This window comes from Gorilla gorilla, chromosome 2, assembly GCF_029281585.2.
Source record: "Gorilla gorilla gorilla isolate KB3781 chromosome 2, NHGRI_mGorGor1-v2.1_pri, whole genome shotgun sequence".
NCBI lineage: Eukaryota > Metazoa > Chordata > Mammalia > Primates > Hominidae > Gorilla > Gorilla gorilla.
The window spans coordinates 172,452,204-172,524,292 of NC_086017.1; the positions used below are offsets into that span (position 1 = coordinate 172,452,204).

The window sequence follows — 72,089 nt, forward strand, 5'->3', positions numbered from 1 at the left end:
TTTGAGCATCTTATTACAGGAATTAATTAACTCAAAGTCATTCTGGTGCACCTTTGCAGAAATGAGAAGCAGTCATGTCCTCCCTGACATTTGTTTTCTGAGCTTCTCAGTGTTTTCAGGTCTTATAAGTAAATGTGTCTTACAAGGCTAGTATCTCTGCATGACTATAATGTAAAGTCACCATAATGGTTAACTTAAACAATTATTCATCATTACAACAAATTTGAAAAATGTAAAATTAAATAAAAGGCAAGATTATAAAAAAATACTATTCCAATATGGTCCCTTTTTATTCTATCTGGTCACTGTACTTTCCTGTTGGTCTAACCACCCATAAACTAGGTCACAGAGTGTGTAAGTAGAGCCAGTTTTAATTTGTCTGGACTCACCAAGATGTGGCATCTATTTCTTCACACGCTCATGAAGTTAGTGGATCATTACCTTTGATTTATTGGAAAGTCTGAAGCTCTCGTCTGTAAGAAGGAACTATTTCTCTTACTCTTTTGCCCTGAATTATTTTCTCCTTCCCTAATCAAGAATTTTATCAAATTTTTCTTTACTTTTCTAACTACTCAAGAACATCACCTAGAAGTGATAATATTAAGACTTTCATATGAAAAGCAAGTTAGTCTAATTATAATAGCACTGAACTGCATTTTTATGTATAATGTGAGGTTTTCTTTGAGTTTTGGGGAGGGATGGTTAACTCTGTTTACTGAAAGATATATTTAGAGGTCCAAGTAATATAACCAATTGGCAAGGGAGAATATTTATATTAGAGAATAAACTGATTTTAATTGCTAATTTTAATGTGGCTAATTGCTGTTCATCCTCTAAGATGTAACTCAGGCATCACCTCATGTAGGAAGACTTCTCTGAATTTCTTCATCCCCACCCAAAAGCACTAGGTAGGAAAACCAGGATCTACGGTCATCCTATATAATGCTCTGTCTAAATCTCAAAGTGCTTACCACATTGATTGATGTCCTATAATCACACAGAATCAGTGAATGATAGAATGCAGAAAAAGGTGTGGTATAGTGATGGTTTATGTGGACATGTAGAAGGTGTCATTCCTTCCAATGGTTAAACACTTCACCTCTGCAGCCTCAGTTCAAATCTCAGCTCCCTTACTAACTGTGTAACCTTGAGCAAGTCACTTAAACAATCTGTGCCTCAGCTTTCCCCATCTGTAGAATGAGGATAATGATATCTATTTAACAGGATTGTTGAGAGAGTTAAATGAATTACATATGCAAAATGCTTAGAAGAGCACCTGATGCATAGTATACATGCCATATAAATATTAGCTATTTATTGTTATGGCATGTAGTTGGCCTAATAGAAGAGGTAGAATTTGAACTGAAGTTGAAGAATAAGTGTATCTGAGTATATAGAGACAAGCTGCCAGTATGTGTGTACACATTTCTATGTGGCTGTAAAGATTAGCAGTTACAGTGCTGTAAGTAGGTGTTTTCATTTTATGTCTACAGGTTTCCAGCCACTGCACTGGGTTAGGAAAGTAATTCTACAGTTTTTGACCCAGCAGAACTTAGAGTCCACTTCCCTTCTACTGATCCCATGATAGACACTGATATGTTCATAATAGCATTCTTTCCAATGAGCAGGTATAGCTTCAAAGATCTTCACAACATGACCTTCTAGGGTGGCCCTGCCGGTGATCACAAGAGCCAATAAGAGAAAAACACACACGCTATTCCCAGAGGAGTCATTCTTTTCACAGCAGAGAAACTGGATCCCAGAGAAGTGAAGTCACTTGTCCAAGGCCACACACAGGCAGCCAGAGCAAGAAGAACTGGGGTCACTCTACCCTCTGAGGGGTGATTATCTTTCCATCGTCCATATCACTTGTTTATCTCAGTTTCTAACTAAAATTTTCTGCCACAAATATTTGCAAACTATTCATCTGACAAAAGTCTTATATGTAGAATCTCTAAGGAACTTAAACAACTCAACAAGAAAAAAAAACCCATTAACAAGTGGGCAAATGACATGAACAGACATTTCTCAAAAGAAGACCTACAAGTGACCAATAAAAATATGAAAAAATGCTCATCATCACTAATCATCAGAGAAATGCAGATTAAAACCACAGTGAGATATCATCTCACACCAATTGGAATGGCTATTATTAAAAAGTCAAAAAATGACAGATGTTGGTCAGGATAAGGAGAAAAGAGAATGTTTACACATTGTTGGTGGGAATGTAAATGAGTTCAGTCTCTGTGGAATAGATTGGAGTATTCTCAAAGACCTAAAAATAGAACTGCGATTTGATCCAGCAATCCCATTACTGGGTATGTACCCAAAGGAAAATGAATCATTCTACCAAAAAGACACATGCACTCATGTATTTATTGCAGCACCATTCACAATGGCAAAGTTATAGAATCAACCTAGATACCCATCAATGGTGGACTGGATAAAGAAGATGTGGTACCTATGCACCATGGAAAACTACGAAGCCATAAAAAGTAATGAAATTATGTCCTTTGCAGTAACATGAATGCAGCTAGAGGCCATTATCCTAAATGAATTAATGCAGGAACAGAAAATCAAATACTACATGTTCTCACTTATCTGTGGGAGCTAAACAAGAGGTATACACAGACATAAAGAGAGAAAAAATAGACACAGGAGACTTCAAAAGAAGGGAAGGAGGGAGCGGGGCAAGAGTTGTAAAACTACCTTTTGGGTACTACATTCACTGTTTGGGTGATGGGTTCAATACAAGCACAAAAAGCACATTATGCAATATATTCATCATATCCGTATGTCTGTGTAACCAACCTGCATATGTACCCCCTAAATCTTAAACAAACAAACAAACAGCAACAAAAAAACCCCACACCAGACCTGGCTGGAGCCAGGTCTGGGTCCAAATAAGTGTGTTAAAAAAAAGTTCTGCCACCAATTATATTGGTACAGGCTTAGATGGTGGAAGCATATATACATATACGTAAATATATATGTGTATGTATATATGTATGTATATATTAAATTATATATGTGTGTATAGATATATCACATTAAATACATATAACTGCAAGTAATTAAAAACAAAAGGAAGCAAGGTACATTCATTGATCCATGAGGTGCCCTATTGTGATATTGTGAAATGCATAAAGCTTTGCATGCTCTGCAGTAGTGCTGATGGTACTATCTATCTGACTTAACCAAATTATTGTGACATGATCTTGTACTCAGGTTGCAAATGAAAGCGCTCCACCAAGCTCATCAGTAGCAGACTGAGTGTCCTTTAGAGCTTCATGCCTGTAAGTATTAATTTGTGATATTTTACTGCTGTTAAATGATGCATGATGAAATGATTGAAGACATCATTATGTGGAACAAAATGCATTGGGGAGTGTGATGCTAACTATTAAGCACTTCAAGCTTCTATGGGAGTGTTGAGTACTTTTACTGAAAAACAGTAAGGAAGCGCTGTTTGTTATGATCAAGACTGTATCTAGAGAAAGAGCAGTGCCTTAATCATATATAGACATGTTCGGCAAGCCTGGCAAGTGGGAGCGAGTAAGAGGAGTATGCAGCTTGATGCTGGATTTTAGTGATTTAATCAGCATTCACTAAAAGCCTGTTAAAGTGGTTCCCAATCTTGGCCAAATATTAGAATTATCTGGGGAATTTTAAAAACTACTATTTGGGCACTCCCTTCTGGGGGTTTCAATTTAGTTTGAAAATTTAGTCAGGGCCAGGCATTGGTAGTTTTTAAAGCTCCCAGACGATTCTAATATACAGCCAGAGCTGAGAACAAATGGTCTAGTACTTGAGGAGAAAACAGTTGTAGATCTTTACAGATGCATCAACGAACTTTTAAAAAAATGTCCTCCCTTTTTAAAAAATGCTCACATGGGGATTGTTGTGAGAATATAGGAGCAGGAGAGAAGGAATAATGGGTAAAGAGAATACAGGAGAGGGACAAATGTCTCTCAAAACCTTCACCAGATGTTTAAAAACTCACCTTAGGTGAGTGACTTCATAAAAATGCTAGTGACAAATCATGTCTGGAATATGACTCAATGTCTCTACTCTGGAGTTGAAAAAGGGCTTAATTTGTTAATCAATCCATTCGTTTAGTGAGCTTTTATAAGAGTACATGGTGCAAAAAACAATGTGCTGTGTTCTTTGTGCTCTTCAGAAGGAACACCTGCATAATTCTGAGGCAACCAACACCAGAAAGGTACAGAATATGCACATGTGGGTGGTGGACTTCTCTTTTTCCCTCTTTGGAGCCAGGTACTTTCTCTGGCTCAGGTAAATATAACTCAGGACTGGGAGGAAGGTATTGCATTTGCATGGTAAGGTGCGAGAGATAAGCAGGGTTTCAGGGGGTTACATTTTGATAGTGTAAGAGCCAAGGGAAAATGTCCACTTTGCCCTCTGAAGGTTCACTGAAAAATCAACTGACAAAAGGGAGATTAATAGGAGAAATGGCACACAAATTTATTAATGTGCATGGAGAAGAATCATAGAATGATTACCCCAACACCCCAATGGGGGTACAGATGCTTATATGCCATCTTGAGGTTACAGAAAGAATGGAGGACTTGGATCATGGCCCAAAACAGGTTATGGTGGTAAATCATGCCTCTGTCCCATCCACTCTTACACCATAGCCAGTGCCATCATCTTACAGTATAAATGACATCACATTCCTTGCACATCACCCCCCTGCTTAGTGTCCCTCAATTAGAGATGTTTGAATCCTGCTCTACTGCAGCTGGAAGAGCTATGTTCCCTTTGCCCCAAGGACTTCATCATCCCCAACCAGCTGTCGCTGTCTCTCTAGCACACTAGTGTTTTTTTTAAAACTTTATCACAATTCATAAATATTTTGCTTGCTTGTATTTTTGTTGTTGTTGTTGTTATCTTGCCTACCAGATAGTATCATTAATAAATCCAGAGATGTTTCTGCTTCTGTCTCATTCATTTTCATTTTCTAGTACCAAGCCCAAAGACTAGCACATGGTAGGCTTTTATTCCCTATGTATTTTTTTAAAAGTTTCGAACATAATGTTAACAGAATTTGACAATTAATGCCTGTATACCTAGCATCTAGTTTCTATTGTTATATTTTCCTCATCATATATTTTTTCATTTTTCCATCCTTGTATCTATCCATCAATACATGGTTGACTTTTAATAAATTTACTGAATGAATGAATAAGTGTTACTCTTTTGGTCCATAGGAGCTGTCCATCTTTTGGTTGGCCCAATACAGACACCGAGCTTCTTTGTTTTTGTGTGGTCACAAGGTAGAAGGAGCTATATAATGTCCTCGTGGGTGGGAATTTGCTAAGCCCTGTATCAGGGGATTCAGAAATAAGGACAAATCTGCCTTCTAGGATCACCCCAGTAAGAGGATCTAAATATATTTGTGATGGAAGAAGAAAAAAATAGAAAATGTGGATGAGTGTTTTTTTTCCACAAACAACTTAATGAAGATTGGTTAGTCCTATCTTGATATTTAAACTGCCTGATATCTTGACATTTTGTGTTTTTTGTTGCACAAGCAGATAAAAGTAACTGTTGACTTGGCCAATACCAGGGAAAGAACATTTTACAATTTCTCGTTCGGTGAGTGACAAATGCAAGCTCACCGGAGCCATGGAACCTTTGGCCTTTCTTGTTTTTAAAGTTCTGTACACATCATTGAAATATCCAAGTAATGGAAGCAAAGGAAAAACACACAAAAAGTGTTTCTAATCTAGGCAAACTGGGGTCAAGGTAAAGAATGTCTCTGCCATGTCTAGAAAATAAACTTAGCAGGCAGGGAAAGTAATGCTTACTCTTCTTTCCCACTACATGCTGATAGGTTTTTTTCCCCAAACTATTTTTGATTATGTTTTTTGGACCCTGTATTTATTATTTTGACTGCTCAGAAGAAACACCTTCGAAGTGACATCCTGGGGTGGTGCTTTGCAATAATCTTTTATTAAGCTTTGCTGTGTCTATTCATGTTTATTTTAGCTCTCTTATTTTTAGATGGAGGATTTTTTGAGAAGGTCAATGCGGTATCTTTGTGATTGAATTCCAAGAGTACTTAGCAGGGGTCCATGTATATAAGGGTGTTGAATCATTATGAACTGGGAATGCATCCAAGTTCATGCTTAACTGAGAATTCTCTTTAAATATTTAGAAGTGAAAGCAATCTTTCAAAATAATCACGTGGGCCTTGTAAGCATAGAAATGGGTGAACACAGCATCCTAGGTACAGCAGCAAAGGTGACAGCTGGGACCTCAGCTTATCATTCCTCCAACCTTGGCTGTCTCCTAACGCTCTTCCTTTTATTTGATGGAGTTCTACTTTCAAACGTTGGTGACACTCATCCCATCAACTTTCATCTGTTCATTTTGTCCTCCCCTGGGCTTTCGTGTGCAAAATATTTGCAGGGCCCGGTGTGGTCCTGACCTGGATTTGCATCCTTGCTATGCTACTAGTAGCTACTAGTAGCTAATCGACCTTGAACAAGAAATGTAACCTTTTCAAGTTCCAGGCTCTTTACCTGTAAGTAGGAGACCTTTATACCTACTCCAACATGGAAAATGTGTCCAGCATGGAGAAGTCCCTTGATAAATGTTAGGTTTTTGTTACCATTTTAAGACCAGTTACCACATTGGATTACTAAAAAATGATAAGCTGTGGAGAAATATGCAATGTAACATCTAAATATTTAGTGCAATATGAATAAAAAGTAAATCTGGAAGTAGATATTTACTTACAAAATTAATTTTATTTTGCAAAACTCAACAAATACATGTTCAGATCTGGTTTCTCTTCAAAACATGTGTTTGTTTTTTTAACAAACATGCAAGTTAATTTGGCATGCCAAACATCTTTCTCTCTAGCTCGCCTTGGAAAATTTTTTTCATAACACAAACAAGGGTGCAAATATTGTCCAAACCTATTTACATTTTTACCCTCTAGAATTACATACATTAATATTTATTGGGAGGACAGCAAAACTGCAAAACGTAGTCTTTGGCATTCACGTTTGCTTCAGCAGTATAATTAAAACCTTATATTTGTTTTAAAGATAAAGTTTGAAGGAAATTTAATAAATCTTGTTTTGGCTCTGCAAAGGAGCCACTATATCAAAGCACTTAACTGGAGCAGTTGAGTTCCTGCTGGCAGAATATTACTTCCAGCCTATTTATTAGCTTGTCTTCCGGTGGCCCAATACATGCTTTTTTCCCTCTACACTGAATTAAAGTACAAAAAGAAAACCATGTCTTTTCTCTCTTTCCCCCAGCATCATGCAAGGCAAGGCAACACCACAAATACAATATCTGAATTTACTTTGATTATACTTTAGTTTCTTACACTTAAAATTATTTTGTATTATAATACTTACTTGGTTATCTAAAATCAACATTGTTGATTTTAAACGGTTATAAAGCCAGACTTTAAGAAGCATTTAAAACAATTCATGAACTCTGTATGAAAGGAAATAATTGCCTCCAGCTTATTCTTTTGCATTTGAAGTAAAAGAATTTCCAGTATCATCAGTTTACTAGAAAATAAGACTTAGGGGGTCCATATAACTTATTCACATCTTTTTATACATCGTAAACAAGGATAGGATACTTCTGACAGTAGCCTATAAAGATTTTTTAAAATTTATCCTTCAGTATAGAATAAGTGTCAAGGGAGCACTTTAAGCATGATTCTGGTAGGTCTGTTAGGAGTCTATTTTCCAGAAAAAGTTTGTAGGAAATTGTTCTGATTTTAAATAAACTAAATTCATAGATTTGTGTTGACAGAATATGATTTGTGAGGTAAAGTCACTGTATTATCTATGGTCTAAAGCACAATGTAGCATGTGCGAAAGAAACTAAAGAGACATGTATTTCAAACTCCAGGCAGAAAGGCAGAATATAAGAGTGCATAGAGAAGAGAGTGCTTTTCAGGTCAGATAGTGAAGGAAGACACAATAGTTACCTAAATCAATAAGTTGTAAGCAACATATAAATATGCAATGCCATTTCACTGAATGTGAACAAGATCAATTAGAAATTGTACTGTGATATCCACATATTTTTGAGAAAAATTCCCAAGCCAGGCGAATGTGGATTGGAATAAAGACATAGGCAGTGTATACCACCATAGCAATAATGGTTAGTAAGATGGTGTTAAACATAGATCGCTCCCAGGGCTCTAAAACAGCACAGCAGCTAATGATTTGGTATTGATAGTAGAGCCAGGAGAAATATTCCTTCACACGCCTCAAATCCATGGTTGGCTCCTTCAAGCTGCAGTAAGTTTGTCCTGTTAAAGAATGTAACAGATTAGAGGATGGGGAACCAAACATAGAATCTTTTTAAAATTTCACGATCTCAGCATGTTAAAATCTTTCAAAGATTTGTTAAAGATCATTGAATATATTATTAATATATGAATATTCTGTGAAATAATACATACTATATTAACTATAAAAATTAATAATATTGTCACCACTACTAATTACTACTAAAATTGGCAGCAATAATACTATTAGTAACAGTAACATCTATCTAAACATGACAATTGTTAGAAATAACTTTAGTGATAATGGTACCTAAAAATTGAGGTTAGCCTCATTTTCCTGAGCCATGTATACAAAGAGAAATAAAAGTGAACCTAAGCACAGCTCTGAGGAAGAGACTTTTGAGATAAGGTCCAAGGGATCATTATGAGTCAAATGGATAGAATAGACAGTGAAGTGGGGAGAACAGCCAAGACAGAGGGAGCAATATGTACAAAGGTTGGAGATGGGAAGAAGTAGGTTGGTTTTGAGGGGCCATGGAGGGAGAAGGGAGCAGGGAGTGTGATGACACTGAAGAGGTGGGAATGGCCACAGTGAGGCCAGGAGCTGTAGGGCCTAGTTGGATAAGTTAACTGTTTTATCTTCAACCTCTGAGTTAGGGCAATGCTGTGGTGGGTTTGAGAGGAGGAGGCTTTAAGTTCATGTGGTAATGCTGCATTCTGGAGTCGAGTTGAAATGACTTTGGAGCCCAAGTATTTCAGAAAATCTGTACCTCTACTCTTCCCTAGGGCATTACTGTTTCAGAATCAACAGTGTACTGAGAACCTGTTTAAAATATTCTTAAATACTCTTCATTTTTACAAATGAGATAATATTGCTTATTTAGAAATATTATTAACTTTTCTCTATATGTTGTGGCTATTTATTTATTTATTTGTTTTTGAGAGAGTCTCACTCTGCTGCTTAGGCTAGAATATAGTGGCACAATCTTCGCTCACTACAACTTCCACCTCCCAGGTTCAAGAGATTCTCCTGCCTCAGTCTCCTGAGTAGTTGGGATTACAGGCATGCACCACCATGCCCGGCTAATTTTTTTTTGCATTTTTAGTAGAGATGGGGTTTCACCATGTTGGCCAGGCTGGTCTTGAACTCCTGACCACAGGTGATCTGCCCGCCTCAGCCTCTCAAAGTGCTGGGATTACAGGCATAAACCACTGTACCTGGACTTGTTGTGGCTTTTACAAATGCACTAATTGTCGGGCTCGGTGGCTCACGCCTGTAATCCCAAAACTTTGGGAGGCCAAGGCAGGCGGATCACCTGGGGTCTGGAGTTTGAGACCCACCTGGCCAACATGGTGAAACCCTGTCTGTACTAAAAATATAAAAAATTAGCTGGGCATGGTGGTGGGCACCTGTAATCCCAGCCGCTGGGGAGGCTGAGGCAGGAGAATCACTTGAACCTGGGAGACCTGGGAGGCAGAGGCTGCAGTGAGTCGAGATCTTGCCATTGCACTCCAGCCTGGGCAAAAATTCTGTCTCAAAAAACAAACAAACTGCACTAATTAAGTGATGAGTAATGTGGTTAGGAGAATTCATTCATTCATCAAATGAATACATTTTAAGTATTACTATGTGGCTCCTTCTGAATATTAATGGCTTCGGAAAGACTTTATTCTCAAAGGCATTACAGTCAGGAGATGCTCTTCCAGGAAGCAGCAAACTGGACCATGTAACAAACATGCAGTGATCGAGGGCCCAGGAATGAGCACTAAGTGGGAGGAAAGGACGTGGAAAAATGCTAAGGCATGGTGGGGCAGGACAATAGTCTCAGGTACTAGAGAGGCTGAGGCCAGGGGCAAGGATCCCTTTGGTCTAGGACTTCAAGTCCAGCCTGAGCAACATAGTGAGATCCTGGCAAAACCAAACCAAACCAAACAAAACAAAACACTCTAAATTAAAAAAAAAATGCATTGATTAATTTCCTGGCTATTGCTTTCTCTATTAAAATTAGAATTCCTTGCTTGGGCAGCCCTAGCCGATACCTTAATGATGGCCTTGAGAAAGACCCTGAGCCAGAGGCATCCAGCTAATCTGTATCCAGATTCCTGAGCCATAGAAACTTCAAGATAATTAATGTCTATTGTTTTAAACTGCTAAAAGTCAAACAATCAATCATTGAATAAAAGAAACAGCAGATAAAAAGCACACCAACATGTATAGTACCAACAGTGGATACATGGTAAGATCTTGATCACAAATACCCCAAATCTGCAATGACTTTAAATCTGGCTGTTTTAAATATACTTCTGCACTGCTAACCATTTAAGCAGTTAAGATTTAAAAAAAATTTTTTTTGCCAGTTACCACAATCTCAGCCCTCTAAGTAGCCAGAACTGACATGTGAAAAGTGTCTCTTGAAAACACTGATTGTCTCTTTTTCTCTGATTCATTTTCCCCTTATTGATGATAAGCAATTTTAAAGACAGTTTGTGTGTCATTTCTTATCATGAGAAGGTGAGAAGAGGGAGAGTTGGTTATCATTGGTGAACCATCTGCTACAATCTATTGTTAGAATGCACACTATTTTTAGGTTCTAGATTTGCTTAGGTAATATATTTCTACCTTCTGTGAGTCAACTTTCTTATCTCCTGTGGGACTATATACAAGATTAAAAGGAAAAAACCACTTTAGACAATTTGATGAGTAATGTGGTTAGGAGAATTCATTCATTCATTGAATGAATACATTTTGAGTACTACTATGTGGCTCCTTCTGAATATTAATGGCTTCGGAAAGACTTTATTCTCAAAGGCATTACAGGCAGGAGATGCTCTTCCAGGAAGCAGCAAACTGGACAATATAACAGACATGCAGTGATCGAGGGCCCAGGAATGAGCACTAAGTGGGAGGAAAGGACATGGAAAAATGCTAAGAAGAAAGCTAGGAAAAGAGCCTGCATTTGAGGAAATAAGATGGCAGAAATATGAAATTAATTATCCACTGATAACCTAGAACTAGATGATAGCAAACATTTTAAAGTCCTAAATTTTCACAGTGAAATGTGATATTAATCTATCCACTTCCTTAGAGACCTAGTGCTATATCTCAGCAAAGCTAAACCAAGAACTTGAAATGCTTACTTTATTCAGGCACACCATGCATCTCCTGTTTTTAGTTATGTGCTTTTGAAAAGATGACTTTCGATATATGGAAAAGAAGGAGAGAGTAGTTTATTCTTTTTTAAAAAGAAAAGTTTCCTCTAAACTTGATGACTTTAAAAATGTTCTTAGATCTTTCATGAGATTGTGTATTCAAAGGTGGCACTCCTAAGCAGACTGTGATGTGGCTTCAGGCAGGGGTACAGTGGCCTGGATACAGTTTGACTCTGACATGCTGAGACAGTGATAATACCTGCTGTAGCCTGAATGTTTCTGTGTTGGAAGTCCATTAGAAGGTTATTTCATAACTGGGAATGCAGAGTAAATGATTATTTCTTATTTCTGATTGTTACTACTCTTTTATCAATGGGTGATGATTTCCCTCTCATTAGATTTGTGTGCGGTGGAGAAGGAGATGAAGTTACATCTCCTCTCTCAGATAGAGAGGGAGAAGATTTGAGACTTATGACTCATTACACAGGGGCAGGACTTTGTTCTGGCTTGGATGGAGAAGAAAGTGAATAAATGTAACAATTAAAAAAAACCACATGTGGTAACACGAACACTGCTGTATGAGTCATGGAATGTGAACACAGTTGAGGGGAGCTTGCAAGAAAAGTATTGGCTGGGCTTGCTCAGGGAGCTCTTTGTTGTTGTTTTCTGTTTTGGGGAACAGGACTGGAAGGAAGTTAGGTAACTGCAATGAAAGAGGCGTAGCAGGTGATTTGGTACAGTGGCATTTACCTTGGAAATATTGCAGAAGATGTGATCAGTAGCCCTCCCCCTGCCAAAAAAAAATTACCCCAAGTTATTGGATTTTCTCATTAAGGAATTTCCTATTCTAAAGGTAGCTATTCTCCTGGGGAAAAAAAAGACTTAGTACATTTTGGTTTAAATTTACTTCTAGAACATCAGAATCAGGGACTGAACAGTTAGAAGGGCCTAAAGTTGATTTTTGGGTTAACTCCTTCTCAACTCACTTTGGAACTCTACATCAATCACTCAGCTTCATTTTTTTTTTGTGCTTCATATTTGGAACCTGAAAATCTGAGAAGTGATAAAAGTGTCCTGCCAGTTGCAGAGAGAGATGCTGTATCTAAAAAGAGACTCTTTCTGTACTCACAGTAGCTTTCTTTGGAAACAGCTTAATATGACTTACTCAAGTACAAGCCCTCCTTTAACTGAGTAATTCATTTATTTAAAAAATTAGAAATACAGCGATTTCCTTCCAAAGAACACAGTATGGAAAGGGGGATAAAAATGAGTAACTTTACAGTGGAGAAAACTGATAAGACCTGCTTCAGCCAGGTGGTCAAGGCCAACATCGATCATTATTAATCATGTTGATAATAATCATGATGTGAATAATCTTCATGGTATGATGTCAAAAAAGACACTTTACCTCTGTGGTCTTCTTCCCAATAACCCATAGATCCAGCCTAATCATGAGAAAGGTATCAGACAAATTCCAATAGAGGGGCATTCTACAAGATACCTGACCAGTACTCCTCAAAACCCCCAAGATCATCAAAAACAAGCTAACTGTGAAAAATTGTTATAGCCAAAGGAGGCTAAAGGAGGCATTATGACTAATTGTAATGTGGTATCCCAGATGGAATCCTGGAACAGAAAAGGGACATTAAGTAATAACTAAGGACATATGAGTAAAGTAAGAACTTTAGTTAATAGTAGTATATCAATATTGGTTCATTAATTGTAATGAATATGTTATACTAATGTAAGATTTTAAAGGGGACACTGGATTCAGGGTATATGGGAACTCCCTGTATTGTCTTCTTGATTTTTCTGTAAATCTACAACTGTCCTAAACAATGAAGCCGATCCAAAAGAGAAAAGATTAATTAGGAAAGCCTTCAAAGGTCCAGAGTTATCCCTATTCTAAACTCCAGTGAACTTTGCTGAAGCTTTACTTCCTATCTGGAAAATTTTTCCCAATAACTATGTACATAGATGAGTAATATCCTTGCATAAGAGACTGGCTTTTAAAATTTCTTAAACACAATAAAGAGGAAAAATACATCTTACATTGTGATCCATGGTGTATACACACACACATACACACACAGAGAGAGAGAGAGAAAGAGTCATATAACTGAAACAAACATCTCTCAAAAGAATACTTCGCAGAGCATGCTGATAGTTTTTATTCTATTCTGTTCCATTATATTTATTCTTATCTATTCTAGTTAATTCTACCTTATTTTATTATTCTCTTCTTTCATTAAAAACATCATGATTATGATTTACTACATTGATTTCTTAACCTACTAATTGCAACCTGCAGTTGGAAAAATCCAACTTTAAGGCTTAAGTGTTAGCTTCTCTAAGATGTCTCTGTACTGTCCAATATGGCAGCCACTAGTCACACATGACAATTTAAATGTCTAGTGTTTAATAGCCACATGTGGCTAGTGGTTACCATATTGGAAAGAAAAGATATAGAATATTTTCAACATTGCAGAATATTTTGTTGGATGGTGCTGTGGACTCTCCATCTGTTGCTTGCACTAATGAAATAGCTACCTACTTGTCTCTTTTTTACCTTACAGTCTTCTAAACTGCTGCTAGAATTAACTGTACAAACTTAACAGATTCATTTCTCTTCTTGAAAGCCTTCAATGGCTCTCCATTTCCTATGAAATAAAACCTTCGTTTAAGGCCCTTCGCAGTTTCATTTCTTCACCTCTCCAGTTAAATCTCTCAATTCTCCTGCTAAATGCCATTCATTCTAAAGCTTCTATGTTTTCATTCATGCTCTTTTCTTTTCTTGAAATTTTCTTGTGCCCCTTCTCTGCCAGATAAACTCCTATTTTAAGCTATTGCTTAAAGAAGCTATTTTAAGGCATATCTTCTACATCCTTTCTTCTATGAAACATTCTCTGAAGACCCCTCCCCTGCAAAGGAAAATATTATTACTCTCTTTTATGTGTTACCATTGTAGCAACATTTTTAGCTATGCACAGTCTGTTTCCCCACAAGACTATGAGGGCTTTGGGTACTGGGAATGTGCAGCATTCATCTTTTTATCCCCAGTGCCTGGTTGGTGAGCTGGCCTGTTGGCTGACTGACCGATTCAGTTGTAAGGTGGTTGAAAGCAGGAAGCACACTCGAACGTACTTAATATTTCCGCAGCACAATGTGGGGATCATAAAAGGTGCTTCTGAATTCTCATTGTCTGCTTTCAGGCAATGAGTTTTAGACAGATTGTTTTGTGAAAATTCAGTACAATCTGTTTTTTTGAAGCATGGAAGGGAGCTGGTGCTAAATTTTTAAAAATATATATAACAAATGCTTTTTTACTTTCTTATAATGTTAAAAGTTCATGGACTCTGCAGGGGAATAAGAAAGACTTATGAATTAGTTTTAAATCCTATTGAAATAGCTCTTAGAAGTGCTTACTCTAGGTGAGTAATAATTTAAGATTGGTAGGTAGAAAAGTGGTTCTAATGGGAAAAATTCCAGGATGGGAACACCTGGACACTTGAAGACTTGAATTCTATTGCAGCTCTTTTCCTCTCTTTCTATTTATTTATTTTATTTGTGTCTTTGGGTAAATTCCAAAATCTTCTTGTGTCACAGTTTCTCCATGTGTAAAACTGAGATAATTGATAATTGTCTCTGAGCCTGTTTGAGTGATGTAGTAAGGAGAGTTGGAATGGGTTTTAGCTCTTTAGACATAATAGTAATATTCACAGCAACTGTAGTGTCTTGTCATTACTTGTAGATTTGTAAAACTTTAAGCCACTTGCAAGATTTTACTAAATTATAGACTCAAAGAGTCTTTGTGGAATATAACAGTTACTTCAACAATGGAGTGATTTGTATATTTGATGGGGAAAAAACTACCCGTTATTTATGTTTGCTAATTGAATCATCTAGTACCTTAAAATAAATAAATAAATACACACATGTTTGTAGCCATGATTGCTACATGGCTTCACTACTTGAAAGGTATTGGAACCTGTAAACAAATGGCCAAATATTTATTGGGCAGGGCCACCACATACTGTTGTGTGGGCTGTGCACTGCACAACCAATGTGATTGTTCTTGTCTCAGGGGCCTAATCACAAGCTGCATCTTCATGTGAGCATAATTAGATTCACAGAGATACAAAGACATGCAATTTCTTATTGTATCAGAGACATGAATGTGGTTTGTTTATCTGATTAGTGGGGCAAAACCTTATATTGCTTCTGTGTAAGAATTAGACATAACCTCAGTTTATTGGCTGATCAGTTTCCAGATACCTTGCTCTACACTCTCTGTGGGTGACCCCAGTGTTTTCTGTGCCCTACAGAAAATTCCATCCTTGTTTAAACTTTTGGAGGAGAATTTTCTTTTCATCTTAGAATACGCCCCAGCCTTCCTTTGGCAACCAATTCCTCATGTTGACAGCAGAGTGAATACCAGAAGTCAGACTAGAAGTGAAGATTTGGAGTCCAAGTTTTTAGGGGAAGCTGAAAAAAACAACTTAAAAGTTTATGATGAATCAAAGGTAGGGAAGAAAATCGAACAACCATAGGGCAATTAAGGAACATTCTCTACACATTCATTAGTTGGATAATTTTATAGACCCTCTAGAGATAAGAAACAAACAATTGTAAGTCAAAGCACATTATTGCTTTAGGCAGCAAAGTTACTCTAATTAAATTTTATAATCTTATACTTGGAAGTTTACTGAAATAATATACTAGAAGGAAAAAGTCTCACTAACAGTTTAGTCAAGTTGTTGTTGATACAGTGTTTTGTGTTATATACAATAACAGAATGTTTTATGGCTACCTGAACTCACCTTATTTTATTTATGCATTTATTTATTGAGACAAGGTCTCGCTCTGTCACTTAGGCTGGAGTGCAGTGGCATGATCACAGTCATTGCAACCTTGAACTCCGGGGCTCAAGATATCCTCCTTCCTCAGCCTCCCAAGTAGCTGGGACTATTGGCACATGCCACCATGCCCAGCTAATTTTTAAAAAACAGTTTTGTAGAGGCCAGGTTGTATTTTGTTGCCCAAGCTGGTCTCAGACTCCTGGCTTCAAGTGATCCTTCCACCTTGACCTCCCATAGTGATGGGATTACAGGCGTGAGCCACCACACCTGGCCTGAACCAATTTTATTACCTTCCATTTGTATTAACACTAACAAAAGCAAAACAATTTAAAAAACATGTATTTCTAGTCCAACTATCAATTGGAGTCATTGTGCAACATGGCATGTGTTGAGTAACTGCAATTTCAAGGCAGTCCTATTTTTTGGTCATCTTCTGATAGACTACAGAGGAATTTATGAATGAAAAACTTCCAGCTGGGAAAGAAAATTTGGAATTCAACTTTAACAAAAATTCTCATGATAATATAGAAAATACTAAATTCAGATTAGATTAATCTCAATATTGTGTGGCTATCAAAAAGAAGAAACATATTTAGAAAATAAAGAGTGCCACATACATTGATGCTGAGTAGATATTAGGAGTAGGAAGAGAAATTTGTAACAAGGGAATGTTCTATCTTGTCTTGCTTCTGCTGTCCTTTCACTTCCTAACATAGAAACAGGGTAAGTATCCCTGTTTATTTCTGGCAATACTGGAAGGGAGAGTAGGGCTTCTAGGTCAAGGTTTAGCTACAATGTCCTTTCTTAGGATGAGCTTCTTTATAACTATTTTATTTAAAAAGAAAAGAAACTTTGTTGTTATATAAAGAAGGAAAAGGGAAAATATATAGCTTCTGAGTGGCTTTTTCCTTTTGAATATATTGTTGCCAAGGGCTGCCAGGTTGTTTTTAGAAGCAAAAAGCGAACAAACTGCAACATTAACAATGGCATTAAAGCCACCAAAAGTTGTTTTCTAAGTCATTAAAGGTGTATCCACATTCACAGAAGCATTATTCACAATAGTCAAAAGGTGGAAGCAATCCAAATGTCTATGGACAAATGGATGGAAAAATAAGATGTGGTGTATACATACAATGGAATATTATTCAGCTTTAGAACGGAAGGAAATTCTGGCACATGCTACAACATGGATGAGCCTTTGTTGTTGAAGTGAAATAAGCCAGTCACAAAAACTGTATGATTTCACTTACATGAGGTATCTAGAGTAGTCAAACCCTAGAAACAGAAAAATGATGGTTGTCAGGGACTGGGGAGATGCAGAAATACAGAGTTATTGTTTAATGGGTATAGAGTTTCAGTTTTGCAAGATGAGAAAGTTCTAGAGATTGGATGAAGAACAATGTAAATACACTTAACACCACTTAACTGTACTCTTAAAAATGGCTAAGATGTTAAATTATATGTGTAGTTTACCACAATTAAACATTTTAAGAAATCAATGAATAACCCTAAAAATTATGAAGGACTGAAATTTTAAAATAAACTTTAAAACAGTCTGAATAATATTTTTAAAAAGTTATTAAAAGTCAATAAGAGTCTCAAGTTGGAATGGGGCATTACTAGTCTAGCAAAATCACATCGATGTACCATACAAAGCTGAGTAAACAAATAACCCCAAAGGTCTTCAAATAATAATTGTGAGGTCCCAATTGGGGTTCCCTTCTTGGTTGTCAAAATAGAAGGGGAAAACTCAGAAGAGCCAAACCCCCAAGAACCTTCTTGAGATGAGAGCTGACATATTTAGGTTTATTCCTGGCATCAGTGAAATTCTAATAGCTTAATCTTCTACAGTACTTGTGGGAACTGTGAATTCTATGATATGCTTAACTGCCTTAGGAAAGACTTGCTCGATGTTTTTTCTAAGGCCTTTGTTTTTCTTAAGAGCTAGAAGCCTGACCATGAAAAGTTAAGCCTTTTTCTCTTCCCTACCTATTGTTATTACATTTTATGAATCTTCAGCAACTGAAGACTTTTATCCAGTGAATAATTTGAGGGTGAAAATGGTGAGTTACTGCAATATTGATCTGTCAGGAGTACGTTGTTCTCAGAGTTCTGCCAAAGCAAATCTGGTTGTATAAGGAGCTGGTCAGCCAAGACCTTTCCAATAGTGTTTTCTAATACTAATTGTCTGTTTTCTTTTCACTTTTTTGGGTAATATTGAATAGATACGTTTATACAACTTAAAAAAAACATATTTATCTGTCTTTCCCACTTCTGCTTATTCTTTATTTCTTATTACATTATCTGGAAAGCTGTGGTGATGAGGTCAGTGTTTTTCTTATTTTGGTGACTGACAACATTGAACTTTCATAGATGTGATTTTGTGACAGTAGTAATCTAGCCTGCTGCCCTTTCATTGCCCTCAGTTGACCTGCTTCTGTATCTCAGTTATTAGCGCTTTTACAGAAAAGAGTGGAGGCTGGGCGTGGTAATCCTCGCACTTTGAGGGGCTGAGGTGGGAGGATCGCTTGAGCCCAGGATGTTGAGGCTGCACTGAGCTGTGGTCATGCCACTGCACTTCAGCCTGGGCAAAAGAGTAAGACTCTGTCTAAAAAAGAAAAAAAAATAAAAATAAAAAAGGAAAAGAAAAGAGTGGAGAACTAGGCGGATCAGGCCATAGAGACACGCATAGCATTGATAAGATGCTCTCTCTGCCAACCCCTGAATCAAGGGACATTTCCCTGCTTGGTTGGTTATACTGCTGTATTCCAGGTCAGATGGTTTCAGAGACAGAGGGGAGGTGAGAAGGGAAAGTAGAAGTTTATAGTCAAATTCATGAGTATTCAGTGAAAACATGTTGCTTTAGGCACATAAATCGCTTAGATTTTATAATCTTATACTTAGAAGTGAATTACTGCAATGATATACTAAAAGAAAAAACTCTCATTGACAATTTAGCCAAGTGGATTTCTGATTCTCCTGAGAGTAGTGTGGATATATTACTGTTGGGTTCATCCTCCTTCACCTGCTCCCAGCCATATGGCTACCTACATGCTTCCAGTGCAAAGAAAAGGAGTGGTGAGATAAAACAATTTACTCCCTCTGAATAAAGCTGGCTTGTTGTCAGGGCGAAGGCCAGAGGGAATCTTCCAAAACATAAAAATACTTACATTGGGATATTGTAGTAAGTCGGATATTAGCCGCCCAAAACCTATGTCCATGTCTTGGAAGCAGTGAATATGACCTTTTTGGAAGAAGAGTCAATTAAGTTAAGGATCTTGAAAAAAGAGCATCCTGTATTACTCAGATTACCCTTAAATCTAAGGACAACTGTTTTTAAAAGAGAGACACAGAGAAGGCCCTGTGAAGACAGGCGAGATCAGAGTTAGGAAGCCACAAGCCAAAAAAAATGCCTGAAGCCACCAGAGCTGGAAGAGGTGAGGAAGAATTCTCCCTAGAGCCCTTGGAGGAAGTACAGCATTGCCAGCACTTTGATTGCAGACTTCTAGCCTTTGGGAGTATCAGAGAACAAACTTCTGTTGTTTTAAGCCGCTAAATCTGTGGTGATTTGTTACAAGAGCCCTAGGAAGCAAATACAGATATCTTCCTTAGAAATGGTAGAATCTTATAATGTGATCTCTTTGCAGGGAATAGAAACGTTTGTTGCTTTTTTTTTTTTTGGAGATGGAGTTTTCCTATGTTGTCCAGGCTGGTCTGGAACTCCTGGAGTCAAGTGATCCTCCTCACTTCAGCTTCCCAAGTAGATGGGAATATAGGTGTGCACCACTGCCCCCGGCAGAAACAGCAGTTTTCAGTACCAGTGTGGTAGGCAATGGCTAGATGCCTAACTTAAATTATCCCTGTTTTAAAGATAAGGAAACTGAGGTTCAATGTGTCATGAGGGCCATGTGGGGAGCTGGGTGAGAATCCTGCTGACAGGTCATACGGTGAAGTGGTTACAAGCTTGGGCTCTGGTCCTGTCTGGGTTTGAATCCCATCTCTGTTCTTACTAATTTTGTGACCCTGGCCAAGTTACTCAATCACTCTGACCCTCAGTTTCTCCAGCTGGAGAATAGGAATAAGATAACTTCATTCACACAGATGCTGGGATGATTAAAAAGTATAAAATATTTAGAATAACACATAGGAAGAGCTAAGTGAATGTTAGCTATTATGATTACTATCACACTATTCTAATATGGTATTGCTAGATTATGACTACCAGGCAAAGAATGAAAGAGAACGGGATCATTTTTAAGGCAGGGCATATGACTTTTATTGGTTACTAAATTCAAAACCAATTTTAGAGAGGTTATTTTTCAGAATGTTTATTCAATTTTGGTGTAGCTGTCATAAAGGAGACTAACAGACTTCAGCAACCTCAATGGCACCTGTTCTTTGCTGAATACCTTACAGTGTTCTGCAAATGCCAGGCATCCTACAAGTATTTTTGAATTAGTAAAATCAAGGCTTGTTATCAATAATGTTAAGGTAATATTGAGCTTTCAAAAATATTTTGAAATGAAGAAATTATTGCCAACCATTTCAGAGTTACAAATCTCCAAAAACACTGTAGCAAAAGGGGAAGGATTGGGAAGCAATCATTCATAAGATAAATCTATTTGTTTTTGTCCACATCCCCTACCTTTGGCTGATAGGTCACTTTTACTATAGGTCACTCACTATAGATTGAATAAAAGTGGACAGGCAGCTAGTAGTATCTAGGTGTTTTTTTTGTAATTCTATTTCCTTTTCTTTCTTTATTAAAAATAAAGGAACCAGAAAAAAATTAATGTTCTGTTATAAACATTAGGCGTCTTCATTTTAATTGTTAATATTTTTGGAAAATAATGTTTTCATTTTACCATATTTTTCTCTTAATTTGTCTGATCTGGGTAATTAAATGCTTATTAAAACATATATTCCTCTCTTGTACCAAAGGTCTTCAAGGATAAGATGCTGCTCCGTTTAAATAAAAGATGAAGGATGTCGAAACACAAGCAGCCTTTAACCAGTAGACCCATAAATAAGACAGTAGCTAGTGCTATGCAATTCTAACACTGGCACTTGTGCTGGGATTGGCCTCTTCTAGGCTAGGAGTTCTTAACCTGGAGGTCAAGGACTTGGGGGGAGGGTCCTATGGACCCCTTGCAATGTATGCAAATTTTGCATAAACATTTTTCTGTACACGTTTCAAAGGAACTTGGAATATCCGTAAGTTGAGACCTCCAAATTACTAGAGCTAATTGCCCCATTTTATTCCTTTGTATCATCTCAAATGCCAATATAATATCTAGTGTATAATAAATGTTTGCTGGCTGCTTAGGAGAGAACTAGATGTGTTAATGACGCCATCTCACAGTGAAAAGGGGCAGATTTCTCAAAGCAAGCCTCCGTGATATAATCAGAATTTACTTGCCTAAGAAAGTCCAGGTCTGGGTCTTCAGCCTTGCTCCTTCACGAAGTGATCCTGTGTGGATTAGTTCTCCTCTCTGGGTTGCTGTTTCCTCATCTGCAAAATAAAGATTTGAATTAAATAAACCAAAAGATGTCTTCAAATTTTAAAACCATTCTGTCCCATGTAAATGGTCATTAAACCATCTAGATGGATAATCTCTCACAAAAGTCTAGAGTGTGTTATAAACACAAGGCACAGCAAGCCAGCCTTATTTGAAAAATTATTTTTAGAAAAGGTCACAGTTTGAAGATATGCCATTGGCTAGTGATTCCCCAGTCAGGACTATAAAGTGCCACAGGTACCAGGGTTGAGGGGAGGCCCAAGGAGAGACAAAGGGAGGGGCTAAGAACACCCCACCTCACTTCTTTTGGAGCAGACTGCTTTTGATCTGCTCTCTAATTCAGTTTTTGAGTGAGATTTTGTTTGTAGAAAATATTTCTTGACTTTATTAGTCTCTCTTAATATCCATGGGGGGCACGGGGAAGAGACTAGATTAGTCACTATCTATAAAAAATTTGTCTTTAAAATCACATTGGATATAGTTAGAAGCACTAAGGCTTATATCTTATTGTGTCATTTATTTGATGTGGAACATCAGGTATGTCATACAGTCTTTCTCAGTCTTTTTCCTCATATATAGAACAGTGATATTGTCTTATGCATATATTAGGTGTGAGAATTAAATGAGAAAATATCTGTGAAAATGTCTTGTAATTTGTGAAGCATCATAAAGGTGGTTAGTGTGTCTTCAGTAGTTAGCCCCAGATTTTTGCACTTTGCCCTGACCATTTGTAGCTTTTTTGTCCATATGAATTAAGTTAAGGAAAGTACGTACCATCAAATTTCCAGATGATCCCATGTTATGGTGTAGGGGGATAAGAGACTTAGCAGATTGCAGATTCTGAGGGTAAAATGGGGAAATAAAAAGGTCCTGTTCTTCCATACAAAAAGACAATTGGTAAAGATAAGATTGGAGAAAATTAGCTTATAAGGAGTCCCGGTAAAAATACTAAGGATTTTTTATTGGCTTCAAGTTCATTTTAAACCAATAGTTTTGTGATATGACTGCCAAATAAATAAATAAGCAGTCCAATATTCTTACATATCTATAGAAATATGGTGTCACAGATGAGAAAAAGGAGATATGGCTTCTGGCTTTGATTAGCATTCTTCCTCTAGCTGTTAAAATGGTCACTCCAGCAAGCTAAGCATATCCATAGGAAGCTAGATGGAGAAGTCCTGGAAGGTTTCCTCTGGGAAATGCTGAGAGAAGATTTGGCGGGGAGGAATGTGTCATGGAGGTCTTAAAAGATCTAAAAGGTATTAAAGGGTGTTATAGGCTGACATGGAGGAGAAGATTTGGAACTGTTGTTTTGTTTTCAGAGGTGAATCTTAGGAAAAACTTTAAAAAATCAGAGCTGTCTAAAGGGGAATGGGTTATGTGGTGAGGTAGTGAGAGCTCCATTAGGAAAATTGTCCAAGCAGAGGCTAGACAACACCTTCTAAGGGTTGCTATGCATCAGGAGGCAGGTTTTAAGAAGATATTACTAAAATCTCACCGATTCTAAGATAGTATTTCTACAGTAGAATTAAATATTCCACTAGAGAATTATTTACTTTGTTAAAATGTTTTTGTCATATTAAAAAAAAAGTGTGGAGTTTGAAATTGGCAAACTGGAGTTTGCTATTGCATGGTATTTGGATATTGTTTAACCTCTTTGAACACTAGTTATGTCATCAGTAACATGGTGATTATCAATTATTTCTGCATTATTGTGGAGATTAAACAATGCAACATTGGTGAAAGGTCCTTAGTGATGACTGGTCTTAGTAAGGCCTCAAAGATAGTAACTTTCGTCACAATTATTATTTGTTCCTTCTATTTTCTGCATGCATTTTATTTCCTCTTATCTAACAGATTCCTTTTAGGTGATTCTACTGAATCCTTCAGGGACATATGATATAAGTGGGTGAAATGATAACTCCCATGAGCCTCATAGGAAGAATTCACCCCGAAGGAATTTAGCAGATCACAGAGGTACTGTTTTGTATTTGCATTGATGCTTGTTTCCTCCTAAATAGAGGTAACTTGTGGAACAGCTTTTCTTTGTTGTTGTTCTAAATTATAACCTGATTTTCCTGCCCATCAAAACCAGAACTAGGCCAACCTGATTGATTTATTTTTTCTTTGTTCAAAGTTTTAGGCAATAAAACAACCTACTAAAATTTTAAGGCCCGAGCTCTCCATCGCAGAGTAGACATGATATCTGCAGCCTCTAGGAGTAAGAAGGGTTAGTAACTGAACTATTGGGATCAGTTATGTATGTTTCTATGCCTAATTTTTCTATCAATAAAGTGAACCTAAATCAATTTTACTTAAAATTGCTCTTCAATGGGTGAATTAATAAAGGAGAAGCAGTTTACTATTCTTAGAAAAAGATCAAACACATGAGATCCTGTTCTCTCAAGCATACTGCCAAATATTAAGTAAGAATCTTCCACTTCAAATGCACTGAGCTAAGGGACAAATGTACTGCGACTCCACCTCCCCATGACAGACCTTTGATAAAGAGTTCACATCAAATTTTTTAAGTTGTTCACTTTGTTTCTTAACTACTTTTTGCTTTTCCTTCTAAAAATCAAATTTGTACTCCACAGCATTGACTATTTTAGACTCGTTCCCCACCAAATATGAGAATTTATTTTTTTGATTCTATAAACAAGAAACAAATTAGAATCTATAGCTAATCAAAATTGATAACTGTGAGAGTGGGAATGATCAAGGTACAGCTTGTTATTGCTTAAACAGTTGCCTTGTTTATGATGACAAATAATTACATTAAAAAGCTGCATGACCAGACTGTGAAATAACTTATTTAAAGGATTGTTAGAGGAACTGGGGCTATTTAACATATATTATTCATAAAGCCCATGAAAATTGAGTAAGCACTTTCTACAGTATCTAATTTAGTGAGTAGTAGTGATATTATGTTTGATTACAAATGTGGAGTTTAGACAACACTTATAAGAAGTTGTTGAATTTTTCTGTTGCAGCTTTATACAATATGATAGTAGTAATAATACGTACAAATGTATGCTTCTTTGTATTATTTACAAATATATATATTTATATGCACTAATATGTATGTATATCATTTGTAAATTTAAAAGTAACCAAATTAATTTATCATTTTAAAATAAGGTGTCAATTATGTTCTTAAGAGTTTACAATTGCTGAGTACTAGATTAGAAAGTTATTTATTTATTTCAAAATTTCATTTCCATTATGTTGGTTCCATTATGTTTAGCTTAAAAGATTTTAGAGAAGACCAAATGTAAACTTTTTAGGAAAAACATTTCTTTATTTTAGCTCTTAACCTCACTAGAGAGATAAGGTTCTATGTTATGTGACAAATAATGCTTCTCCATCAATAGTATAATACATTTAAAAAATGTCTCTAGAAATAGTACAGTTAATCAGATTTTCTTGACTATTTGAGTGACAAATACTGACTTTTGTATATTAAATTCAATATTAGTGAAGGTAGATCAGATAAAGATAGTAGCTAAGTCAGAAGACTTTGCTGACAACTTTAAGAGAAATATTGTTGTTATGCTAATAGACTGGTTTTTAATCACAAAGAATAATTTCTTTGTTTATTAATAGTTTTAACTACTGTTGAAACCATACCTGCTCTTATAGAAATAAAGTATCCCCTGAAATATCACAATAAAAATTATAAAATATTATGAAAAATATAAACACCCATAATTTTACCATTTTTAAAAAACTTTGTATATTGTTAACACTTTGGATTTTTTTTCTATGCATGTTTTACTTTCACACTTGGTTGTAATCAAAGTATGTATTTAATTCTGTATTCTGATTTTTTCAATTAATTTTGCTCAAAGGGATTTTTAAATATCTTTACACAGTTTTCTAATCATCTTTCTAATGATTGCATTAGGCTAAATTTCAAGGTACCTCAAGATTTATTCCATTCGTACCACAAACATTTATTGGTCACTACTATAAGCTTAGCATTGTTTTAGGCACTTTACAAAAACTTCTACCCCTGTGCAGTCTATGGGAAGATGACACAGGATGTATAGATGGTACATGAAAAAAAAAATCCATAAAATCTCTAATTCTGTGCTATTACTATCCTAGTGTTAAATACTTCAGTTTTTCATTAAGTTGCTGATTATTAGCCAAGGCAGTAAAAAATATGTATATATGTTTGTGTAGATCCTGTGGCAGGTTTAAATCTATTAAACTTAAACTACTTTTTTTTAAAAATTTCTCTATCTAAACAGATATACAGCAGTCATAGCCTAGTAATAACGCCAGAAAAATTTTGAGACCAAAGGAAAGTTCTGCCTGGATAGTTGATCAGGACAGCTTCTATTTTCAGTGGGCCTGGGCATGTGTGCCAGGCATCACATGCTTTCCTTCATGTGTGATGGCTCCCAATTCAGAGATCCCACAGTCATCAAAGGTCCCTATCTGAGTAATTAAAACAAAGATGTTTTTGAGCGAGATTTAAAATTTCCTATGAGGATCCCTTTGGTAGGGGAAGAGCCCAAGCATATTCTCTCAGATAGAAGTAGAAGAAAGCAGCAAAGTTACTGGGTTTCCATATGTTGGTCACAGGTTAGCTTTTCATCTCATTTAGTTGGTAATAGATAACTCCATATGAGGAGGCACTATGCTAATTTTGATTAAAGGTCACACACAGGAAAAAGCATTAGATTTTCAAAAGAAACAAAAAGATAATACAACACCCTTAGGTTTAGATAAGACTAAACTTCAAATAAGATGCATCCATATATATATAATATATATTTATTTAATTTTTTTTGCTTTATTTTCTACTTCTTCATCGGTGAACATTCATTGGTGCTTATTTCTATGAGGCACAATTAGAATGTTCCAGAACATAAACATGAACTGATATTTTGGCTATATATGGGGAATGTAAGTGTGGTATTATTGCCCCAGAAAAGTTGCTTTGGGCAGGACATCTTGCACTTTTTTCCTTCTTTCTTTTTTTGAATCATTTTAACTTTCTTGTTCAATAGGCTATTTACATTTATTCCCAAATTCTCTTTTTAATATTTTTATAGATATTGAACTCAAAGTGATAACTTTAGCTTGGAATTACTAATTGACAACCTTTGATCTTATAATGGAGCTGAAAGAGCAGGGATGCAATACTTAAATGGCAAATTGTCACCTGGAAGCTGCCATTTTATACTGATAATAGTGGCAGATATTTATTGAGCAACTTATGTTTCGGAAGTTTGATAAGCACTTTATATGAATTACTTTATGCAGCTCACTTAACAACAATATAAGAGATGCACTACTTCTATACCTGACAAATCATTTATCCATCCTTCCAGCCAGCTAGCCACTCAGTCAAGTATTTAGCAAGGATGTAGGAGGGATATAAACTGTCAATAAGATAGACACGGTCACTGTCCTTAGGCTGCTTTCTAGAGAAGAGGAGGAGCAATTAAGCAAGCATCCACACACAGTGTGGTTTATGCTATGATAGGGAAGTGTAAGGTTCTCAGGGGCATAGAAGAAGACTCTAATCCAGTCTGGAGGAGGTGTCAGGTTGGCAAATCAGAAAGTTGTTGTCCTTATTCCTGTGTTCTCAGACATTTTGTTGCAAAAGGCATATAACATATCCTCAGAAGGAAAGGTCTTTGAAATAAGGTCCTCTTCTGTCTTGTTACCTAAGTGCCTACCACATAGTAGCTGCTCAATCAAAATTTGTTGAATGAATGAATGAGAATTCTAATGCTCCATAATAACTCCCTTGTGACAGGGGGTCTTTTGACTTATTTCTAACTTTATCTTTATTCTGAATATTCTTAAACACTTTTCCTCTAAGCCTGAAATAAATGTATCCTTTTGACTTACAAAATCAGGTCTCTGCTCCCTTTTAAGCCATTACTAAAAGCTCTAGTCCAAGAAAGCTGCTACACCCATTATATTTCACTAGAAAGAGACCTCCTCAGGTCTCCTTTAAACCAAGTGCCCTGAGTAGGAATTCTGGGACAATCTGGTAAAGTGGAGACTGGTTGCTTTTTCCCTCTTTTTTTCAGTTGGTCTGTGGGATTTGATGCTCTGCTCACTTTCCATAGTTCTGAAAGACTTGTTCTCCCTTTACCTGGGCATGATGGCCTGGAAATTTCTCTTACCTTACTTCTCCCCAACCCTTTCACTCTTCAAACGGTATTAACTTTGGGGAACTAGTTCTTAATTATTTACCACACAATTCTCTGGAAGACTGTAAGAATCCAGGACAAAGCTAGAGGAAGAGGCCAAAAGCAAACTAATTCTCTGGAAGACTACAAGAATCCAGGACAAAGCTAGAGGAAGAGGCCAAAAGTAAACTGAAAGCCCAGGCTAATGATTTCTTTGAGCAATTTTTGTTATTATAATGCAGTGATTTACATAGGTTGTAATTCGCGAGAGCAGGTGTTGGGTTATGTCTTCCTTATGCTTACTTGGAATGCTTTGTGCTGATATACTATTTTTTTCTGATGAAACAACAGCAAATATAGGCAGCAAAATAATGTTGGTGGTTGAAGCTAACGGCAAGGGGAAACCAAAGCTTCCCAGGCGAAGAGATAAATTAACTGGGAGCTGGTAGTCCTTTTGGCGAGTTACAGTGGCCAGGTTTGTATGTGATTTTACATTTTTCTAATTGCATGATCTTAATTCCTAGTCTGATCTCACTATTTAAAATTGTAGCTCGTTCTTTTCTCTGTTTTATGTTTCTTCAGAGCCCTTATCTTCATTATGTAATTTACTTATTATTATTAATGTTTGACATCTTGGGAATTTTTGTCTATTTTGTTTATTACTTATCCAGGGCCTAGAAGTGACCTGGTACAGGGTAGGTGTGCAATAATTCATTTATCTTTTTTTTAATCTGTTGAATAAATGAATCATTAATCCTGATGAAAGCAATATTTTAAAAGTAACTATAATCAAGTTTTTTCCTACATGTATTGATTTTATAAACAAATGGCTGGGCCGGGTGCAGTGGCTCACGCCTATAATCCCAGCACTTTAGGAGGCCAAGGTGGGTGGATTACCTGATGTCAGGAGTTTGAGACCAGCCTGGCCAACATAGTGAAACCCCATCTCTACTAAAATACAAAAAAATTTAGCTGGGCGTGGTGGCAGACGCCTGTAATCCCAGCTACTGGGGAGGCTGAGGCAGGACAATCACTTGAACCTGGGAGGCGGAGGTCACAGTGAGCTGAGATCACGCCATTGCACTCCAGCCTGGGCAAAAAGAGTAAAACTCTGTCTCAAAATAAATAAATCAATAAAAATAAAATAAATTGCTGGACATTAAAAATTATTTTATATAAATCTTGTAATTAGAGAAAATATTACAGTGGACTTCTACAAAAGCTTTGATGGTCAAAACCCACACAAATCAGCATGATATGCTCCTCAAAAACATACACATGAAAGAATAAGCCTGTGCTGGTGAGAATGGAAAATCCTGAGGTTTCCTGAAGCCGGTAGACATGAGTCCCTAAAGCTAAGGGTATGGTTTGTTTCAGTGAACTAATAACTGTCTGGCAGCAAGGCTGAGGCTGCTTGCCACCCCCATGACACTCTGAGGCTCACTAGTTTTATATTTCCATTTCTGGACGAAGCATTATCATTTGATTTCATGGTTCTTAGTACAGGATCAGGCAGCTTGTGGGAACTCAAAACATAAAAGATGAATAGAGGAACATATTAATTATTTGGGAGAGTCTCCTGCATTTGAGGTTGTCATAATCACAGCAGATGCTTTCTGACAATGACATGTTAGTATGCTGTGAAGACTTCAGTGGCTGCTCCAGCTTTTCCTCTTCCCAAGACTCTCTGGCTTTTAGGGCCAGTCTAGTGTAGGCAAAACTGGGTTAATCTGAGTAGAAGGCAAGTACACTTTTGGCTGAGATCCAGGTACCTTCCTCTCTCACCCAATGTGGGCCTGAACAAACTCAACCGCTGGCCTGAATCACTGATAAAGCACTAGACATATCTAGAAGTAGGAGGAACAAGTGGCCTCACAGGTCCTGGATTAATATAACGAGTTGATGAGTCCAAAAAGATATAGCATTGCAAGCAAATTCTTTGTAGGACTATACTAATGACATCTGACTTAATTCTAAGTGGAGAAAAGTTTGGGCAGGCATGTAAACATATGTGAATCACATAGCTGTGTGACACCTGTGAAATTCTTAAATATTTCATATATTTTAATGTGGTCATTGGGGAAAAGCCTCACATAAACTATTGGTCAAATGGCACATGTGGATTCAGCAACTCTAAGTTTTAAACCCATTTGTTCTTTTAATACTCTGGAAAATTTTTTTAAACCAGCTTTATTGAGATAAAACTCACCATACAATTTACCTACTTAAAGTACACAATTCTGTGGTTTTTAGTATATTTACAGTATTGCAACCATCATGACAGTCAATTTTAGACCATTTGCATCACCCCAAGAAGACACACTGTACCCTTTAGTCACTCCCGTTTTCTCCCTAATCTTACCTTCTACTCCAGCCTCAGGAAACAACTAATCTACTTTCTCTATAGATTTGCCTATTGTGGATATGTTATGTAAATAAATCATATAATATGTGGTCTTCTTTCACTTAACGTAATCTCTTCAGTGTTCATCCATGTTGTAGTATGTATCAGCCACATGATTTTCATTGCTGAATAATATTTTATCATTTCATTCCATACTACATTTTATTTATCCATTCATCATTCAATAAACAACTTGGGTTGTTTCAATCAGCTTCTTTGGGTGTTATGAGTAATGCCACTATGAACATTTGTGTACAGTTCTTGAACGGACATAAGTTTTCAATTCTCTTGAATATATGCCTAGGAGTGGAATTGCTTGATTATGTGGTAATTCTATTCTCAACTTTTTGAGGAACGATCAAACTCTCTTCTACAGCGATTGCACCATTTTCCATCCCCACCAGCAATACCAGCAATATATGACAGTTCAATTTTCTCTACATCTTCTCTAACACTTGCTATTATCTCTTTCTTTCTTTCTTTCTCTTTCCTTCTTTCTTTCTTCTTTCTTTCTTTTCTTTTCTTTCTTTCTTTCTTTCTTTTTCTTTCTTTCTCTCTCTCTCTCTCTCTCTTTCTTTCCTTTTTTTTTTTTTTTTGTGATAGCCATTCCGGTTGGTGTGAAGTGGGATTGTATTGTGGTTTTGATTTGATTTTCATTTCCCCAACCACTAATGGCTGGTAAACACCTTCTCATGTGTAAATTGGCTGTTTCTACCTGCTCTTTGGAGAAATGTCTATTCAAATTTTTTTGTCCATTTTTAAATGGGTTGTGTTTTTGTTGTTGAGTTCTTCATTTTCTGTCTTAAGAGTGGAGGATGGTTGGAGGAAGAGAGCGTCAGAACTCTCAGTTGCTCTCATCTAGAATAGAGCTCTGAAACACAAAGCTGGGGATGATGAGTAATGCTGGTGGCCTGCTTCTCTCAGGGTATACTGTAGACGAGGATCTAGGTTGAGAGGGGGCCCTGAGTTACTGTCTGCACCCATCCTTAGTGGAACATCATCACACTCAACTGGAGAGGGTGGGGAAATATATTGTGGTTCAAGCGTCACAATTGTTTGCAGTTCTTACTGAAATATAAGAGATTGTCTTGAATAAATATTTTCTTCATGCTGTATGTCCTTAGGACAATTTCCAGGAACTTAAAATGGTTATTTATCTATAATTTTCACCAGTTATTGTTGTTTTTAGGGAGTGGATTTGAAAAGCTCTTCACATCACCATTCTGGAAGTGAGTCCCATTTGGATCATTTTTTATGAATATTTTGTTTCTTTTATACTTGGTGGTAAGATATTGGTAAAACTCTCTTTATAATTAGCATAGTAGAGATAGAATTGCTGTACAATTATAAAGGGCAGTTTTTATAAAAGTATTTGCAAATTTACAGTGAATTAAGAAAACCAATGAGAGTTGAGGACTGGTTGATTTTCAACTTCAAATCGACTTTCAACTTCAAATCTAGTCTAATTCTAGAATGACCATGCTTTGTTTTGACAAATAATTTTTAATTTATTGTCATTAAATAGTTGTAAATAAATATCTGGATAATGAGAGTGACAGTACATTTCATACTACAGCTTGTTGGTTTTGGTCTAGTTATCTGTACAAAGCCTTCACAGCCATTGAGAAAGTCACCGAAATGACCTGTTTTAAACAGCATAGGAATAATTCAGATGTGGAAATCAAGTTATTAAAAAATTCAACACTTTTATGTATACATTTTAGAATTTCACTGCAAAAATGACCATGTCTTTCTTAATTTTTGTCTAATTCAAAATAAGTACTGCACCACAAAGTCTTTTTGAAAAACAACTTTCCCAACTCCCCTGATGCAGTTATTTGGACTTTGGGGCTAGTTCTTACCTTTAACAATTCTTCAAACTCCTTATGTGATTGTGGACTGGGCTCATATGTGAATTGCCAACCAGTTGAATGTCACTTTAGTTGAAACAAATCTGGAGTCCAACTCATATTTAAAATGCTACTCTAAACATTTCCCCACCTTCTCCATCCCCATGGCAAAGTTAACTATTTAGCTAACTCTAGCTGGCTGTCTTTTGGTGAAGAAGTTTGGTTACTTATAAAGGATGACTTAAGTATCTTTGAGAAAATACATACTGCTTAATACTTACAAGAGAATGTTAAAATGTATTCCTTGTTGGAAATTCTTCACTTTTTGGCAGGTGACTTGTGTGTACTATTGCCTAAAGTACAGTAGTTTAAGTAGCTTATGGGCAGAGAGGGATTGTATAGGAGCACGAAACTAGGTAAAGATGAATATTTAAGAAGGAAACCAAGCACAACCCAATGATATTTTCCTGAGTCGTTAATGGACTACACAAAGGTAAATAGTGAAAATAGTAAAGAAATTTTCTCTTCTTTTAGTTTGGAAAGTTTCAGTGTTAAAGTTTGGCTTCTATTGAGTGAAACATCTTAGTTTCCCACATAGTGAAAGGTAAATGGAAAAATCCATCAATTCTGAAAATTGTAATGCAGTTAAATAATAAACTGATAAATTGCATTAAAGCTCAGTATTAATTTTTTCCTCCTATAGAGACAGGAATTCTATCCTACTAAAGCTACTTAACAGTTCAAGTAGGTATTTTGGAAGATGCTTACCTCCCAGTTGGGTGTATCTCCCTGCGGCTTAGGTGAGCGCCGAGGCTTTGGCTCCTCCCCAGCTGCTGCGAGCTTCCCACTGCGCCGGGCGCCTGGGAGCCTCCCGGAGTTAGGTGTTCGGCCCCGCCCTCAGGACTCTTGCTAAAACTCAAATTCTACCTGGCTAATTCCGGTGATTAATTATTGACAAAAGGAAAACACTCCTACGCAAACTTGTGTCCAACCGCACTGCTCCCAGCGACTCCTTCCAGAAGAGAATGCCTGCTGCAACACTCCCCTCCCCCCCTTGCTCTATGGTCCCAACTTCTCATACGCTGCCACTCTTAGTCCTGGGCGATCAGACTGGTCCTCGGAGGAATGCAGCCCAACGACTTCTACATTTTAAAATCTGGTTTTCTGCAGCTCGTTCGCACTTCTCCAGGGACCAGCCTCTCGAGAGGGGGCGCTTTCCCGGTGCAGGGGAAGCCGGGGCTCCGAGAGCAACAGAGGCGGCTGAGGCGTCGCTGTCACCTCCGGCTGCTGCAGTAAAACCCCGAGCCGAGGCGGGGACGGGGAGGAGGGGATAGGGAGGCGCCCTCCCCCGCTCTGGGGCTGGGATCCCCGACTCTACTGAAGGGGCACGTCCTTTGGCGGTGGTAGAGGGGCGGGCGGATAAACAGGAGGTAGAAGGTGGGAGCTCTGGGGCTTTAGCCAAAGCTGCGTTAAAGCGCTCAGGGAAAGCCCGCGCCCAGCATCCATCGGGCTGCAGACTTTGGCAAGGGGGCGAAGAAGCCCGGGTGTAAGCACAGCAGGACTGCGTCTGAAACTCGGCATCAGGCTGCTAAGTGAGCCCAGGGCTCGGGCTGGGGCAGCGGGCGGCCAAGCAAGCATCCCACCCCATTTATTTGTCAAAAACCGAAGAAAGCAAAGCCTTTTAGCACTGGCAGCTAATTTTGGTGCCTCTGAACGTGTGAAACGCCCCTCCCCGCCCCACTCGCATCCTGCCACCTTGCCCGCGGTAGCTGGGAGGTTAATCGTTAAAAAGGTGGACTCCCCCAGGGAAACAGATGAAAGGATCGTGCCCGGAGAACTTGTGTGTGCCCACTCACAAGTGCAGAGAATTAATCTCGGCCCGGACTGCGGCAGGAGGGCAAACTGGTGAAAGAAGGCTGGGAGGCGGCCCGGTGGTGCAGAGACGCGCGGCGCCTGCTCCCGCGGCTCCCGGGGCTGGCGTGCCCTGCGCTTACGCTCCGCGCTCGAATATCTTCCCCGGAGGGCTCGGGACCAGCGCGAGCACCTTCCCTGGAAGCCCACATCCATCACCCAGCGATCTCCTCTCCATCGAGAGCAGGGCTTGCTGAGAGTGGCGGAGGACCTTGAAGGCTCCCGGTTCTGTATCTCCGTGGCCGAGACGCTTTCTGCTCGAGGCCCAGGGGAGTCCGGGAGCGAAAGCCTCTTTTGATGAATGAGCATTTGGGCAGTATCTGCCCATCAGCCCCCACTGCCGAAGGAGGAGACACTGCACATGCTCGGCCAGGGCTGATTGTGCTAAAGCGCGAATTTTAGCTGCTGGCAGGTCTCTGCTCATCCTCACAACGCGCTTTCAGCGGGTTCCACACTGCCAGGGCTATTACGAAGAGGGAGGCTCACGTTATTGGGCGGTGGTGTCTCCATGCAGGAGGGAGGATGTCCCCAGAGGAAGCTAAAGGTAGATGGGGGCAGGGAAGGGAACCAATAGAAACAGAGCACCTGCTTGGGCCCGTGTTAGCCATTTTACGTAGTTATCATTTCCTTCTGCTCCCGTGTCTAAATAGCAGCAACCACTGCTAGTGTTATTTATTTCTTTATCACTTTATGTTGGTCACATTCCTTATCTTTTGGCTTCTCCCGACACACCTTGCAATATTGGCAGGGTAGATATGACCACTCAGGGCATGTAGATCAGGAAATAGAAACCCTAAGAAACGACTTGGCGGGGGCTACCAAGCCCATTTTGGTGAAGCCAATTCTATTTACACTGGTAAATCTTATTTTTCATTATCTATTTTCCTCCACTTAGCTGTGACACTCCACCCTCCATACTGTGATTGCACATTTGTGGAAATATAGAAATAGACCTCCTTGGCAAAGGTTTGTGAAATGGATATGAGACCTTGCAACTACTCCAACTGGAGGTTGGGGGAAACTGGCACAGCTGGCAGATGTATTCAGACCATTAAAAGTAATCTTAAATAACATACACGTATTATAACCACACACAGGAACATCTTTATGAATATCTTAGCACCTCCAAACGGAGAATGCATATTAACATGTTTTCCATACAACTATAGAACATTCTCGAAACTTAACTAGATCACAAACTATAGGTCAACACTTTTATTTTTATTTTTATATTGGAGACAGGGTCTCACTCTGTCGCCCAGGTTGGAGCGGAGAGGCACAGTCACAGCTCACTGCAGTCTCAGCCTCCTGGGCTCAAGTGATCCTCCCGCCTCAGCCTCCTGTGTAGGTGAGACTACAGGCACGTGCCAGTACACCCAGCTATTTTTTAAATTCCTTAGAGAAGGGGTCTCATTTTGATGCCCAGGCTTAGGTCAACACATTTTAAAAGGCAGAAGTCATACAGACCACATCATCCATCAAAATACAATAAGGATAAAATTAACAACAAACATTTACCCTGATTGATATTACTATTGGAAATTTAAAGATGCTTTGAATCTGTATTAAAAAGCACAAATGGGAAAATTACAAACTCTTTAGGAACAGAAGAAAAACAAAAACCCTACATAACAAAGTTGAGAGAATACAGAAAAGCCAAACAATCTATGAAATTACACACTAAGTGTCTTTATTGCAAAACAATGTACAAGGAGACTTAGAAAAAATTGTGAAAGAATTATGTTAACTAATAAAGATAACAGCAGAAAATAATAAAGTAGGAAAGTAAAAAACAAAAACAAAAATGAAAAAGGAGACTTGATCAAGAAAAGAAAAAAATATTCTCTGGAAAGATCAAGAAATAAATCTAGAAAAGATCAAGAAGCAGAGAAGATACAGATAACATTAGGAAAGAAACGTGGCATACAACCACAGATAAGGAAGATATTAAAAAATTTAAAAAGCACCTCAATTGATATTTTTTTGCGCATGAGATGGCATCTTCTTTTGTTCTGATTACTGGAACTTGTGAGATAATAATTAGTTAGCACTACAGCTTGTGCAGAGGTGAATGAAATTTGAAGAACCAGGCAGAATTGTTAAGAATATAATAGTGTAAGAACATAAAGTAATGATAATTGTATCAACTGATCATTTTGAACCAGGCCTTTCATCATCAGTATCCTAAAGTTTCTATCGCATAACTAAAGAACATACTGCTGGAGTAGAAAACTTTCAAAAATAATCATCACTAGTGTGTATTCCCCTAGGTAATCTGAGATGTTTGGAGACAGATATTATTGGGAAAGGAATGGGTCCACTTTGTAAAACTGTGTTTAGGTTTTTTTGGGATGTCTCTGGAGTCTACAATATCAGGAAGAAGAAAGGAGTTGATGGGAGAATCCACTTAAAATGACCCATAGTCAGCTACCCAGTCTTTCATGCATTTGCTGAGAGTGATCTTACTTTTAGCAGATGAAAATTCAAGGATAAAATGTGAGTTTTTCTAAAGCTTCCAAACCTGACCATGGTGAAAAGAATATGGACTTTGAAGAAAAACAGCTCTGGATTCAAGTCCTAGCTCTTTCTACTAATCAGTTCTGTAGTCTGAGACAATTAGCTGTATCAGTATACTTGGTTTTCCCAGTTATAAAGTAGGAATAATATTGACTTCATAGGGTTCTTTTGAAAATTAAATGAAATGTCATTTACAAAGTACTCATCATATGGTTCCTGCTGAACCCCGAACCCCAGTCTGCCTTTCCTTATTGCCATCTTTTAGTAACTTCTCTTCTGGCTATTCACATTCCTTCCATTTTGTCACTGGGATGTTACCCCTTCTTCCCTTCCTTTCAGTAAACCATGCGCCTACTCCATGACTTACCAGCAATCAGAGAAATCCAAGTATCATTACCGAGTACCCTTGGGTTGCTTTGGAAAGATCCTCTTAAATCTAAAAATTACTTAGCCCCTTTTTTACAAGGTGTAAATGGCAAAAATGAGGCCTGCTTCTTCTTTCTTTCCTTCCTTCCTGCCTGCTCCCCCCTTTATTTTTACTTACCACATTTTTTTTTGAGTTCCTATGAAACTATGCATGAGCGACATTCCCCAACTCACTGATTCCTGTTTAATAAGTATGCATACGCTTAGACTGAAGTCTTCCACTGGGAAAAGACCCTAACCTTGAAACACTTGTAAAATTTAATGTTAGAATAAAGACCATATTATTAATGTTCAGTAATGAGAGTCAGTAGTTTATTCTAAAAATCGGAAAAACAGCATTCCATTAAGGGACTTAATGTTGATGTCCCCATTAATCACTAACAAAAATAAGAGATTTATCAGAATAGGCACGAGTTTTGTCCTTAAAAAGCCTGTCCCCATCTACCCCTATAGAGCTGAGGAGTAGCAATAAGACCAGTTTAACAAAAGATTTTCTGCATCATTTATTCTAAAGCAGTCTTTTAAAACATTATTTCTATACTACATTATTATTACATACAACATCCATTTTGGTGTAGCTATATCTATTTGGGCAAGACAAAGAAGACAATGGAAAGTCAACAGAGTTAAGAGAAAAGAGTGAGGCTCCACTTAATTGTATTAGGTAATATCCTGGCTTAGCAACTCTTATCCTCTTTTATTGATCTCATTTTCAGAGGGGAAAAAAGAAATAAAATGAGTAATCCATGAGGATATTTGAAAGTATAAACAGAAATTTGAGGCAAATTTTATTTACTTTTTTTTGGTTTGCTTTCATAAGGTGCAGATTAACCCTTGCTTATTTCTTTTAAACCTTGTTATATTAACACTATTTATTTATTTTTTATGCCCTAAAGATACTACTATTCCCCCAGAGTAGAACTCTTCCTAACATTCAGTAGAATTTGAAGGGTATTTGAGGGAATTGTCATATGTTAATGGAGTTTACATGTTCTAACAGCAAGTAGCTATGCCCCTCTGGTATACTAGCTAACTTCTTAACCATTTTTAAATGTCCAGTGCAGTGGTATTAAATACATTCATAACATTCTGCAACCATTACCACCACCTCTATCAATAATTCTTTTCATCTTATAAAACTGAAATTCTGTACCCATTAAACAACAACTCCCCATTCCTCCCTCCATGCAGCCCCTGGCAACCACCTGTTCTACTTTCTATCTCTATGATTTTAACTACTCTAACTGTTTCATATAAGTGTACTCATACAGTATTTGTGTGGCTGGGTATTTCACTAGAAAACTGTTCTCAAAGTTTATCCATGTTGTAGCACAGGGGTCCCCAATCCCTGGCCCTGGACCAGTACCTGTCTGTGGCCTGTTAGGAACTGGGCTGCACAGCAGGAGGTGAATGGTGGGCGAGCATTATCACTGGAGCTCTGCCTCCCGTCGTCAGATCATCATCAGCATTCGATTATCATCGGAGTGCAAACCCTATTGTGAACTGCGCATGTGAGGGATCTAGAATGCATACTCCTTATGAGACTCTAACTAATGCCTGATGGTCCGAGGTAGAACAGTTTCATCCTGAAACCATTCCTCCCCTCCCCACCTCCCTGTCTGTGGAAACATTGTCTTCCATGAAACAGGTTCCTTGTGCCAAAAAGGTTAGGGACCATTGTTACAGCCTATGTCAGAATTTCCTTCCTTTTTAAGGCAATATTCCATTATACGTATACGACATTTTGCTTGTCCATTCATCTATTGCTGGGCATTATGTTGCACCCTTATGCTCAGTGATGGATCAGTAAATGAATTGGTTACCTGGAGTTAGAGGTTGTTCCAGGTTACTACATAACTGGACCATATCATGGTTAAACCTAAGATCTTGAATAAATTACTGGAATACATTTATCAATAAAGGAACGAATCTCACTTTCCTTCTGGCTGGTATAAGGAAAGCCCCATTAATAATCTTATAGTTATCCTTTTTTTTCCCTCAGAATAAGTAGGCAATTTTTTCTCTGTAAAATGGAAAATATGTTTCCCTTCACTGCCATATTGTTACAAAGATGCATGTGATATCCCCCATTACTATCAATTCTTTTGCTTTAGTTTTCCTGTACCAAAATAGAATTTTATTTTCTTCATTAATTAGTCCTTTAGATTAAAGGAAACAAAACAGACAGGGTGCAGTGGCTCACGCCTGTAATCCCAGCACTTTGGGAGGCCGAGGTGGGCGGATCACCTGAGGTTGGGAGTTCAAGACCAGCCTGACAAACATGGAGGAATCCTGTCTCTACTAAAAATACAAAATTAGCCAGGTGTGGTGGTGCATGCCTGTAATCCCAGCTACTCAGAAGGCTGAGGCAGAAGAATTGCTTGAACCCGGGAGACGAGGTTGCGGTGAGCTGAGATCGCACCATTGCACTCCAGGCAGGGCAATAAGAGCGCAACTCCATCTCAAAAAAAAAAAAAAAAGAAACAAACAAAACAGGAAATTGGTAGTGACTTGAGTGTTTGAACTCTGTCAAGCTCAAAAGAAGATGAATAATAATGATACAGACCATAATGATGATAATGACTATCAGTTATTAAACTACTATCACAAAATTTTCACAAATAATCTTACAGCAAGTTTGGAGGGTAGGAGCTTTGTATCTCATTTTGTAGACCAAGAATCAGAGAGGTTGGAACCCTTCTAAAGTGACACAACTTTACGAGTTGGATACCAAAGACTTTTTTGTTGTTGTTGTTTTTGCTGTTTTTTCTACCCTTTACTCTGTTAACTGACTTTAAATTATTTCTCCATGACTACTCATGTATCACTTCTCCTGATATTTTTCTCAGAGAAGATGGTTGTGCTGTGCTAGTTAAAAGAACAGATGTTGGAGCCAGACCTACCAGATTTAAATCCTAGCTTTATCACTTAACTGTATGAATGAGGGCAGCTTACTTAGACTCTCCTCAGCCTCAATTTCCTTATCTGCCATGAAGGATAAAAACAGTATTGAATTATTTTAGTTAGTATATCTAAGCCATTTAGAAGAGTAGCTGGCATTGAGCAAATGCCCTGTAAGCGTTCACTACTATTGTTTTGAGAGTTTGAGATAATAACACAGGTAAAGCAGTTAGGGCAGTATCTGGCCCCTAGAAAATGCTTAATGCTTCTATTTTACTTTTAAATATGTTTTATTTATATAATAATAGTTTTAAAGTAGTTTTTCAGGAATACAATCAGCATCTTCTTCCTTCCCTCTCCCCTTCCCTCTGTCACTCCCTTTCTCCCCTTCTCTCTCCCTTTTGTCTTTCCTACCTCCCCTTTTGTGACAAGTGGCTATGACTTACTCAATTCTGTGTGTGTGTGTGTGTGTGTGTGTATTTTTGAGATGGAGTCTTGCTCTGTCTCCCAGGCTGGAGTCAGTGGCACAATCTCGGCTCACTGCAACCTCTGTCTCCTGGGTTCAAGTGATTCTCGTGCCTCAGCCTCCCAAGTAGCTGGGATTACAGGATTGCACCACCACACCCGCCTAATTTTTGTATTTTTAGTAGAGACAGGGTTTCATCATGTTGGCCAGGCTTGTCTCTAACTCCTGACCTCACATGATCCACCTGCCTTGTCTCCCAAAGTACTGAGATTACAGGCATGAGCCACTGGGCCCAGCCTGCAATTGTGTTTTCTATGAACTATTTTTCAGTGAAATCCATTTATTTACCCTAATGTTCCAGACCAACAGAAAATACATTTACTTCAACATCACATATTCAGAGGCAGAACACTGCATTTCCCCCATCTCGTTAAAAGACTTTTACTAAAACAGTGGTTGATAAAAAAGAATCTTAAGGTTTTGAAAGTAGAGATAAGTTTAAAAAGAAAAAAATCCCAATTTATGAGAAAGAGAGATATTAATGATAATGACAGAACTCTCTATATTTGAACTACAGATTGAGTTGAAAGTGGCCACAATTTTGATGATCCAACCATTTTACTTTGCGTTTTGACATGTGACCATGTCTCTGCTCAGAACAAACTTACTTTGCCTGTCCTTGCTGAGAGATTTATTGCTTCATTGAAGGCTTTTGATTTAGCAACCATCTTCCCTAACTAGTTTTCTTATCTTGAATCACTTGGAGTAAGACTCTTCAGGTATGATGAATAGCTGTATAATGAGATGGAGAAGAAGCCGCCCCATCATTTTATATTTCCACTGGCTGAGTTGTCACTCACCTCCAGCAAAACATCTTTCTCTCTTATGTATTATGAAAATTCATAGCAACTCTAGCGTAGTGACATTTTGCTGTGGAGAATTTGGCATTCGTTGTGAAGGTATTATTTGAATTCCTGTCAAATTAAACTTTCAGGTCAGGGTTGCTATTAGGGATGAAAAGAGCAAATCCAGAATGAAAGCAAGAAGTAAGAAAATAAGGCAACAAGACAATTCAGATGTCAAGATTAAACAACAGGAAAAGAAGCCCATGGAAACAGAGCAGCAACTGGAAGTAAAACCATGGTCTTTCATGGATAGTTCTGTCCCAGTCTTCATCTCATCTAGTGATCTGTACTTTAAATTTATTTGATGACTTGGTGGGAGGATTCGGGGAGGTTAGAGAAGATATCTCAGTGGTTTTAAGTACATTCACAGAGTTGTGCAACCGTCATAACTATCTAAGTCTACAACATTTTCATGACCTTAAAAAGAAGCCCCATACTTGTTAGCAGTCACTTCTCATTCTTCCACCCCCACTGCCAATCCTAGGCAGCCATTAATCTACTTGCTGTCTCTACATATTTGTCTATTCTGGACATATTACATAAATGGAATCATACAATATGTCGCCTTTTGTGACTGTTTTATTTTACTTAGCATAATATTTTCTGCTCACTGTTGAGGAGGGCAACTGGCACATAGTGGGTGCTCAAAAAATATTTACAGAATGAAGAATAAGAAATGGAAAACTTTCTACCTTCATGCTTGGAGTTGGGAGGTGAGTGGATCCATTCCCTACTCTGGTCATTCATGTTGTAACATGTATTAGTACTTCATTCCTTTTTATTTGCTGAATCGTATTCTATTGTGTGGCTGTCCTACATTTTGTTTATCCATTTCGTCAGTTGATGGACATTTGGGTTGTTTTCCCTTTGGGGTGATTATGAGTAATGTGGCTAAGAACATTTTGTGTGGACATATGTTTTCATTTCTCTTAGGTATATGAGATATGATAGTGGAATGGCCGGGTCATATGATAACTCTGTGTTTAACTTTGAGGTACTGCCAAGTTATTTTTCAAGGTGTTTGCACCATTTTACATTCCTACGCATAATGTATGAGGTTCCAACTTCTTCACATCCTGACCAATGCTTGTTATTGTTTGTGATTTTAGCCATTCTGGTGGGTGTGAAGTGGTATCTCATTGTGGTTTTCATTTATGCTTTTCTAATTAATAATTATATTTAGCTTCTTTCCATGTGTTTATAGGTCATTTGTACATCTTTGGAGAAATGTCTATTCAAATTATTTACCCATTTTTAAACTGGGATATTTGTCTTTTTATGTACAGTTGTAAGAGTTTTTTAAATATATTCTGGGTACAAGTCCCCTGTCAGATATATGATTTGCAAAGAGTTTCTCCCATCTTATGGTCTGTCTTTTCACTTTCTTGATGGTGTCCTTTGAAACACACAAGTTGTTAATTTTGGTGAAGTCTAACTTATCTCTTTTTTCCTGTGGTCTCTTATGAATTTGGTGTTTATGTAAGACACTATTACCTAACCCCAAATTATAGAGATTTTCCTCTAGTTTCCTTCTAGGAATTTTAGAGTTTTAGCTCTTACATTTAGATGTGTGATCCATTTTCAGTTGTCTTGTGCATGGTGTCAGGTAGGTATCCAAATTAATTCTTTTTCATGTGGATATCAAATTGTTCCAACACTGTTTGTTGAAAACAGTGTTCTTTCTCCATTGAATTGTCTTAGTATCCTTACCAAAATCAATTGACCATAAATGTAGGGAATTATTTCTGGGTACTCAATTCTATTCCATTGATCTATCTATCTAGCCTTATTCCAGTACCACGCTGTTTTGATTACTATAGCTTTATTCTAATAAGTTTTGAAATTTGGAAGTGTTGATCCTCCATTTTGTTCTTCTTTTTAAATCTTGTTTTGGCTATTATTTATTTTTTGCATTTTCTTATAAATTTTAAGATCATCTTGTCAATTTCTGTGAAAAAGGTAGCAGGAATTTTGATAGGTTTTACTATCCTGTAATACAGATTTAATTTATAGATTAATTTGAGGATTATGCCAACTTAACAATATTAGGTGTTCTGATCCATGAACATGGGAGGGCTTTCCATTTACTTAGAACTTCTTTATTATCTTTTTCAATAGTATTTTGTAGTTTTCTGTGTACAAGTCTTGCATTTCTTTTGTTAAAAGTTTTTTAAAACTCCAAATGTAAATGAAGCTTAGTGATGTCCAGGAACGACGTCTTGGTCAACCCTGCATCCCTCCTACCAAGCTTAATGTCTGGGTTAGTGTCTTGAATTGTGGCTGGCAATCTTTGTACTCATCGAGGTGAGTTCAAAAAATATCTTTCATGTCTATAGAAAGTTGACAGTATCATCTCCTTTTTATTACAGCATTCCATTAAGAAAACAACATATATTAATGCCATTTAATAAGAATGGTAAATTATGGATAATATATTAAAGCCAAGAAGGTTAACTGACATGGCCAAAGATATGCAGTCAATGTCAAATATAAAATTAGAGCACAATTCAACATTTCCCCCAGTGATGCATTAATTCTAAAAGCCTTTAAGTCAAGAAATACATGAGAAAGATAAAGGGAAAAAAGGGGGGTGGAACTAAGTGATTTTTACTGGATCATATACAAATGTATATTGTCATATCATCCACCTTTTTTAGGGCTAAAAAAGGCTTTCAGTTAGGAAATGTACTTTTTTCTTGAACTTCTAAATTAGCTAAGTGTTTGAAAAGGAGACTTAAGAATTATCTCCATGCCACATATCAATGGCATTGACATGAATATTCCAGAATCTTGACTTAGTGAAAGTTAAGGTCAGACTCCCAAAGATGAAGCTAAAGATGTAGCAAATTTTCTAAACTCCCTTTTCCACTTGTGCTTCAAAGGTAGGGATCTCTTTAATGAGTTAACACTTCCTGGGATGTGGTCTGTGCTGCAGGATTTAGATTGAGCATCCAGTTAAACATCTGGCAGGGTGCTTAATAGAGAAACTCCTGAGGGGATGAAACTGGTGTTAAATTACCATGATTGAAAGGAGTGCAGGGTATGGATAACTAGCATTTACTGAGAACACTTATAAACCAGAATGGCATTGTCAAAGTGAGGCAACCAAATGGACCAAGAGGAGGGTGCTATACTGGCTAGATGTTATTGATTATGCAACTCTCATTCACAGAGGGAAATGAGGCCTATTGAGAATTTCTTGATGATGAAAACAGGAGGTGCAAGAAGAGAGATGCTTATTATCAAGGGTTTCAGACATTGTGCCCACAGGAGCTGCTGTGGTTGACTGAAACCTTTTAGATCTGAACTGGGTGAATGATGATGGCTGCCTGGACTCAAGACCCATAAAATTTTCAATTATAAATGGTTAAAAAAGAAATAACTGAATACTCCCAGAAGTGTTCCTTAAGGGAGCCAGGTTGAAACCTGTGCGAAATATAGGTAGAGGGGCAGAGGACTTCTAAAATGGGAGTGAAACGAAAGATCTTTCAGATGAGGTGTGAATTGAACTAATGTTAACTACATATTTATTATCCTATCAGTTGTCTGAGAGTCAAACCAATGACTTCATCATTAAGTGATGAAGGCCTTAAAATAAACTCTTGGCATATGTGGATGTAACATTTGTGGTTCCACTATATTTAAAGCATTCCAGAGGTCCATTAAATTTGTAATTTTGCTGACACAAGCTTGAATTCTGAATTTGATGTGAGAATGAGTAAGTTGATTGGTTAGGAAGTCACCTAGCTAGTGAGTAAGAAGTAATCTGAAACTAATTTTTCTTTTGTTTTGAATTTGTCAGCACCTCTAGCTCGGAGGTAACATGAATATTTACAATAAAATAGTTTAATTACTTGAGCTTTATTTCACCTTATCCCTGTCTCCCATTAACATTGATAATTCAGTTTATTTGGAAGAAATAGAGTGATTTCACACTTCTTTTTAAAAGTTTCTGAGAGGTGGCAGATAGTCGAAAGCAAGGCTTTTGTCATGAAGCTGCATTTCCATAGTAAGTGTCCAAATTTAATTAAGGAGAAAATTAGATAAAAATTGGAAGGGTTTAATTTTTAATCTTAGCTTCAAGTAGGCACATAGCTTCTTGAAAGGAATTGGATCACTGTTGTTGTTAAGAAAATTGAGACGCAATTTTGAAGAATAAGTTACGTAGGCATTTTCCTCAAACCATTAGCAAATAATATCTGATCAATTCCAAGGCGTGGCTTTTAATTTTCAAGGTGAAAGCTATTTTTCTGCGGTGGCTGTGTGGATGCAACACAGTTTAGTGGAGGGCATGCTGAGAAGTATCTTCGAGAGGTCTTTGTAGGCTGCAAGAATGACAACATGAATTTAAGTCCTTCTGAGGACTAAGACTATTTAAAGTTTCACGAGAACAGAGCCAGAGTTGTTCTTATGGGATTTAGCAATAAAGGACTTAATTTTGAGAATCAATTAACAAAATTGTGAATTTGGAACCATAGCAGGATCTGATAGTGACCCTGAAGCTGGAAGGAACCTTGGAGCACAGCTTCCATTCTTTGATGGTTATAAGCAGGGCAAGTAGTTTCAGTCAGCAGTACATCAACATTTAAGTCTTTTCTTTTGAGGCATTTGACTGTCTTTCAGTTTAGAAGCTGCAGAGACAAGCAGATACCTCCTTTCCTTCTCCCCCATCAGCCCCTATCCCCCACAGGCATTTTAAAAAATGAATTCTCATTTTATTTATTTATTTTAATTTCTTTTTTTTTTTTAGATTCAGGGGGTACATGTTCAGATTTGCTACAAGGGTATATTGTATGGTGTTCAGATTTGGGCTTCTACTGGGTATCATGTTCACCCACATAGTGAACATGGTACCCAATATGTAGTTTGTCAGCCCTTGTCCCCCTTCCTCTCTCCTTTTGGAGTCTCCAGTGTCTGTTGTTCCCATCTTTATGTCCATGTAAACCCAAGATTTAGCTCCCACTTATAAATGAAAACATGTGATATTTGGTTTTCTGTTTCCCCACAGGCATTTGAGGGATGAACAAACGAAGAAATGGTAAGCCCTCCTGATTTTGAAATCAATAATAACAACAGAAGGAGCAATTAACAGATGGATCAATAGCTGAAACAAAATGAGCACTCAGGATGAAATTTTTGTTTACTTTTGAAAAATGTTCTATATTAAGACAATTTTTTTTAAATTTAAAAGTGCTTTTTCTTCCTTACGTTTTTGTTCTTTATGCTGAAACAATGTATCAGCCTGAGGAAAGAGTCATGTTACAGCGCAATGGCAGTATATTTTATTTGCACCAAATTTTCTAGAGATTTTTCTTTTATAGTGTCTTTCTTAACTTCAGTGATTGGCTTCACAAGTGGCCATGCATTCCTGAATACAATCCTCTTGCAGTGTGTGCTTCTTCCACAGGTGTGTGAAAAGCATGCTTTTCATGAGTCTATCTTACCGTGATCTTTCAGGAAGGCCTAGAGAAAGATTTACTGGACATAGCAGATTTCAGGACAATTTTATTTATTATAACATTTGGAAATTTTAAATCAGACTGAAGCATATACAAAAGCTGAGGAATTCTTGAGAGAGAACTATTAAATTTTTTAATCAAGAACTATATGAAAGTGAGGACTTGAATTCTTCATTGTGGTCACTAGGAGGGAGAAAGAGGAAGGAAAAGGAAGGAGAAAGAAGAATATAGGACATCAAAAGACCAGAAGAGATGAAAACAGATCTTTCTCCTTCAGAATAAAAAGAATAAGAAGTTGCTTAGCGAGGGAGAGAGACAGGCTAGAGAATAAGAGATGGGACTGAGTGTTTAGTGGCAGATGAGCTCACGTGCTACTCTGCTTTTCAACCATTCTGGTAAACATTACACTCTTATTTAAGCCCTCTTTGTGCTTTGGGGGAGGGTTTAGACTTCCTGACCTTCTGCAAAGAGTGGCATGACCATCCTTAACCTCCCTGTAACCTACTAAAAAGTCACTTGCAGTCCTTTTGGTTGACTTTAGTCCATGAGGAAATACTCAATGTCCTTTGAATTGTGATTCTTCAGTTATATTAGACAGTATTCCTGACTAGACGTGGAAATACCCTTCCCACTCCTATCTACTAAAGTCAATGTTTATTTTCTCCAATTTTAGTCATTTAACACACGTATGAAGGCTTGTGTTAGGTGTTAGAGATTTACTCTTAACTTTATAGCTGTTACATTATTTAATTTAAATTTATTACATAAATTACCAGATTGGCTCACTCTTGATTTCAATAGATATCTAGATTACCTGGATATAGCACCTGTTAAATGTGATGAATAAGATTGATGCTTGCAAAGGAGCCTTTTCAATTGCTTTGCACGTAACAGGTGCTCAGTGGTTATTAGTTTTCTTCTTTAACAGTGAAGTTGATAATGAAAGATTTTAAGTAGTAAAATTACAATTCAAGATTAAATGAGTTAGCTAAAATTCCAATTTGCTTTCTGAGTAAATTTCATGTTTGTATGTAGAGAGAGCTTTGTTAGGGTTCAACTAAAAGTAAAAATTCAAAGAATTTCACAACACCAATAAGTAATGTATCATATTTGCATCTATGGCTTAACATACTTTTAGTTTCTCTTGCTATTTTGAAGTGTTCCCTTGGTATCACTGTCAAGTATGTTAGGTACAACACACAGTTGCTTATGATCTGAAGCCAAACTTGACTTGTGTCTTTGCAGCCTCATGGGATGCTCAGCAATAGAAAATATTATTTAGAGTAATTCTGAAAAGTTACAAAAATGGTATTATAGCTACAAATTGAGTCTCACTCATTGACTAATTTATCCAGGCGCATTTATTGAGCACTTATGTCCAGCTGTGCTTGCTATGGCATACAGTGGTGGCAAACACAGGCTGACTTCCTCCCTTCATGGAGCTTTTATTTTTGTGGTGGTAGATTAATTAGTTGAGCAGTCTTGGCTCCCTTCATTAGATCCCTTCATTTTAAAGGGTTCATTTGAAACAATGGTCATGTCACACGAGGAATAGGCCAGGGAGCCAGGTAATGTTACTCTGACAGAAAGAAGTCTTGAAAGTTTGTCTTCATCTCTATCTGGAAGATTGGCATATTTACATCTCCTAAGAACTTTGTAGGAAAGATTCTTGCAAAATATGCTGACAGGAAGTTAAGCCAAGAGGTTTTAAAGGACTCTTTCATATCAAGGAGTTGGTAACAAACCAAGGGAGGAAAAAAATCTCTCTTAAAACAACCTCAGAAAAACAGAAACCCCCTAAAAAGTGCTGCCTGCCTTGGTAACTGTAGTGAACTCTAATGAGCAGGCAGGCATGAGTTATGTCTACCACACTATTGACCCTTGTTCATCCTTTATCATTTTGTGCAAAGAAAGCCTGGAGACTAATGGAAAAACATTATGGAGCTTTTATTGATCTTTGCTTCTGACTGTGAACTGTAGCTAGAGACTTGCTAAGCTAAATGAGCTCAACGGAGACCCAGGCTGTCAACATTTGTGGAGAACCTGTACATTAGCTTCTGGGTCTGCAGGGGTTTTCTTCTGATGAGGCATAAACATTGTACACGTATAGTTTTGAATTGGCCTTTCTGGTAATCATATGGAAAGAGTCTGCCTTTAACTTTTTTATACTTGTAGCACTTTTGTTGTTTTTATTTCAAAAGTAAACATGTTTAGAATGTATTATTAAAAAGTGTGTGCACCCTTGTGTGTGTGTGTGTGTGTTTACTTAACATTTGGCAGGATTTCTTCATCGTCAGTGAATGAAATGGTAATTTCCTGTTTTGTTAAGTGGGTAGTGTTAATTTCACTTCAGTGTCCCTTGTGATTGGAGATATTTAAGCAGAGGCTTGGTAAGGATTAATATTATGGAGGAGTGGTTCCCAACATGTGGGCTCCAGGCTAGCAGCACTAACCTCACCTGGGAACCCGATGGAACTCCACCTGTTCCAGGTGGTTCTGATGCATGCTGAAGTTTAAGACCCCTGTGCTAGAAAGATGAGCCTAAAATCAGTAATTATCTAGGAGGTAAGAAGAGGATGTGGAGTTTCAGCAACACCTGGGATTTTTCTTTTCCCAAACTCACAGTCTCTTTCCCCCACTCTGCTCCTCCTTCTACTCCCATTATTGCACAGTAGCCATTACTCTGGGTCTCTGACGCAGTCTTTGGGGGTGTTGGGATACACCACTGGACTAGACGAATGACATTTTAGAGATGATCCGTCATCATGGAATTATGTCCTGACCTTGTGACATTTTTAGGATACTTGTTAATAAAAATTTCTACATTTTGCTTGTCTTTGCATCTACTCTAGGTATACTGGTGATCCCTTATGAGTTAGAAGTAAGAAAAGTGCATTCTTTTACAATCTAGGAATAGCCTCTGGTTGCAGACCTTTCCTAGGAAATTTGAAAATGTTTTTACTCTTATATGAAATACAAATTTAGTTTTATTGTATAATGCTTTGCAGTTTGGGTTTATCTGAAGTAAGCGACCCATTCACTGGCATTGAGAAAACAAAGTGGAATGGTTTTCATGGTCACATGTCTTGAATCCAGGTTCCCTGGGCACAGATCTTGGCTCTGCTAAGCTACATGCATGACCTTGGGAAACTTCCTTTACATCTCTTTGTCAGTTTCTTCATTTGTAAAATCAGGCTAGCGATAATGAGTACTTCTTAACTATTTTAAGCATGTAGGGAGTTATTGCATGTTAAGTGTCTGACTCTTGATCAGGACTCAATAAATGTTGGATATTACTATGAGTGACTGTTGTGTAATGAGATAAAATTACCTACAGCTGTGAAGATAACTAATTAAAACAATAATCAAGACTGGAAAACATATATTTACTGTGTACTATATAAAAAATCTGTCAGAATAGAATAAAGCTATGAAGACAGACAGATACAGGTTTGAAAATTTGATATGTGTCATACGGCAGGTAACTTAGCTGTTCCTGAGTCTTGGTTTTCTTATGTTTGAAATGGAGATAATGCTGCATTGCAGGGCTGTTGTGAGCAGAAACAAGAACATTTGGAAGAGACTGGTATACTCAATACAAATGGCTATTATACTTTTTGTTGCAACTTGCTTTTCTTGAACTAAATTTTAAATAGCAACTTCTCTTTTTTATGGAAATCTAGGGAGTCTGATTTAGAGGAAGTGAGTATATGCTGTAGAATGGCCCATATGCCACTTTGCTATTAGAATATGAGTCATTATTTCTAAACTTAGTATTGCTTTATTTGTATGTTCCTTGCTTTTCTCAGAATCCCTAAGTCAGATCTAACCATAAACTTTGGATCATAAAAGAAAGCAACTTCAATTAAGTGCATTTTTTTGAGTCACTGCAAGTCACTCATATAAGGTTGTCTGACCAAGCAGTGATGTAAAAAGGACTAATAGTATTTCAGTGAGCAACTCTGGCATTTAATGTTTGTACAGAGCTCTTCTACTTATGAAAGTTTTAAATTTGTATTATCTTTTTTATGGAGGTACAATTTACATATGGTGAAATGTGTAGACCTAAATTGTGCATTCCCTCTGTCCTGACAGATGCATACATTTCTATTAACATATAGAATATTTCCATCACTCCAGAAAGTGTCCTCAAGTCCCTTCTCAGTCAATTCTTTCTCTGCTCCCATGCAACCACTATTCTGATTACTATTACCTTTGGTTAGCTTTTCTTGCTATAGAACTTCACGTAAGTGAAATCTCGCAGCCTTTTGTCTGTACTTTTTCCTTACCATAATGCTTTTGAGATTCGGCTGTATTGTTGTATGTATCAGTAATTTGTTTATTGTTGTCGGTGACTAATATTCCATTGTATGGATATACCACAGTTCGTTTATCCATTTTTTTATTGAGAGACATCTGGAACATTTCTATTACTTCTTTTGATCATTATTGTAATGTTGTTGAATGGTCAGAAGATTCTACTATCTCATTCTCTAGATTAGGAAGCTGGGACTCAGAGAATTGAGACAACTCAAGGTCCCACTGCTGGTAAATGAGGAACTTGAGAGGAGAACCTGGTTTTCTGGTTCCAGATCCTTTGCTTCCTTTACTTCCCATTTTCTGAGTCCAGGTTGCTTAGGGCCCTGATCAGGAGTTCTGCCCTGTCTGACACCAGGATTTGATCTGACCTGTCTTATCTTTGACGGAGAAAGATCTAGAATATCAAAATTTAGGAATGTAGCCCTAATCTGGCTAACCCTTGCCCAAGTCTTAGTTTGTCATGTGGAGTGATTGGACTTCTGAGGCTAGCTCAAAAGTTGAACAAGCAGAGGGTCTGGATGACCTTGGGTTAGGTTATAGAATGTCTGAAAGTATTCTACAAGAGATGCTTTGTCTTTCATAGTGGCAAAGGGGAAAGGATGGACATGGAATAAGATAAGCCTCTCTTAAATCCCAGCTCTACTACCCATTAGTTGTGTGAGGTTGAGTAACTTAACTTCTCTGAGTCTGTTTCTCCATCTGTACAAGAGGTAGTATAATGCTTCCCTCTCAAGTCTTGGCAAGGAAGTTCCTGACACAACCTGTCCTTTCTGTGCTCAATCAAGGTTGGACTTAAGGGAGCATTACAATATGATGTTGATCTTGCTGTGGGATTTGCGTTGTATGGAAGAACTAATTATTCACTTTATCTCTGAAGACAATTCATTATTTACAGAATCTGAATATAAACAGAAAAGTTTATTTGTCAGTAAAGTCCTCATAAAAATAAAGCAAGGGAGAGGCAAAGAGGAATGTGTTTACTTTAAGGCAGCTGGAAAAATGAACATAGGTAAATAGGTCCTTTGAAGATACTCTTTTCCTTCTCAGGAAAAAGGCAAACATATTTAGAAGGCTACTCCTTGTTCAGGATACTGATTAGGCTGCTTGGTTAAATAAGGTCTGTAGGAGAACCAAAAGGAAAAAGGGTCTTAAAAGGAACCCCATTCCTGTACTGTTGTGGATTTAATTATGTCTCTGGGTCACAGTTTCTCCATATGTAACCCCTAAATAGCACTTTTTGTCACATATCTCAGGACGTGATGTGAAATTTGATGTGTTCAGTTTTCTCATAATTTATATAGTTGCAAAAATTTTACTTAAAAAGAATAGTGTTTATGTGTATTTTTTGTAATTTGAAGCAAAGTACGCTGTCCAAGAAAACCTTATAGTTTATGAGAAGATTGATATGTGAATGACTTAACAGCAAAATACATTAAATGCTTGTCATAACAAAAATTGGCAGGAGTCTTAGAAGAACCTAGAGTTGGATGATCAGCTTGGTTCATAAAAACTTCTAAAGGAAATTTCAAAGACTAATGACTTCACTGAGCTTTTTCAACCAATATTGAAAAAAGCTGGTATAAAATGATTCAAGGAGTATATGCTGCACTGCGAAACAGCTTTGCTTCATATCATTTGCCTTTAATGTTTCCCAAGAAAAGGACATACTTGTAAATACTTAATGGTTGTCCTTAGAGAGGAAAAACAATTCCAACAGTCAGGACATCAGAGTGGTTGAAAAGTATTCATGCAGGAAACTGAATGATGTACTTTATTTATGGATTTTCATAATTGGCATTGAAACACCGCTACTTTGCTGGCTCAGCTTTTTAATGTATCAGATAGTTCACTTGTAGGAGGAAAGAAGAATGAATGTGCCTCTGAATGTGGGGTGCTCTCTTTTAATTAAGAAACTTCAGAGGAAAGAGATGACAATAGGCAAAGATGAAACAAGTTAAAAGGAGCAGGCAGAGGATAGAGAAAACTGCATCTCAAGCAGTTGACATTTATGTGGCAATTGCCTGGTTTGGACTTTTTGTAGGAGGACATTTTTTTTCAGAATTTATTTTATGTGTCACTCATAAGTATTGCATAAATTCCATATTTATTTATACTGTAGGTCTGTCTCCCCTTCCAGGCATAAAAAAGGACACTTTTAATTTCAGGTGACAATAGAGCATACAATTTTAGCTACTTGCTTAAAAATTAACATTTATTGAGTGTTTTTTATGTGCTAGGCATTGGAATCATCTATATATATAAAATTTTATTTATGTCTCATAGCAACCATATGAGGAAAGTATGATTATTATTTTTATTGTTCCTGTGTTACAGATGAGGAAACTGAAGGCAAGAAGTTGCCAAGTTTAGACAATCGGTAAGTAACAGATGTCAAAGCTATGGCTTTATACTATATTGAGCTTCTTGATGGTGGAGGTTCCATCTCATAGTTTTTTGATACTCAGCTCAGTGTCTGCAATAGAGTGTTTGTTGAATAATCTACAGAATCTAAACATTTTTAAAGGGACTTTTGCAAAACAGCTAGTATCCTTAGATCCTTTTTTCCCCCATGTACATAATCAAGAGCTGGAGATTATTGAGGAAAAATTTGGACTTCCTTTTTGGACATGTTAACTTTGACATTCAAATGTAGATGTTGGTTCAATAATTATATTTATGAGGCCAGAGCTCAGGAGATAAATTGGAGCTGGAGAAATAAATATGGTTGTCATCAGTGAATAGAAGCATTTAAAATCATGAGTGAGATGAGCACTGTGATGGCATGGAGTGTGAGTGTGAGTGAGGAAGCTGGAAATGTGAAGAGGGCTAAAGACTTAGCCCTGGGCTGCTATCATTAGCAACTGAGCATAGAAGAAAAAAAGTGAGTTGGAAATGGAAAACTAGGAGTGAAAAGTCATAGGTGCTAAGAGAAAAAGGTGATTTGGGCAGATGAGTGTGGGCAGCTGAATCAAAATGGTGTGAGAGGTCAGGTTAGATGAGGACAAAGCACTGACCGCTGGCTTTAGTGTGGCCAAGGCGATTGGTAAGAGTTGATTCATGGGTATGGTGGGGATGAGAGAGGAGCAGAGTGGGCTGGAAAGAGAATGGAAGCTGAAGATTAGTCAATTCCTTAGAAGTTTGCTGTAAAGGGGAGATGAAGGAAGCTGAATGGGGTCATAGGATCAAGGGAGAGTTGTCTTCTTGAAAAATAGTTGACAGTAAGGCATATTTTATGCTCAAGGGAATAATCTGGTAGTGCAGAAGAAACTGAAGATGTAGGAAAGAGAGGAGAGAATTGCTAGAATGTTGTCCTTTAGGAGGCAAAGGGGGGAGGAGAGCAGGACTCCAGTGCCAGGGGAGAGGGACCACTGGAGAAGGGACACTTCTTCCATTGGTCCAGGAGAGAAGGCAAGATAGGTGGTGCTGATGGGAAATATTCCTCCCTTACATTCATATTACTAAACTTGCAAGAGCTGATGGATTTTGCACATGCCAACTGATACACGTTTCTTCCTCTGAATAAATGCATATGTACAGAGAAAATATTCGGTCTGAAAGTGCGTGCAAGAAATAAGTAAAATTTAATAGTCAAAGGCAATTTTATGATCAAACCAACATTTAGGGTTGAACTTTAACTGCTTACTACTTCTATGGCTGTTACCTGAGGTTAAAGGAAGAAATTTGCCATAAAAATTAATGTAACAAAATCTTTAATAAAATGCTAAAATGCGAAAAATTTTAAATCAGGAATTATGTCTGTTTTTGCTCAAAGAAATTGAATCTTTACAGATATTATAGAAATAATGGTGGCTATAACCAATCGTAACTTCTGTGAACTGAGAACCATATCATGTTCCCAGTACTTTTCAAATATTTGTGCTGATCTTCACAGCAAAACAAACCGAGTAGTTTTATTACAGTTTGACAAGTGAGAAAACTGGCAGTGAGGTTCTGCAAGGTTTAATGATTTGCTCAAAGTCACCCAGCTGGTAAGGTGATGTTTAAATTAAAGCTCATTCTGGATTCAGAATTGCTTTTCCTAATGCACTGTCTTGATATATAAATGTTGTGATGTAAATAAAGTCCCTATTTAATGTGTGAAAAACTTTTGGCTCAAAAAAACAAACTTGCTCAAATATCTATAGAATTGCACTTATTTGCACAAACTACTCATTTTTTCTTCTAGTCTAGTGTATAAATTCAGCTAGAAGGAAAGAAGGAATGAAGGAGAGAAGAGGGAAGGAGAAGAGGGAGGCTAAGATATTGTCATTTGTCTGATTTATAAGGTTAGCAAAGTCAGTGACTACTGGTATGTCTTTTCACCCTATCATATATGCAAAGGGCTACCATGTATTTTGTATTTTGAGTCTGACTTGATTTTTAAGCTATTTTTATCACTGTGGTTTCACAACATTTGTGGGATCTTTATGTTTTAAAATGTGGTTAAAACATGCATGTTCCCTGTGTTCTGTCAACTACTGAGATGAGTATTTACTGAGCCTGTTTCTGCTTCTCTGCCTCAGGACCTGTGTATTAGTTCATTCTCATGCTGCTATAAAGAACTGCCTGAGATTGGGTAATTTATAAAGAAAGGAGGTTTAATTGACTCACAGTTCCACATGGCTGTGGAGGCCTCAGGAAACTTACAATCGTGGTGGAAGAGGAAGCAAACAAGCCCCTTATAAGACCATCAGATCTTGTGCCAACTCACTCACTACCATGAGAACAGTGTGGAGAAACCACCCCCGTGATCTAATCACCTCCCACAAGGTCCCTCCCCCAACAAGTGGGGATTACAATTTGTATCACAATTCAAGATGAGATTTTGAGTGGGGACACAGCCTAAGCATATCAGCCTGAATGCTTCCCACCCCACCACCTTGGTTATAAAAGGCCTACTTCCTCAGTTGGTCATTGGCAGCTGAGGGCTCAGTCACATTTCACAACAGAAGCCTCCTGTCTGGGGTCCCTCTTCCACAGCTTTTTCCTACTGGATGTCCACCATGTTTCCTGGCTGCATAGGACTCACTGACCTTCCTGGCTGTTTGGAGACTTTCTAGTTTATGGGTCCTACATTTGCAAGACAGAATTCAGAAAACTTTCTTCAGCTTTCTTTACAGCTATTCACTCCCTCTCATGACAGCTGGATTAGAAGTGGGCAACTGGTGGAGGGTGGATCCATGAGGAGTTCACTTTGCTAGCAAGAGTGGTGACTGAGACTGCCTGTTCTTGGGAGTGGCAGGGATTGCAAAGTTAGGCTCCTGGCACAGAAGTGGCTTTGATGGTGTGGTGGTGGCAGTGGGGTCAATTTCCTTATCAGGCCAGTTCTGTGGCATAGTTTTGAGTGTTTTTTCTAGAAGTTTAGTCTTGAACCTGCTTCTCCCACCCTTCTAATGATTTTGTGAGTGATCTAATGTCCTTCTGAAAAACTGTTGTTTCCAAAGAAGATCATCACCAGATGTACCCCTTCAATCTTTCTTCTACAATGAAGCCAGAACAACCTCTTAGGAACATAAGTCTGCCCCTGTGCCACCTAACAACCACAATTTATTTTCTTTCCATTCTTCTCAGAATACCACATTTTATAGAACTGAGAGTTCTGTCTTTTGAAAGGCACACCTTATTTTGTGAACTACCAGGAAAGAAAATGCTGCTATGTCACATCTTTGATTGTAGCAGGTATCCTGGTTTCAGAGCTGTTGAAATGAGGTGGGGTGGGCAGTGTCTTAGAAGTGAGGAAATGTGGTAACATCTCACATCTTTGATGTGGCCTTCTAAGGCTGGGAATTGATGTGAGCTGCTCCTCCCTCTCCTCTTGTGCCCCTTTACTCTTTGCCCTCTCACTAACTCTCACGAGGGTCTTTTCTCCCTCCCTGGAAAGGTTATGCTTTCTTATCTGTGCTCTCTGTTTCCCTTGCCCACTTCTTAACATAATTACTATTCCTTTCTAATGCCTTAGCTTAAATGTCATTTCCTCAGAGAAGTCTTCCCCGAACCCTCGCATTCTTCCTTCCTCTAATATTAGCACAGTACTTAGCCTTTGTTCAGCATTTACTATCTGCTGGGCTCAGTGGTAAGCACGTTACATATATTGCCTAATTTAATCCTCACTACAAACTTGCGAGATAGATGCTATTTTTTTGGTCAGTTTTCAGTAGAGAAAACTGAAGCTTAGAACTGTGCAGTAACCTGCGCAAAGTTTCACAACCAGAAAACAAGGAGCAGGAGCCAGGATTCACACCCAGGCCTGACTCATCATGCTGCTGGGCTGCCTCTCTATTTACTCACAGGTGATCGGCAGGTCTGTTATGTAATCTCAGACTGTACAGGTGAAATTATTTAAGTATTTGTATAAAATAATTATCTAGTAAGGATGCCAAATTCCATGAAGACAGTGATAGTAGATCTTGACCACTCTGGCACATATTAAGTGTCCAGCTGATCTTTATTTTTAAATTTTTAATTGTAGAAATGTACAAATGCATGTAAAACTAAAAATAATAGTATCACAAGTCCTCATATCTCTTGTTCCTGCTTCACCAAAAATCAATTCCTGGCCAATCTTGTTTCATCTCTGTCCCCACTTCCTCTCCCTTGCTACTAGATTTTTTTGAAGCAAATCCCAGAGATCATATCATGTCATCCATTAGTATTTCTAAAAGGTAAAAATTATTTTTAGGGATATAACTTTAATACAATTACCGCATGTTTAAAAATTAACAATAATTCCTTAGTCAGTATTCAATTCATCCCAAATATTTCATGAATAATTTTTACAATCAACTCATTCCAATCCAAGCAAAGGCTGCACAATGTAGCTGGTTGAATTGTTTCTGAAATCTCTCTTAATTTATAGTTTCTACAGCCTCATTTTTCCACCATCTTGCAATTCATTTGTTTTTTGTCCTGTAGACTTTTCATATTCTGGATTTTGCTGATTACATCACAGTGCTTTTGGTTTAACATGTTTCTTTGACCTGGTGTTTCTTGGAAATTGTTGATGCTTGATCAGATTCAGCAGTATGAAAGCAGGCCCATATGCCATACACCACAGTATTTTAAAGTTATAAAGCTCTGTCCAGACAGATGACCATTTCCACCCCCAGTTTTTCTCCTAGAGCTGAAAGAGTCATGTGCTCCTGGGGAGGAATTAATGCCCCAGTTGTCACCATGATCTGCAGGGGCACAACAGAGTGAAGTCAGCGACTAGTTTCTCACAAAACAGACTTTAAACCAACAAAGATCAAAAAAGACAAAGGCATTACATAATGGTAAAGGGATCAATTCAACAAGAAGAGCTAACTATCCTAAATGTATACGCACTCAATACAGGAGAACCCAGATTCAAAAAACAAGTTCCTAGAGGCCTACAAAGAGACTTAGACCCCCACACAATAATAGTGGGGGACTTTAACAGCCCATTCTCAATATTAGACAGATCATTGAGACAGAAAATTAACAGGGATATTCAGGACTTAAACTCAGCTCTGGATCAAGTGGACCTCATAGATATCTACAGAACTCTCCACCCCAAAACAACAGAATGTAAATTCTTCTCAGTGCCACGTGGCACTTACTCTAAAATCAATCACACAATTGGAAGTAAAACACTCCTCAGCAAATGCAAAAGGACTGAAATGATAACTAACAGTCTCTCAGACCACAGCACAATCAAATTAGAACTCAAGATTAAGAAACTCACTCAAAAGCACACAACTACAAGGGAATTGAACAACTTGCTCCTGAATGACTCCTTGGGCAAATAATGAAATTAAGGGAGAAATCAAAGAGTTATTTGAAACCAATGAAAACAAAAAGACAACATACCAGAATCTCTGGGATGCAGCTAAAGCAGTGTTAAGAGAGAAATTTATAGCCCAATGCCCTCATCAAAAAGTTAGAAAGATCTCAAATCAACACCCTAACATCACAACTAAAAGAACTGGAGAGCCAGGAGCAAACAAACCCCAAAGCTAGCAGAAGACAAGAAATAACCAAGATTGGAGTAGAACTGAAGGAGATAGAAACACGAAAACCCTTCAAAAAAATAAACGAATCCAAGAGCCGGTTTTTTGAAAAAATTAATAAAATAGACCACTAGCTAGAATAATAAAGAAGAAAAGAGAGAATAATCAAATAGACACAATAGAAAATGATAAATGGGATATCACCAATGAACCCACAGAAATACAAACAACCACCAGAGAATAAAATAAACACCTCTATGCACATAAACTAGAAAATCTAGAAGAAATTGATAAATTCCTGGACACATACACACTCCTAAGACTGAACCAGGAGAAATTGAATCCCTGAATAGACCAATAACAAGTTCTGAAATTGAGGCAGTAATAAATCGCAAAGCAACCAAAAAAAGCTCAGGACCAGGTGGATTTACTGCTGAAATCTACCAGAGATACAAAGAGAAGCTGGTACCATTTTTTTCTGAAATGATTCCAAACAACTGAAAAGGAGGGACTTCTCCCTAACTCATTTTATGAGGCCAGCATCATCCTGATATCATAACCTGAGAGAGATACAACAAAAAAAGAAAACTTTAGGCCAATATCCCTGATGAACATTGATGCAAAAACCCTCTATAAAATACTGGCAAGCTGAATCCAGTAGCACATCAAAAAACTCATCCACCATGATCAAGTCAACTTCATCCCTGTCATGTAAGGCTGGTTCAACATATGCAAATCAATAAACATAATTCATCACATAAACAGAACTAAAGACAAAAACCACATGATCACCTCAATAGATGCAGAAAAGACCTTTGGTAAAATTCAACATCCTTTCATGTTAAAAAGTCTCAATAAGCCAGGTATTGATGGACATAGCCCAAAATAGTAAGAGCCATTTATGACAGACCCAGAGCCAATATCATACCAAATGGTCAAAAGGTGGAAACATTCCCCTTGAAAACCGGCACAAGACAAAGATACGCTCTCTTACCACTCCTATTCAGTGTAGTATTGAAGTTCTGGGTAGAGCAATCAGGTAAGAAAAAGAAATAAAGGATATTCAAATAAGAAGAGAGGAAGTCAAACTGTCTCTGCAGATGATATAATCCTATGTCTAGAAAACCCCATCGTCTCAGCCCCAAAGCTTCTTAAGCTGTTAAGAAACTTCAGCAAAGTCTCAGGATACAAAATCAATGTGCAAAAATCACAAGCATTTCTATACACCAACAATAGACAAGCAGAGAGCCAAATCATGAATGAACTCCCATTTACAATTGCTACAAAGAGAGTAAAATACCTAGGAATACAGCTAACAATGGAAGTGAAGGACCTCTTCAAGGATAACTACAAAGTACTGCTCAAGGAAATCAGAGTGGACACAAACAAATTGCATGGGAAGAATCAATATCGTGAAAATGGCCATACTGCCCAAAGCAATTTATAGATTCAATGCTGTTACCATTAAACTACCACTGGCATTCTTTGCAGAATTAGAAAAACTACTTTAAAATTCCTATGGCACCTAAAAAGAGCCCATATAGCCAAGACAATCCTAAGCAAAAAGAACAAAGCTGGAGGCATCATGCTACCTGACTTCAAACTATATTACAAGGCTACAGTAACAAAAACAGCATGGTACTGGTACCAAAACAGACACATAGACCAACGGAACAGAATAGAGATCTCAGAAATAAGTCCACACACCTACAACCATCTGACCTTCGAGAAACCTGGCAAAAACAAGCAATGGGAAAAGGATTCCCTATTTAATAAATGATGCTGGGAAAACTGGCTAGCCATATGCAGAAAATTGAAACTGGAACCCTTCCTTATGCCTTATACTAAAATTAACTCAAGATGGATTAAAGATTTCAATGTAAAACCCCAAACTATAAAAACCCTAGAAGGAAATCTAGGCAATACCATTCAGGACATAGGCACAGGAAAAGATTTAATGACAAAAATGTCAAAAGCAATTGCAACAAAAGCAAAAATTGACAAATGAGATTTAATTAGACTAAAGAACTCTGCACAGCAAAAGAAACTATCATCAGAATGAACAGACAACCAACAGAATGGGAGAAAATTTTTGAAATCTATCCATCTGACAAAGGTGTAATGTCCAGAATCTACAAGGAACTTAAACAAATTTATGAGAAAAAAACAAACAACCCCATTAAAAAGTGGGCAAAGGACATGAACAGACAGTTCTCAAAAGAAGGCATTTATGTGACCAATAAACATATGAAGAAAAGCTCAACATTACTGGTCATTAGAGAAATGCAAATTAAAATCACAATGAGATACCATCTCATACAAGTTAGAAAGATGATTGTTAAAAGTCAAGAAACAACAGATGCTGGTGAGGCTGTGGAGAAAAAGGAACACTTTTACACTGTTGGTGGGAATGTAAATTAGTTCAACCGTTGTGGAAGACAGTGTGGCAATTCCTCAAAGACCTAGAACAAGAGATACCATTTTACCCAGCAATCTTATTACTGGGTATATACCCAAAGGAATATAAATCATTCTTTATAAGGATATATGAACATGTATGTTCATTGCAGCACTATTCACAATAGCAAAGGCATGGAATCAACCTAAACGCCCATCAATGACAGACTGCATAAAGAAAATGTGGTACAAATACACCATGGAATACTATGCAGCCATAAAAAGGAATGAGATCATGTTCTTTGCAGGCACATGGATGGAGCTGGAAGCCTTTAACCTCAGCAAACTAATGCAGGAACAGAAAACCAGACACTGCATGTTCTCACTTATAAGTGGGAGCTGAACAATGAGAACACATGGACACAGGGAGAGGAACAACACATACTGGGGCCTGTCGGAGGGGGTTGGGGGAGGGAGAGCATCAGGATAAATAGCTAATGCATATGGGGCTTAATACCTAGGTGATGGGTTAATAGGTGCAGCAAACCACCATGGCACACATTTACCTATGTAACAAACCTGCACGTCCTGCACATGTATCCTGGAACTTAAAATAAAATGAAGTTAAAAAAAAAATTAAAAAAAGAAGTGTTGAGGCTGAGAAACCAATACCTTAAAATATAGTGCTTTGACATGCTGAACTAAAGCAGAAGCCTCACGGTCTCTCTGACCAATCCCCTCCAGCCCCCCACCCCTGCCGCCCCACAATCCTATCTCTCAATCCTCAACTCCAGACCTGACAAAGAAGAAAATAATTACCTCTTACCTCTGATCCCTACCCTGAGTTTTCATTAACTGAGCTCATAATGCAGAAAGAAAGACTGAACTCTGTCAATATACCTGGACAGACTTTGGTCACAAACCATTATCTACTCTTTGGGCTGGCCTAGCCGGCTTTGTCCCAGGCCGTTGTATATTGTTCAAGCTCATTGAATTCCTCTAAAAATAATTTATTACACCACTAAAATTATCCATATTTCCCCACCTCCTTTTTCCCTAGGAGGGGGAAGAAGGAGTATTTAGCCATCTGTACCCCATTGTGTGGTGGGGTAATCACTCTGATTCTCCCTCGTGCACATTAATAAATTTGTATGTCTTTTCTCCTGTTAATCTGTCTTTTGTCCACTGATTTTCAGTGAATCTTCAGAGGGCTAAGGATAAGTTTTCCCTTGACCCCTACAGAAGCAACAGATACCTGTAGAGATAGCAACAGGGATGGATCTTAAAATCCTAGTGAAAAAAGTACAAAATAGAATGAAATAGAAAACTAAACACCATTTAATTTGTGTGAATTAATGTGAAAAACATGCACACAAAATAAAAATATCCATTTGTGAGAACATACACAAGCAGATACTTATTAAATATATTAGAATGACTGTCAAGTGACCAGAAAAAGGGAAGGGAAGTGGAGTATGAGAATAAAAGAGAATATACCAATCCATCAACTGGGTCAGCTCCCTTAGGCTTTTGAAGAGATAGCAGTTAGTTGCCAAGGCAGCAGAAAAAGATGTGGAAAATCTTGGGTTCCCTCCATTTCTCAATATTTCCTTATCATCACATCTTATACTGCCTAACTCATCTGTTCTCCATGAAAGCTGGCCCACAAAAATGCAATTAGTTAGAAGCAGTCTCCTGATAGTACTTCATTTCCTGCCCAATTTCATGTGAAAATGTCTTTCGCCCTGCATCTGGAGCTTTGATGCTTTCCTGATATTCTGGCCAAACCTGACAATTCTTTGGTGATCTAAATGCTAGTATAGAGTTGATAACATTACTTCTTATTACAAAGAAATTATGGAAAGCAAGCTCACATTTATATTGACAGTGAAGAAACCCCTTGTTTTGTACAAGGTCTAACTTAATGCTTGTATATGCAGCTGCTTTCTAGGAGTGAGGATGCAATGTCTGTCGTTAACATTCATTCTGGAATTGGAGTTCCAGAGCTACTAAAGTTATAGGAAGTAAGAGCTAAATTACATTAAATGGAAAAATAGCACAAATAAAGGGAATAAGTAGCATAAGAGATTTAGTCAGAAGGTGAATTGTTTAATGAAAAGCCCCTTTTCTGTAATTTATAATAATGGGAGTTCAACAGCCTATTTCTTCCAGTCTGTCTCAAGACAATAATTAGAGTATTTTATTTTATTTTGCAGGCTTCAAAATTTAAAGGTGTCAAAATGGAGGGTAGAAAAAGGGTAAGATATGTTAACAATATTTAGTATGATTTATGGGTGTGTTTAAAAATTCCCCATTATAGTAACTAATTAGATATCTTGGATATAAGAATTCTTGGCTTCTCTTGATTTATCGAATTAATTCTTCAAATTCACTAGAATCTCAGTTTCTTTACCAGAAAAGGAAGAAACTAAAGTATAGCTTTCATTCATATTCCAAGATCTTTGAAGAGTAATAAAGTTATTCTCTTCAAGTATTACTTTCAGGGTCATCACGACCTCCTTGGGAGAAGACTTCATGTGGCTGTTGTAAGTTTTAATTATCATCAGTTTCTATGTTAAATATCTTGAAAAGTCTTTAGATCTGGAAAGATTTTTTTCGTTCAAGTTTAAATAAGTTGATTTCCAAATTTGAAATTTGAGAAGTTGGAATGAGAATGGGAAAAGTAGAAGCTCATGGTATAATGATAAGAAAATATCAACAGTAGTTGAAAAATGTCTTGCCCTCTCCCTGTGGGTCGTTGTAAACCATTTTTAAGTCTTTATCTGAAAAAAGAATGTTCAACAACATGATAAGCTCTCAGGAAGACTGTGAAAACGCCAAAGCTAAATCTCTAGATTAAAGTAAAATGACTACTGATTTGAATAACGTTATGTTTACTCTGTTGAATCTATCATCTTTATCCTTCAAAAGTTGTATAGTTTGAGCCAGATTTTCTCATTTCAGTTTAAAAGATCCAAGCCATTCTTATGTCTAGATTTATCTATGGTTACTATGGAGATGGCTCACTTCGTGTGAGGATTTACATCGTCATCCCAAAAGAGCAAATAATTTGGGCTATTGAGTGCTTTAAAGACCTTGCGAGATGGGGGGGTTGGGGAAAGACCAAAAGTTGTTGACATTTTAGTTGAGACTCAGTGATTCATGGATAGTGGGTCAGGGAGTGGGGATCGGTTATGTTCTGCATATGATGGTGCCCATCTTGACAATTGTGTCACCTTGTACACACCAGTGTTAGCTACTATACAGCCATTCTATTCATGTCTGTTTCTTTGATTTCAGAGAGCCATTGAGTTTATAACTTGTGGCCAGTAGGCTTAGAATTATAAAACACATATCAGTCCACTGAAAGTAAATATAGGGAAAATGAAAAGGAATTTAAAAAATGTATTAATGCCCAGAAAATCTGAGTTTTGGATCTCATTAAGTGGTCCTGGACTGTTCTTTTCACCCTAAGGCATATGAGGTATTAGACTGGGCTGGGTGAATCATCGGGGTTCCCAAGCATTTTCCTGGAGTACATCCAAGAGTTTGTATGTTTACCTTCTCCCTTCTCCCCAAGTCCATTTCATAGGCTCCCAAACACCCCAGAACTAAATTTATTTTTATTCCCCTATTTAAAATGAAAAATTAGTGCAAAATTTACATTCTACTGCATAATATATTGGTATGTTTTGATATAAACTATTTCAAATGAATAAATTACCTTAAACTTTCCAGTAAAATAGATGCACCTGAATAACATGTCCTGTTACCTGTGGCTCTGAGTATAGTGCAACATACTGCCTTATATGCCTAGTGGTGCACACAATTCCATCTGAGGAACAGCTGAAAATTATACTTTAGCAGAGCTGTGAAAGACCATTGCCTCCGGTCCTCTGTGATGTCTGAAATCCCACCATTTGAAATGATGTTCTTTAATCTCTGTGTTCTCCTTGACAATGAAGCTATAAAAGGGAGCATAATAAATTATTCATGCCTTAGCAGTGGCTAGTGATAGCTCAAACACAGCATACATTTATAATAATGATAGTTGTTGGTGTGGTTTAAATGTTTTTCCCTCTAAAACTCATGTTGAAATTTAATCTCCAATTTGGCACTATTGAGAGGTGGGGCCTTTAAGAGGTGATTGGGACATAAGGGCTCTTGATTAATTCACTCATGGATTAATGGGTTAATGGATTAATGAATTAATGGGCTATCATGGGAATGAGGTTGGGAAGCTTTATAAGAAGAGGAAGAGAGACCTGAGCTAGCACACTCAGCCCCCTTATATGTGAAGCTCTGCACTGCCTCAGGACTCGGCAGAGAATCCCCATCAGCAAGAAGGCCCTCACCAGATGTTGCCCCTCAATGTTGCACTTAGCCTCCATCACTGTAAGTAGTAAGTTCCTTTTCCTTATAAAGTGCCCAGTTTCAGGTATTTTGTTATAAGCAACAGAAAATGGACCAAGAAAGTTGCTTAACAGTTGGTTATAGGGAAAATCATAAATGAAAATTGAGTTATAGTTGTATATTTTAGAGATAAGGAAACTAAAATAATTACCTGTAAGTCATAGAACAAGTTGGTGAAATCTTAGAGGATCTGGAGATCATCTAATTATTTCTGACTTCCTAATGCCTATCATATTGGAAATACTAAATGCTTGTTTAATGAACAACTCAGGAAAGCAGAATTCACATCTTAGGCCACTGTTGTTTCTGTTTGAGGGAACTAGATGTCCTCAGTTCCTTTGAAGCAGATTTACATTAAATCGAAGAGAATTTCTGTTCATAGTACCACTGCTGAACCTGGAACCAGGGTTTGAAGTCTCACCTTTACTGCATTTATCCATTCTGTGTCCTGTTCCTGTGGCTTTTTCTGTTGTGAGGTCTTTCATATTTCTGATTTTTTTTTTCTGCTTCTCTGGCTCAGGCCCTGGTGGTTTCCTTTCTGGAAAAGTATACTAGCCTTCCAGCTGTTAAATAAAATTTATGGAGGTAATTGTTTTGGACTGAGCTTCTGCACTAGGCCTCAGCAGACCAGACCAAATCAAAATGGGGTCACCCATGCTAAATGCCATGTAATGAAACTTAGAAATAGGTCAGTTTTCCGAAAAGCAGGAGATTCAGCAACAACCAGTGTAAAGGGGCTTAGTTAACCTGAGCCAGCATGACAGAGAAATCATGCTTTAACCCTATATGGAAAGTAACTTTGAAAAGACCAATCCTCTTCTTGTTCTTTGTTTCTGCCTTTTCTTCAGGTTTTTCTGCTTATAAAACCGATGCCTTCTGCTCAGCCCATTAGAGCACCTTTCTATTTTGTAAATGGGATGCTGCCCAATTCATGAATTGCTAATAAAGGCCAATTAGATCTTTAAACTCAATGTGTTTAAATTTTGTTCTTTGACACAGCTGATCTTTCTGTTTTCAAATATTTTCCCCTCCAAATATTCTGGCAGGCTGTCTATAGGACAGTATTACTAATTCACTCATCAATTGTGCTATCCTTGCACAAAAGCCTTTATCAACCATCTGTGACCCATGAAATCCAGTTAAACTTTCCCCCTTGGCATTGAAAACCTTGATCTCACCTGACCTACATTTCTGGGCTTATCTACATAGCCACTGACATAAAACCTACATACTTGACAATCTAGTTGTTTTACATTTCCTCATGCCTGAGGAAACGTTATGAGAAAATTTGTTAAATTATGAAATTACCTTTGCCATTTGATAGTAATCAGCTAAAGGATAGAGGATGTATCTTGTACATCCTCAAATTTATTCTCCAACATAGCAAATACCCCTGTGGAGGTGCCCACTAGAGATGGCAATTTTAGCTCTTCCATGAAATCCTGTGGCAAGAGGGAGGCAGCATGCAGGGCTTAGATGTAGAAGTCTGTCCCTGATGGCATGGGACAAGGAGATGTGAAAGAATGAGCAAGGGATTAAAAGTGATAGGCAAAATTGAGAGAACTGGCGCTGAAGACACATTTGATCTGTTTAAACTTCCTGGAAGGATCAGATCACTGTGAGCAATCCTGATGTTTGCTGGGTTGGGGAAACAGCAGGCTTGCAGAGTGACATGTTACTGGAAAGAAACATTGACCAGGGTTCAAACTAATGTCAAGGAGAGGGCTTAGGTGGGTGGAATCTAGTGAAAACCAGCACACGGGTCACTAGGTTGAGAGAAGGGAGGCATGAACCAAGCTGATAACCAGCTTTCCTGGGATGGGAACAAGGGTGCTGCTATAGTCTGAATGCTCCCCCAAATTCATGAGTTTAAAGTTAATTCTCATTGTGGTTGTGTTAGAGGTGGGGCATTTTGTCATGAAGTCATGAAGTTTCCACCCCACAGTGGATTAGGGAAATAAAAGCTGGAGAAAACTAGCTTGGGCCCCTTTTGTTCTTCTGCTCTTCTGCCATGTGAGGACATAGGATTCATCTTCTTTTTTGTCCTTCCATCTTTCCTAACATGTTGCAGACATCTAGACAGTGCCATCTATGAGGAACAGGCCCTCACTTGAAACTGAACCTACCAGCACCTTGATCTTGGGCTTTCCAGCCTTCAGACTGTGAGACAATAAATTTTTATTTTTTATAAATTATCCTGGTTCAGGTATTTTTTTAATATCAGCACAAATGGACTAAGAGGGATGCCTAACAAAGGGCAAGGATAGCCTTGGCAGGAGGGATTGCATGAGATTAAGGCCTCATCTTCATGCAAAATTTTATTATGCATTAAATTAATATTTCCCAGTGTCTGAGAAATTTTGGCCATTGTTTTCACGTGTGTATGCGTGTGTTTAGCTGAAGCCTAACAAAAGAAGGCTGTGGTTGATGCCACCACTTCCTCACTTCCTGTAGCCACACACCAAAGTGCCTTGTGAGAGGGGCTGTTAACTCCAGAGCCACAACCTGGGTCTAAGAAAGCTCTGATTTCAAACATGCTGTTGATTCTTCCCCAAATAGCATAAATTTTTATCATAATCTATGTCTTTATTTTCGCTGCCTAAAACATGGCCCTTTTCTATCACACCATCATTGTCGTGGAATGTTCTTTAAATACAAATAGAACCTTTGCTTCCTAAGAACTTTCTTTTGCACTTTGCCAGAGCTCACTTTTGCACTTTTTGATTTCTGAATGAAATCAAAAGTGAAACTTTGTGGAGGAGTGTGGGATCCAGAAGCATAAGAATTCTGTTGTTCCCAGCTGTGGGGTTCTCAGCACAATAGTAAGAACCCTTAAAATGATAATAATTCTAATTTCTCTTGAAAAATTTTCATTTACAGTGGAATAAATGTCAGGAGATGTTAAGTATTTGCTACTTAGAATAGACTCTTTCCCAGCTCCAAAAATTCTTTTCAAAGCAAATATGTACATTTGATACCTGCAAGTTTTGAATGTGCAAATATTGGCTCAGCAGATGGATGAACCGAGTCTAACATACTGTTTTTTTTTTTTCTCAAGGGTTGGGACTATTATGACTCTGACTAAGGGTTACATATTTTTTCCTACCCTTACTGATAACTGATGAATTTTTAGAATGGAATGGATTCTCACCCTTTTCTCTAGAATGTATAACACCTTTATAAAATGCTAAAGAGATTTTTTTTTTAATCATTCTTATGGTTTAGGCTAAATCCTTGTTTTTGCCCCTACAGTTTCTCTAGTGACACTTGCTGACGACTTATATCAAGTTGCTCGGGGATTTGCTAGGAATCTCCAAGTTGTTTGATTCATTTCATTTTCAGTATCTTTTATTTTGAGACTGGTTAAAAAAAATCTACCTTCATAGAGGGCAAAGAACCTTGAATGATGGAATTTCAAAATGCTTTCAGAATTAGTTCTGAAGATAAACAAGTGAGGAGAAAATGTACATAGAATTCTAAATTCTAAAAGAGTTTTATACAAGTATACTTGCATAAAATCATAAACTTGAAGGCAATGTAAGAAGCCAGTTGTTCTAGAATATGATTTACAAAGCAAGGGACTCATGGTTGAATCATTTACATCAACAGGTGTTGTCAAGAAGTGCTACAATTTAACAGCACCGAAAGTTTCTACCTTTAAAGTGAAGAGCAGGCACATTATTAAGTAACTTAACATGGCACAACATGATTTGCATAAAAACTGATAAAATCATCTTGGAAAAGTTAACTGCATCATGAGGCAAGTTTTAGGTACATAATTTTAATCTATAATGTATCTATGGTTATTGGCACTAGGTATGTATACAGGCTATCAGTTTCTGGAGACCTGCGGGAAAATCCAACACTGAAAGAGCTTGCCCACCTGCCCACCCAGGCCCCACTGGTTCTGAGCAATGTTTCAAAACATCGTGCATTCCAACATGTGGTCCCTAATCCCTGCTGGGGGAAGCTGCAGTTGAGTAAGGGTTTTACCTGAGACTTTGATTTTCTTGTACATATGGGTCTTAGGGACTCAGGCTGCAGGCTGTTGGTTACCTCCTGCTTTATGCTTCTAAGCATATGTTATCTTTAGGATGTGGATCCAAACAGGTAACCCAACAATCTATTTGAATTAATTGCATGTTTAATAAAATCTTAAAATCTTACATGTGCAGACCAGGCACGGTGGCTCATGCCTGTAATCCCAGCACTTTGGGAGCCCAAAGTGGGTGGATCATTTGAGGTCAGGAGTTTGAGACCAGCCTGGCCAACATGGTGAAACCAAGTCTGTACAAAAAATATAAAAATTAGCCGGGCAAGGGTGGTGTGCACCTGTAATCCCAGCTACTTGGGGGGCTGAGGTGGGAGGATCGCTTGAGCCTGGGAAGTAGAGGTTGTAGTGAGCCGAGATCTTGCCACTGCACTCCAGCCTGGGCAACAGACTGAGACCCTGTCTCAAACAAAACAAAACAAAAAAATCTTACATCTGCAGACATAGCATTACACTTGGAATTAGCACCTTCCCTCTGTGGTAAATGGTGCAGGTGGGATTAATGCTGTTTTACAGATGTGAGTGGGGTTAGTGTCATTTTACAAATGTGAATGTGGAGACCCAAAGGGGCCAAGAGACTTGGCCAAGGTCAAATTTCAGTTATTACATTTCTCAATTATTTTGCTATTTAGCTATGATTGTCATGAAAAGGTTTCACAGAGCTTGAAATTCCGGGCAACATTCTTAAAGTCAATTCCTGGAATATTATTTTTGGAGTGAACAACTTGATCTCTGGAAAATTTGGAGGTTAAAGAGAGGAATTACAGTTTTTTGAAGGGATGTCTTGCCTATGTAATGGCCCCATGTTGCCCCCTTATGGAACTTGGGATATTTGCAAAATTCTTTGCTGAATTAGTCTTTCACTGAAGTGTGACTTATTTGTCACACAGGATTTACAGCATGAGCCTTTTGTCACAACAGCCTTTTGTCACAACAGGATTTACAGCATCAGCCTTTCTCAGGATAACATATTACCTTACCATTTTCATATATTAAATCAACTGTTACTGAAATTCAGCCAAATTGAAGGAAAATGTGATTATGAGGAAGTCTACAGAAAACTTTTTTGTACTAATTTCTAACTATACTCACAGTCCCTTTTCCCATACCCTCAGGGCTGACCATTTTGCACATTAAAAAGAAATGTATCTAACGAAGTAGGACGGTGTTCTTAATATTTCACTAAAAATTGTGGATCATTTTAAGTTTCACGCTTGTGAGACATTTGGGGATTTGGTTAAGTTTTTTTTGTTCAATGGGTTTGAATTTCACCTCTGCTACTTAGCTACATCACCTCCTGTAGACTCAGTTTCTGAGTCTCAGCATCTTCCTCTGTAAAATGGGAAGAATGGCGCCATTTGTGAAGCATTTGAAACAATTCCTGGTAGAGTATGCATGCAAAAGCGAAAGCAGTAGCGGTGGTTGTAGCAGTAGTAACCCCTGGATCTTACCTCCTCAATTATCACATGAGGAGATTGTACTAAAGGAGCTCTGAGATCCTCTCAAGTTCTTACATCTCTGATCCTCTGGATGCAAAATAAGCAGAGGAAGAAGGAGGCACCATGAGCAATGATTCCATCTCTGCCCTCTTGAGAAAGTCTTTCCCTCCTTTCCACAGCACCTGGGAGGAGCAGGAAGTTACTAATTTGCTGGCAGGGCCTGCTGGTTTCGGCCACAGTTTCTGAGTCTTTTGGGGAGTCAGATGCAATAGGGGATATGCCAGACAGCAGAACCTATCCAGGGGTGTGGAGGCATTCTGCCTTTGGGAACCCACCCACCCTGGATGGGGCAACTAATCGGAGAAAGTCTCAACAGAAAAATGGAAGTGGGTGGTGTGCAGTGAAAGTGGATGTAGGGAGGCTGGAAAGTGGGACCCGTCAAAGCCTAAGAAATAGACTGGAAGGAGGCACAAAGAAGGGATTGCTGGCAGGGAAATTCCTCCCTTTGTCCCAGGGTCTCAACTTCACACTTGTCCAAGATAAACACCACTGACATTAAAGTGATGAAAACATTTTATTCAGTAACTACTGACAGTCAGGGAAAGAGCTGCGCTCCATTCCAGTTTGTGCAGAGGTGGCGGTGTGTTTTATTTTAATTTTTATTATTCCAATAAGACTTTATTGTTT

At 37.8% G+C, this 72,089-nt stretch overlaps 1 protein-coding gene across 2 annotated transcripts; it reads right to left on the reverse strand.

Moving 5' to 3' along the window:
• Window positions 1–6,756: 6,756 nt before the first annotated feature.
• SPTSSB (serine palmitoyltransferase small subunit B) lies at window positions 6,757–33,597 on the reverse strand. Of its 2 annotated transcripts, XM_055381436.2 has the most exons (4): window positions 32,999–33,597; window positions 21,719–21,811; window positions 12,191–12,230; window positions 6,757–8,311 (listed from the first exon to the last, which is right to left on the reverse strand). In XM_055381436.2, exon 4 carries the CDS (start codon window positions 8,277–8,279, stop codon window positions 8,049–8,051), a length of 231 nt encoding a protein of 76 aa, XP_055237411.1. In that variant the 5' UTR covers window positions 8,280–8,311; window positions 12,191–12,230; window positions 21,719–21,811; window positions 32,999–33,597; the 3' UTR covers window positions 6,757–8,048. The 2 variants fall into 2 exon arrangements, with proteins under 2 accessions (XP_055237411.1, XP_004038000.1); XM_004037952.5 differs by lacking the exon at window positions 12,191–12,230.
• Window positions 33,598–72,089: the final 38,492 nt, after the last annotated feature.

What these genes read in the sequence shown, in the direction of transcription:
- SPTSSB (XM_004037952.5), bottom strand. Translation starts at nt 8,279, where the DNA reads ATGGATTTGAGGCGTGTGAAGGAATATTTCTCCTGGCTCTACTATCAA.